General features: G+C 38.8%; 1 long non-coding RNA gene across 1 annotated transcript; it reads right to left on the bottom strand.

Moving 5' to 3' along the window:
* Positions 1-21,315: 21,315 nt before the first annotated feature.
* Positions 21,316-71,848, bottom strand: LOC110342608. Its single transcript, XR_005877232.1, has 6 exons — positions 71,255-71,848; positions 61,054-61,119; positions 45,133-45,180; positions 37,549-37,610; positions 24,615-24,817; positions 21,316-22,584 (listed from the first exon to the last, which is right to left on the bottom strand). It is a non-coding gene; the product is annotated as an uncharacterized LOC110342608 (long non-coding RNA).
* Between the last annotated feature and the right edge of the window lie 241 nt (positions 71,849-72,089).

The following is a 72,089-nucleotide window of genomic DNA, read 5'->3' as shown; positions in this document are numbered from 1 at the left end:
TGGGTTATGTGTGAAGCAGAAAAACATTACCACAGACAGAGGGAGTGACAGTCAGACTCCAAACAGAGTTAAACCAACTGATGACTTGTTTGGCCTGCTGAATGTTTAGTTTTCTAACTGCAAAAACAGTTTTGTTTGAATTAGCAGTCAATATTTAAACATGGGGAAATTGTCCGCACTATTTCTAAAGGATTGGCTTCTCTTGAAGAACCCAAATTTCTGTCGAATGCTGACTCTGAAGTCCCATGTTAGTCATCAGTAGTGATTATTAGAAGCAGCTCTTCTTGTTGCCTCTGCAAACCTCAGTTTCTATTCATCATGGCTACACTGACTACATTATTGCTGTTGTTTTGTAGTACAGAATAATGTTTTCTTTATACCATGCTTCACATACTTCTCAGGGGTCTGGTCTCTATGTATTTGAGGCTTTAATCTCTACCATAAAGACAGATCAGAGGGTATTCATCCTCAGCCAGATGCATTTGTAACCCAGATGGTGGGTGGGCAATCACAAAGCTTGGAAGTAATTAGATGACTTTAGCAGGTAACTAGGGATGTGCTTGTAAAAATTTAGCATAATAAATGGAGATAAAATTAATTAAAGGAGAAGGTAGCGGTAGAAGGCACAACTAGAAATTCCTTCATCATTTAAGTATGAGGTAGAGGGTGGTAGTTAGGATGGCTTAAATAGCAATGGAGATAGAAAGAATCAGACCCACAATGCCAAAAGAATATTAGCACGTGGCTTCTAGAACTGAAATGGGACACAGAAAAAGAGCACCATAGTACATGGTCATTCATTCCATCAGAAGAAGTGAGAGCAATGGAAGTCTAGGAGAGATGTCAGTTTTCTTAAAGAAGATTAGCCATTGCTTTGGGGCATCTTGCTTTGAGATGCCTCCCAAACATGTGGGTGGACAAATTCATCAACAGGGAGACATATTCCTATAGGTCAGTACAGCCTAGGATAAAAGCTAAAAGCTTTGGCTGGGGAGGTCGTCAGAATCCTTGTGTACATAATGTGGGCTTCTACTTCCCTTAAGAAAGCATGGAATGAATGATGTGTGTTTAATAAAAAAAATGGCTCATTAGATATATATGAAAATTCATGGCAACCACATATGTGGAAGAAATAACAACAGAAAGGATTAAAAAAACATGTATCCTGCTTAGAAATAACTAGAAACTCAGTAACAACTAACTTTTTGGTGATTCTAGGTTCAAAACAGTCTAGTGGGAATTGGCTTCAGAATTGAGGACTAACAGGCCCGGCAACACAACACACCAGCTCTAAATTCCCAGTTGGTTTCCCATTGTGGTAGCCTGACTGTTCTATTCTTAATAGCATGTTTACCTTTAGTGACATTAACTGACCCTAAGAAGCATTACTCCAGGTAGGTTAGATTATGAATCAGAGCAGTTTCAGTGTCGTTATGGATGAATTGGTAGATTAATAGAGACAAAGTTACTTGTGCAAACAAAGCCTGTCTGAGAGTCAGAGAATAGAGCATGCCACTGGCTAGTGGGCATGCATGGTATAGACAGACAGGAGGAAGTAAGATAGCTGGGCGGAAACAGGATGGAAGCAGAGAGAAACAGAAACTCCCTCTCTTGTCTGCTGAGACAGTAAGGAGGTAAGGTGTGACTATGGCTTGTTCCTTATTCTTTCTGATCTCTCAGCATTTCTCTCCATATCTGACTCTGTGTTTTCTTTTCTAGACCAATTAAGAACTCCAATTTGCAGACAATATATTGTCTAGTCCTTTCTGAAGTTAAAAGAATGCTGTTTAAAAATCTTGTATCAGTTTAATTTGGAAAACCATCAATGCTTCTGACACTAAAATTTGACATTTGCATTTTCAGTATCTCAAAAAATTCAGTGATACTCAGACAAAAGAGAAAATTGGCTGGTGAGTTATGCCAAGTGTCAAGATTTATATCTAAACATGTCTTTCTTGTATTAAAGACAAACCCATTTCAATCCCTAACCTCCTTCCCCAACATATTAACCTCAGAGCTAGAACTAGAAGTCAAGAAGCTAAAGAGGGCAGCGGCTGCTGGTAAGATTGCAATGTTCCATTCAGGAGTAACTCAGTATCGAGAACAAAAATGAACACTTCCTAGAGGAGGAAGTAAAGGCAGGTGATGAACTACTCTGCCACAGAGAAAATCGCCGCTCACTTAGTAATGCAGAACACGTTGATAAAAGTTGAAAAGATCATTAAAATACAGTGACATGCACAGATACTCTGCTTGGCGATTTAGGAATTCATAAGCTCTCATGTGTCAAGAGTCTGGGTTGTTTACAGGGCTATATTTTTACTCCATTTATTCATTTGTCTATCTACTTATTCATGTTTATATAGGTGTGAAGCTGTGTGTAGCATGTGGACATACTGATGCCAAGGTGTATGCTTAGAGATTAAAGGACAACTTTGCAGGAGTAGGTTCTCTCTGTCCACAATGTGAGTCCCAGGAACCAAACTCAGGCCTGGAAACAGAAGCCATTTATGCACTGATGTATCTCATCAGTCCAGGGCTCCATTTTCAAAGAAACTCTTTAGAAAAAATTACTGATCATTCTACATGATAATTGGGCATTTAAATCTGATTGCTTTCTAGCCTATCACTTCTGTGCTTTGTCATTTAAGCAAGTGCTTATATATTGAGTCACTCAACTTCCCAATTTATTCACATGTAAGAAATCAGGTTACCAAGATGAACTGACTGAAATCTAGGTATTAGGACTTCATCTCTGACCAGGTTCATCTTCTCCATATTTAGACTCCACATTATCTACTGTAATAGTATCCCATCCTTCTTTAACATTCCTGTAAATTGTAGGCTTATGTTTAATAAAAGCAGTCCTGCTGCTTTCTCAGGTAATCTTGACTTTTGGTGATTTTCTCCAGTACTGGGTTTCAGGATGACTGATAAAATGAAGGGAACTATCAACATGAACTGTAGGGAGAGATTCACCTGCAGCTTTAGCAACGCCCCAAATTATACGGAGAGACATACCTGCAGTTTGGGCGTGGCTAAAGCTGCAGGTTCGTCTCTCCCTACAATGAACCCTAACAGTTATTATAATGACTGGCTTGGAAAGATATGCCCATTGGTGCAACAGTGGGCATGCATGGTATAGGAATAGTAAACTACTTAAAAGTCAAATTTAAAGTGCATTCCACAAGATGTGTTCCAAATCTGTTACAATTATCTGGGTGAAATGCTCTAGGTGAGAACCTACCACTATTATTCTGCTAAGTGGATATAGCTTTAAGTAGACTTGTCATAACTTATCACTATACCCATGATTGGTGCAACTCAGCACAACTCAGTAGAGAAGCTTCTTTTTGGAGTAGACGGTAATTAACAACACAGCACACACAACTAGTCAAAATGCAGAGAATTAGAGACAGCAGAGTGCTCAGCCTTAAAAGGCCATCACACTCCTCCTTCTTAGATTCAGGGATCATCATAGAAGGGGAGGAAGAAAGACTGTAAGTGCCAGTTTTGGACACAAAAGGATGGCTGAACATATGAAGCTGTAGCAGTTATGAGGGCATGAACAAGACCTATGTGCTTTCAAGTCAGACAAACTCCTAACAAGGAGCAGGGAGTTGGGCATGAAATCCCACCCCTAGCTGAAGAGTTATTGGTAAATTTTAGCTGCAGGAAGGAGAGTTGGTGTTTTTAAAGAGTGTGGCCCTGAGTGCTAGAGAGATGGCTCAGTGGTTAGGAGCACTTATTATTAGAGAGGACATGGGTTTGATTCCCAGCACCAAATAGTGGTTCACAATTATTTGAAACTCCAGTTTCAGTGGATTTGATGCCCACTTCTGACCTCTAAAGGCACCACGTATGCACACCGTACACACACATACATGCAGGCTAACCACTCAGACATATAAAATAAAATAAATAAACCCCTCCCCTAAAAATAATATTGTCCCTGGTAAGTTAAAAGGTAGTTCCAGAGATTCATCCATGAGTACTTGGGCAGCCCAAGTTGTATTGTATTGTTTTCTTTAAAAAAAAAAGCAGTTCCAATTTTCTAAGGTATCATCTCATTAGCATAAGGTCAGAGATTGCCTCCAAAGAACAGCACATAATTTAAAATTAACTAGCCAGGAAGATCACAGAGGACCCTTTGAGGAGATCTTCACAAGCAGCCTCTTGGGGTCTTGCCTTCTGCCAGTTCCTCAGCAGAACCAGCACCAACCTTGATTCTGATATTGGTCAAAATTCTCTCATTGAGGCAAATCATGGGGCAACTTCTCTCCTAAACACTGCAGCCTCGCAAATAAAAAGGCTTAAGTTTGGTCCCATGGATTGCTGTGATCCTTCACCACTTCCTAGTTTAGGCAGAACGTATCATGTCCACAGTCTCCAAATCCTCACTGAACTAGCACCAGGTTTAACAGATGTTAAAACAATTATAATTCAGATATAGTTTTCTATCCAAAGATACGTCTATTGCTCTTGTTCAAGTAAATTCTGGTTATCTGGAGATCCTAAAAAACAGTCTGTCATAAGGGGGAGAAAGATGCTTTCTCAATAGTACCCGAGTTCATTATCTTAAATGCTCAGGATTTAGAATATATTTTGAAATATTTGGCCTGAATTAGTTAATCTATGACATATATCCATAAGTTTAAGGTCCTCTTTGACCTCCACTCAAAATGTTTACAATTCTCTAAGCTCCAAATTGACATCATTCAATTTTAGACACAGAAGTCTGTTCCACTGGCTAGATATGACTGTGAATAAAAAATATGTTCAAAACACAAACCACTTTATGGTCTTGTGATGGGCAAGGACCCCTTGGAGATAGGATAAGGTGTGCCAAATTGTTTTTAGGTAGTGAGGATCTACCAGTAAGAGGTGTCTTCAGGCTATTGAGACTTCACAGAGACATTTCTGATGAAGCTTTGGCATGTACCTGTCACACATTCCAATATTTCTCTCTTGAATACAGTTTTCACAATAAAATTGGATAATCAGAATTATTCTTAGTGTCTGTGCCTGGGTCCCATGGTACATATCTGAATTTTTGGAGAGGCACTAGAAAATATTAATGTTATTAAATGTTCCCTTTATGATCAGAGCACGTTAAATTTAACATCCTATTCAAACAAAATAATTTGGAAGCCCCTTGTTTTCTCTTGCTTTTGCAGTTTATTCTATTCATCACCTCACTTCAGTAAGGTTCTGGATGACTTGTTTCTATTCTAGGTAGCATTTGTGTAAGAATAGTTTAATCATATTAATGACTGCTGGCTCATCCCTATGGTCGTGTAATTTCCATAAAGTCAAATCCATCTTAAAGTGTGCTAACCTTGGGAAGGCATGTGCTGTCCACGTGGGAATTTCTGACTTGTTAAATATGATTGCTTCTTTGTTGCTGCTATTATCTACTTCTTGAAAGAGAACAGACAGTGCATGCATGCCATCTTTCTAAGAGACAAAATCTCAAGAAAGTACTTAATGACCCAACCGGAAAATCTTCTAACAATGCAGTCTTTCCTGATTTTTCAATTTACTACAGGTGCAAAATCTCTGAAAAACCCAGGACAGTGAACAGATTGAATCACGTCTTAACAATTTGAATCTTGAATGAATTCCAAAGTGCTTAGAGTCAGTCTGGTTTCCCATTTATTTAATATTTCAAGTTAAATCATTTTCTTTGAAAGTTGGCCAGTAGTACTAGTAAATTATGGGATTTGGAAAACCACATTCTTTATCAAATAAGCATTTAGGTGTTGGAATTACAGTGGCAATTTTAATTGATGTTGCCATAAATGTGAGACCATGAACTGTGTTTTCAAATCTTTATTTGTTACATATGCTGGCACTTGCTGAAAGAGACACAGTTCCAAAATTCAAAATTAAAACATGATTGAGATGTTTCTGTCTGTAGATGTTATAATGAGGCAAAAGTAGAAGGCTTTCAGCACTGGGTACACTAAGGGTTTTGGAATAGTCTTCCAATGAGTATGCCATAATTGCACTTCAAACTACATAGTTTGAAGTTAAGATTTCCAGCAGTTAAAACAAGAAGAAACTGTGCATGGGATTTTAAAAGATGTTTGATAATCTATAAAATCAAAGTGCAACCCTGGAATAGTGGATCATGCCCATAACAGTAACAATTAGGAGGTTGATGGAGGCGGATTTTAAGGAGTTCAAGTCCACCCTAGACTTTGTTGGTAAGTTCTTGTCTCCGAAAGCACAAAGAAAATTATAATGCACTTAACAAATAAAATAAAAATGCTTCTCCAGGTAACATGCTAGATTTGGTGAAAATTGATTTTCATATACCTAAAATGATTTCCCTCTCTTCATTAACTTAAATGGGCAATTGTTCAGGAGAGAGCTATATTACTGATCCTGGATGCAGAGGAAGTACGTGGTAGCAAAAATGCTCAGAAGACTTCTCTCTATAAGAAGAGAAGGTGATCTTTATTTCGTCTTGTGACAATGAAGCCCCTTCACTTGAGCCATTTAATCTAACCATATGCACCAAAAACACCATCATAACCACTAAGGTCACTGAATATCATAGAAATGATATTGTGAGGTAAAATGAGCCCAGATTTTGCTCTCACTATAGGAGTGTTAAGTCATAGATAAGTTGACATTCATTCACAATGAATATGAGCTATTTGGGAGAGGAGGACATACATTATAAAATCATTTATCTTAACAGTTGCTTTGGAATTTGAACATTTAAAAATTCAAATTTGGCACCTGTGTTGTACAAAATGCACAGTTACCTAAGGAACCCCCCCATTTTATGGGGAAAAAAACCTTCTGTTTTCCCAGTTTCACTGTTTAAAAAAGAATATGTGTACCAGAAGGTTGTTCAAGATTATGAAATGTAATGCATTTTATCACAAGCAAATATAAACACTTTCGAGGAAGTCCCAAAGCAGGAGACAGGAAGACCATGTGTTTCTAGTGCTCTAGCTGTCACAACAGAGCTAATCTCCAGAAAGGAGATGCTAGTCTTGTGAAATTGTTTCGCCAGCTAGCTTCCAAAAGTTACTTGGAAGAAAGTACAGTGTGCTCCATGTTCCATGGAATGGATAAAAATAGATTTCCCCAGACCAAACATATTACATTCATGAGCTATTTTATAGGCCATAATACTTTATAAGATTTCTGAGTTTTATTGCTCTTGGGTTAGGAGCAAAGGTAAAAATGAGATAAGAGAGAATAAAGGCTTAATTTACTGGAAAATTTTTCTTAACAAGCTGTGGAAACTCCTTTTACTTAAACTGGTGTTTTGACTACATAAACAAAGCAGGGTGTTTTCCCTTCCCAAGGGCTGAGCTTTCTCTCTTCCTTCTTTTGGCTGAGGCTTTCTAACTATTCACAGGTTCTCTCCCTCCATATCTCTCCCTCTCTGCGACACAGAAGAGAGCCAGTGAGGAAGGCTCGGCAGAGCTTAGGGCAATCCTAAGCTTCCTTCTAGCTGTTACAAGTCCCAGGCTTGCCCTTTGCATCTGGGGATACATTGTGTGCAGATGACTACATGCTGCACTACCATTGGTTTGTTCAATGCATTGCCCTTTTAGATGGCCTCCTGTACTGTCAACAAGTGAAGAACAGCAAGATGGAAGAATTCTCCAGTTCCTGGTAGGATTATTTGGCCTTAGCAAAATTTTCTTTCCAACCATTTTCTATTTCTACGACACATAATTTACTTCCCATTCTCTCTGTCTCTCTGTCTCTGTGTGTGTCTCTCTCTCTTTCTCTCTTTCTCTTTCTCTGTCTCTCTGTCTCTGTCTGTCTGTCTGTCTCTGTCTCTCTGTCTCTGTCTCTGTCTCTGTCTCTGTCTCTGTCTCTGTCTCTGTCTCTCTCTCTCTCTCTCTCTGTATCTACCCACTAAAGACCTATCATGTCTTTGATAAGCCCTTAGCTAAATAAATACTTTGGTCTTCTCAGCAACTAAATGGATATCCTAACAAAGAACAGGCTAAATAATTTTCAAATCTCAAAGCAAATAAAGCAAGTAAAAAGTATCACTTCCACTAAAATTGTAACTAGAATATGAAACGTTTCATAGTCTTTCCCTGTTTCTCTCACAGGATGCTCTTTCCAGGGTAGGTATTTAAATTTTTGCTCCCTTAGGCACAGGAAAAGTGTGGCTCCCATGGCCTGGCCTCATTGGATGGTGAGTGAGCTCACTGTATGCTGCAGCTCTTCAGGTGTCCCATCTAATCAATATACCACATTCAGGCTGAGGGCAGCACATTGGAGCAGATTTCTCTTCTAGTGAGGTCAGATCTAACTTAATGAAGACAAAATGCATTATGTGGATCCCTCCCTTCTCTGGTGAGAATAAACAGCTGCTCCAACCTGTGTGATGTATTTGTGTGTGTGTGTGAGAGAGAGGGAGGGTTGTATGTGTATGATGTGTGTTTGTGTGGTGTATGTGTGTGCGTGTGATGTATTTGTGTATGTGTGTGTGATATATGCATGCTTGTGTGATATATTTGTGTATGTAATGTATTTGTGTGTGTGTGATGTGTGTATATGCTTGTGTGGTGTGTGTGAGTGTGTGTGTGTGTGTGTGTGAGTGAGTGTTCAAAGATAGGACAGGATAAGCAAGACCCTCCATTGCGACTAAGCTCTGCCTACCTGCCAAGAGTAGACACAGAACTCTTCAGCCCAAAAGAGGTTGGGTCCTCAGATGGGAGCTGACCATGGAAGGAGAGAAATTGGCAGTCAAGAACCTTCCTAGGGTGACAGAAGCCACTAACTTCTGTTCCATCAGCCTACCTACTTTTCTTACAAATCACAAAATCAAAAGCACAGTTACTTAATGTTTAGAATGGTGTCTCTAGAGCCAGGATCATTATGACCCAACACAAAAGACTAGGTCACTTTCTCTTGAGACCAACCTCACTCACATGAAAAAGGCAGGGACAAGAAAGACAAGTGAATAATGGACATTTGTTAATATACAGGTGACATCTGATGATTTTTGAACTCTCACTTTTACCATTGACTTTTAAGAGAAAATAAACATGTGTTTTAATGTATATTTTTGTTTTGTTTTTGCTTTTTAAATATATTTTATTTTTTATGCATTTTACATACCAACCACAGTTCTCCCTCCCTCCTCTGCTCCTCCTCCCTCCACCTTCCCCTACTCACCACCATCCACCCGTCAGAAAGGGTAAGGCCTCCCATGGGGAGTCATCAAAGCCTGGCACATTCAGCTGAGGTATGACCAAACTTCCCTACCCCCATCAAGGCTGAGAAATGTATCCGACCTAAAGGAAAAGACAAATTTTTTATAATATTCCAATCTTTAATGCAGATCATAGTGTCATGTCCCTACCCAGTGCCACCCAGAGCCAGAGGCACTGCATACTTTTAATCTAAGGTCTAAGGAGGAGCAGGTATGATGTTTTCCTTTCCGGTGCTACCAGAGAAATAGGAGGTAGAGTTAAAAGATGACAATGAAGGAGGGGTCCATCCTCAATGACCTCCAAGACTACAAACCCCCATATGTCTATCTAACACTCACCCTCAAAAGTTGAGAAGCTAAAGTCATTTAGGAGATAGGTTGAAGCTGGATAATAAACAGAACAGATTTCTACCAAGAATATCCAGAAATTCAGTGTCTAGACTGGACTTTTGATCACACCCTCACATGTAGCTTCAAGGCAGGGACGCTCCTTCAGGAGGACTGAGACAACAAGCAACCAGCTCTCCGGCCTGGCATTCCTGCCATCTAACCAGGATAAAAACAGAGGATATTGTTGGCTCTGGTCAAAGACAGGGATGAAACTGCTGCCTATGGAATCCTTGCCTGGTACATTTCTATTTTCTGTTCTCAAAGTGTCAGGTTCACGTCCCAATAATTAGCAATGAGTTTCTAAAAACTTGGTAATTTTCATCTCTAGAAGTAATTATTTAAATCCCCAATATTAAAGTCGTCATTCTGCTAAATTACATACACATGCCTTAATGTCTTCACAAATACTTATGACATATCTTTGTGTCCATGTTAATTTTGTTACGCCTGTTGGAAATTATAAACATTGTTCCTTGTTTTGATTCCTTTAGATTCTGACTATTTAATTTCTCAAATGCTCATAGGAAATGAAAACAGAGTAACACACTCATCCCTGAGCCTTAATGATAAGTTAATAAAGATTTCAATGGCAGTTTATTTACCAGGGACCTCATGTCAAGCTGTCTTACAAAGGCCCTCTGAATAAGTCAACAGCATGAGAACCTCAAAACAAATGATCTTCAGGAAATGAAAACACAAACCACATGTCAGCCCTGAACTATAGCTTTAAAGGCAGGGTGGGTCCTACAGTGAAGCACATTGTTTACAAAATAAAGCAATTCAAAGAATGTTAAAGCAGAAGACTGTGCAAGGGGTGTGCATGTCGAGATGCTTCTATGTTTGCAGTGTTGTGCTGGGTCCTCACAGGGGCCACATGAGAGCACACATACATTTGAGGGGAAATAAAGAGTCACTTAGTTGTGAGGAGAAAAGATCATTTGATAAGCCAGAAAGAAATCATCTCATAGTTATTGAATTATTTGTTTACATCCTACTTTTCCTTTCAGTCCCGTGAGTGGTTTATTTTGCTATTGAATTACTAACAGACATTGAAAATAACAAACATACAGTTTAGTAGGAAATTCCAACTTCTTGGCAATCAATTTCTCAACCAAGACATTTCAGACTGCAAAGGAACCCAAGTAATCCATGTCACTATTGAGCATATTTCCATTGTATGCTGTGGACAGTCTTAAGGTAGTAAGTGAAAGAACGAGGCAGGTCCTGCTTAGTTAACTCATCCACAGCAAGATTTTATAAGAGCTGTCCTTCCCCTTATTCATCCAGTATCACATCCTGCTCTGACTTGCTATTGGCTGTCCAGTTTTCAGAATAACTAAAAGAGGAGGAGGAGGTGAAAAAACCTGAAGTAAAGTCAGGTTACAGCTGTCAGCCAATTCCTCACCCAAGGTCCAGTGATGCCCAAGAACCAGAACCAGAATTGTCCTAAGATCCTGAGCTGAGTTGCTGACTCTGAGAAGCATTGTGCCGACCTTATTTGTGTGTGCAGATCCCAGGACACTCAAGCAAAAGTAACCATTGTATTAGTTTGCCATGTTTCTGACAATTTCATCTCCTTCCCTAGAGACTCTGGTTTCACTCACCTTGTCTGGATCCATGTGTTTAAATAATCTTTTATGTATATGTTTTAGATTTAAAGACTAGTCCTTTTTGTGTCTGTCCTTTAAAATAATACTTAGGGTTAATGAAGATCAAGATTGTTGCTTTCCAGAAATGAAGCAGACATATCAGTGAGAAATAAAAGTCACTTCACATTTCCATTATAATCAACAGTTTGTCTCCATAGGAAGATAAATTATTCAAACTAAGTATTAGATATGATAAACACAAATCTTGCCACTAGCATATTCTAAACCCAGACCAATAGGGAAAGACATACACTTACAATGTCATACTAAAACCCACAATCATTTTCTTTCTTTTTTTTTAAAGAAAGTGTTAATATTTATTCCATTTTTAATTCTAGGCTTCTGAAATAATGAAAAGTAGTAGTTTAATTTCCCACTTCCTGTGTAGTCACACATATATTCGTGCATAGACAAATATATTCTCCATTTATTCACTTCACAAACAACAGCATCGTACCTACACTGTGTGTATAATCTACAGCCTTTAACACTTTGAGTTTTGTTTTCTTCTATTTTGAGAAAAGAAACTTAGAGTGGGGCAGTTGACCACTTCTGCTCTTGTATTACAGTCTCATTTGTTCAGTTTTTCCTTGTTCTTTTTAAGACAGGGTTTTGCTAGGTATCCCAGGCTGACCTTGAGTGAAGGATCCTCCCAGCCCCTCAAACGCTGGGAGGCCAGGTCCACTCCCTCCAGCTATCTCCTTGCCACAATCATTTTCAACAAAGCAATTAAGGAGTTAAAAATCTTTGGCTTTCTAGATACTGCAAAAATATCTTTAACTGGAGAACAATGTGAATTTTGAACTTTAGTTTTCTAGTATACTGTCCCTTTTACATTAAACTGTGACTTTTTAAAAACTGTTTTAACATGTTGTCTATAACAGCATGTTTTAGCCACCTAGCTGTTTCTACATATATTTTCATTTTAGCTATGACAGGTGTAGATAGCCCCTTATATTTGGTGACAATGCATAAGTTACACCTGTGTATGGTCTGCAAAATATTTGGCAAACCTTCCCAGCTTTACCATTCAAAAGTACATCTAATGTCACTAATGGATCCTTAGGACATGGAGTAGAGATAAGAACTTATGGAAGAGAGGAGAATCTGATTTGTTGGGAAGTGCATAGACAGAATCAGTTGAGACCTTCTGTGTGCTCATCAGGAGGTGTGTGTGAAAGAAAATTTGTCCCCCAGCGCCCTTCCTACTAGTTTATCCTCTCTTTTTTTTTTTTTTTTTGGCTTACTTGGGGTTTGTGTGTTTTGTTTGTTGTCAGACAGGATCTCACTATGTAGACCAGGCTACTCTTAAACCCCATAGTGCGATCCAGCATGAGTTTCTGGGCAATGGGATTAGCTTTAATTACTGTCTGTGTGTGCATGTATGTAGTGTATTATATGTGAGTGTGCATTTGTGTATGTGAACATGTGCATGTGGGTGTGCTTGCATGTGTGGGCATATGTGAGGCTGCCAGAGCACTGGGATTCTTGGCACACACAGCCATGCTCTGCAAACATTTTTCTGTTTTTTTTTTTTTGAGTCAGCTCTGACTCTGCAGTCCAGAACATTGAGAAACTGCTCATGTAACAAAGGCCAGCCTCAAGTCTGTGGTGATTCTCCTGCCTCACTTCCCAAGTACTAAGATTACAATGCTGCCTAGAAATTTTACTTATAATTGAAAATAAATATTCTAAACAACAAGTAATTTATAATTAATATTAAATACAAAGTAAAAGTACAGATTCCTGAAATACTTTGGAAACTTTACCTGGTTTCCATAATATTTAAAGGGCATTTTATAAATATAAGACAAAAAAAGAAAAAAAACTATGTCCTTTTTCTCTGTTGTTTACTTATTGAGACAAGGACATCACATTCTTCAGTCCAGACTGGCCTTAAAATTTCAGTAACCCTCCTGACTCAGTTTTCCAAGTGCTGGAAAAACAGGTATGAGCCACTATGCCTGATTTTCAAGATATTTCATAGAGAACAAACTGTCTCGTTATAATTGCAAAAAAGTCATAACAATATATACTAAATAACACTAACATACTATTCACTGTGAATTGTTACTATTTTCAACTTTGAACCAGGACCTATAGGGTCTACTAAATAATAATTAAGTCAGTTGAACTATGCTCAATATTGAATAAATAATCATGGGATGATAATATTTACATTTATGTGACACCCAGTGCTGGGGATGTGTTCTGAGCAGTACCTCCTCAGGTGATTTAGTCATTATAAAGAAATCGTGGAGTGTACTCATACCAAATGGTAGTTAGGATCAATCATTCAATGTGACTTGATGCAATTAAGAGAAATTGTAAACACGAGACACATGTCTGCACTCCAGTATGTATAACGTGTCACACTTCTCTGCAGTACACATGATTCTGTACGTAGAAAAAGCACACCACAAAAATAACAAAAGTAAATAAATTTGTATGCTATTAATAATCATTTATTATCACCCAAATTTTTGTGTTGTACTTTATATAATTTAATATACTAGCCACACTTTTATGACTGATAGCATACTAGTTTTTTTGATAGGAGCATCATCTCAAACATTTTAATAATGCATGCACCACAGTGATACAATGACTGTGATGTCACTGCACAATAGGAATTTCTCAGATTCACTACTTGTAGAACCATTTTATTCAAAGTTATATGTTGGTGAGTCCTGGTAATACTTATGGAGTTTAAAAACACGTGTGATATATGACACTTAAAGACACCCTTCAATTGTAAATTGCATATACTGACATCTTCAAGAGCCACACAATAAACGTATTTTTTAATGTTCCAGGTAGAACACTGGAGCTACCTGTAAAATTGGTTTGTTCTAATCAAGCATAACTCTTGCTGTGGAACATAGCATTGTAGATCAGCACCAAAGAAAACCAGAAAGCATTCTGATGCTAACACACTTCTCCCATCCCATCCTTGTTCATAATGCTTCTTTATCTCTTATTTATTTCCCCACAGTATTAAAGGTAAAATCCAGTATAATTGTGATTCCATATGACAATTCGTCTTAACTGAGATTATCATTCTTCCTTCATCCCTCATTGTACTTCACTTACAATCTAAAACCCATATGCATGCTTACTTACATACTTTTCCACTAATAAAAGTGTAACAGAGATAAAAATTACATTTAATAACTTTTCACTAAGATTGGAAACCATATTTCTCTGACAAAACAGTGAAGCGATGTGACTTAGTTAATATGACAAGCAAGGGTAAGACTACGTGTATATTTGCAATTTGTAACCATTTGATAAGGGAACTTATAAACCTAAAATTTCCTTCTAACCATGCACAGGGCTGCAAACCTTCCAGATACCAACATGACTATACCTGACTCTTTGGTTCATTAATCCAGGAGACAATGAGCCTTGCCATTAGACTGCTGTGACATTTAATCTTATTATCAAACTGACTGGACTGAGAGACATTTGGATTAGTAAACCACACTTCTGAGTATATCTGTGAGGGACTTCCAACAGAAGATCGATGTATGGAACAGCAATTGAGGAAGAAGCACCCACTCTGAATTTCTACAGCACTGCCCATTAGATTGCATAGTATGAATGGAATAAAACTAAAAAGGGAAGTAAGCCAATGAATAAAAACTCTCTTCTTCCTAAGAGAGCATATGTATAGCTGTAGCTATCACCTTTGCCCTTGGTCATCTGTTTCCAGTGTAGAATCATCCAGGGATTTTTCCAGGCTTTCAGCTTCCCACTAGGGCTTTCATGTTGGTCCTCTTTGTTCTGAGATTTCCAGCTTCTGGTACTGAACAGCTGGCAGGTATCTAGGTCTTTAGCATGTAGAGGAGCATACCATCTCCAGTCCACCAGACAATATACTACATAATGAGTTCACATATACAATTATATAAATGCATATGTACACCTCTCTCTCTCTCTCTCTCTCTCTCTGACACACACACACACACACAGAGAGAGAGAGAGAGAGAGAGAGAGAGAGAAAGAGAAACAGAGAGACAAAGAGACAGAGACAGAGATAGTGTGTGTGCATGAATGTGCATGCATTTTCTTGGTTCTATTCCCCTGAAGAACCCTGACACAGCTGTGTTTGTAAATAGAGCTGATAATGTCTCCATCATCAGATGTAGTTACAGTCCCAGGATCCCATTCACTTCATCCCTGTAGACACTCTTAATCTGGTCCAAACAGATGGGCCTTAAGGATAGTCACCAACTGAAGTGGGCAATTTCAGTGCAAGATTTGCTGGGATCATGTTGTTATTAATCTATAAAAATTAATTTCCAGCATTTTTGTTTTTAGTGCCTAATAATGTTAACAACTCCTTTTCTGTACTTTCCCAAATGTATAATCTTTGTGTCATAAAGAAAAGACAACATCTGTGAACATATTTTAACTTTGTCAGTTGCTTCTCACTGTTGGCTGAGTCTTGAACACCCATATCGTCAGGAGACCACAAACTATTCCTTTGGCATATAGTAAATGTGTTTGTCCAAATCACAAAGATTCACATTCCCACAGTTGCCATAGTTTTTCCTAGATTCTAGTCTACTTCAAGGCCAAAAGCAAGATTTGAAGTATCTTTGTTGACCTCTTTCCTCCCATAACAACAAAAGCTAACATGTCATTATTTCCTATAGACATTCTTTAAAAATTACTTGTAGTCTGTAGTTATACTGGAAGAAAACAACCCCAAGGCTTAATTATTTACTGACTGAGCTAAAAAACATAAATTGTGCTAGAAATCTAAGCCTTGGGATTTGGAGCCAGTTACATAGAAAACTGTGGAAGTAACAACTTGGCCAGGCTCATATCCCATTGTGACTTATACACTCAGCTTAAGACCCTGCCTGGTTGACACATGCAAGTGATACCCCCTGATAAGCAGTCTCTCTCCTCTGTAACTGCATTCGTAGGCATACTAGCTTCATAATGATTATTATGTGGGTGGAGCTTTCAACTTCTTGGGACTTCCAAAGTGAAACATAAAGTACCTACAGAGGTTATACTACAGTAGCCATCTGCAACAACATAGCCCGTCTGCTGCAGGACTTAAAAAGTTTCAAATCCTTTATAATTTCATATCCAGCACATAACTTCCACCAAAGAACACTAATAACCTAAGAGCAGCACGAGACTCAGATAGACTTTGAGAAATCACTAGGTTTTTTTTTGCTTTAAAGTCATATTTCATATAACCTATGTCAGAAACTGTCCTATATTCTGTGTCTGTCACAAAAAAATTCTCTAGTCTTCTTGAATATCCTATTACAAGCCTATAATATGATCCTTTTATGCAAAAAGACATCTTTTATTTTCTCTCATATTACCTATTTACTTTGCATCCTAAGCAGATTTTTTTCTATGCTAATTCTTTGTTACTTACATTCTCAATAATACACCTATTTGTAATGACTTGAGTTTCCAACTGATTTTCATGAATATAATTGTAACTGATAGTTACAAGTCAATGTACTGTGATATTCTATATTCAAAACCTCCTTGGCACCAAACTCATAGAGTACTTTCAATAATGAATCTAATGACAACAGCCATTCTCAGGCTTCTCCACAGTCTAATGGTGGTGACCTTGACTGTTATGCTATCTTATAAGAATTGTGACTGTTGGTTTCAGTCAACAGCAGGTGTAAAAATACTTTGTTAAACCAGCTTGTTTTATTTACATAGAATACTCTAAAAGGATATTATTTACAAATTAGTCCTTTGTTGTAAATAATGTAGCAAAATGTTAATAGCACAAAAGCGCAATGCTAAAGCAAATAGATGGCTACTTTTAAATTCTAAGGGAGAGTTACTGGTATACCTCACAGGTTGCTGCCCATGCTACATTAAGCATTAAATAGTTTATACTAACCCAAGTTAGATAATGTATATAGCTTGAATTATCCTGTGATTGTATTGAAGTAGAAACTACAGTCTTTAATAAGTAAACCTCACACTCCTAATTTTATGTATTATAAACATTTTGGCCTATAAATAGAAGCATACAGTTTATTCACAGACCATTTAATTTGGTTTCAAAGAAAATGAGTTTAATTGAATATTTTGCCTGGATATGCATGCTTCTGTAGGATTAAAGTGGATAGTGTTGAGAGTGTAGCTCAGGGCTAGCACACTTATGCACAAGACACTAGGTTTTATCCCTAACTTCACAAAAACATAAAACATATAAAGGTAAAAATACAGAAATAAATCAATGAGCAAAGTCTGGGGGCTGGGGTGATGATTTAGTTCGTGATGGCTTGTTCCATAAGCATGAGGCCCAGAGTTCAGATGCCCAGTTGCACACATTTATAAACACAGAATTGGAGGATGGTGGGAAGCAGGTGGTTTCCTGGAGTAAGCTGTCCAGTCATCTTAGCCAAATAAATGTGTTCCTATAGGATATCCTATGTTAAAAAAAATAAGGTGGATATATGCCCACGGGTGGTATAGCAGAATCTTGAAGTAGATAAGTCCCAACTTTCTGAGGAACTGTCATATTGATTTCTGTAGAGGCTCTATACATTTGCACTCCTATCAGCAATGGAGGAGTGTTGAGAGAATCAATGCAATGTGGAAACAAATGTTTTTATTAACAAGGGAAAGCACTTTCACACAAGCAGGGAAGATCAGAAGCGTGGCAGGCTTCCAAGAGAGAGAGAGAGAACTTTTGCTTTTGCTTTCTTTTTGTCCTCACCTGGGCGTGGACAGTATTGTGTAATCACCTCTACAGAGGAAGATGTCCTTCATCCCACTCTTGGGCATATGCCCAAAAGAACCTACCACAAGGACACTTGCTCAACCATGTTCATTGTTGTCCTATTATAACAGCCAGAAACTGGAAACAACTTAGATGACCCTGAACAGAAAAACGAACTTTTTAAAAGCATAGTACATGTACAGAGTGGAGTGTTACTCAGCTCCTTAAAAAAAGCACATCATGAAATTTTCAGGCAAATAGGTGTAACTAGAAAAAAAATTATCCTGAGTGAGGAATCCCAGTCTCCAAAAGATAAATATAGTATGTATGTTAGTCAATGTTCTATTGCTATGAACTCATAATAAAGGAAAACATTTAATTGGGGCTGGCTTTCAGTTTCAGAGCTTTGGTGAACTATCAGCATGACAGAAGGCATGGCAGCACACTGACAGACATGGTGCTGGAGGATCTGAGATTTCTAAATATGGATCTGAAGGCAGAAGGAGTAAGAGAGAGCCACTGGGCCTGGCTTGGGCTTCTGAAACCCTAAAGCATGTGCCAAATAACACACTTCCTCCATCAAGACCACATTTACTCCAACAAAGCTACCCCTTCTAATCCCTGTCAAGTGGCATGACTTCTTAATGTCCAAGCACTTAAATACATGAGCCTATGGGGGTCAATCCTATTCAAGTCACCAGAGTGAATATTCACCTATGTGTGGATATTAACAGTTAAATAACCAATAGCCAACATATGATCTGCAGACCCAGAGAGGCTAGATATAGCGGAAGGGCTAGGAGTGATACATGGATCTCCCTAGGAAGGAGTAGAAAATAGAATAGGTGTTATGGGTGAACAGGAGTTTGGGAGGGTGGGAAAAGTAGAATCAGGTAGAGAGGGAGAGGAGAAATAGGGTTGAGGATAGGAATTCTGAGAGAGACAACTAGAATTGAGGGGCATTTGAGAGACAGTATGGAAATCTAGTGTAGAGGAAACTTTCTAAAATAATATGAAGGGGATCCTACTGGAAGAGATGAAGCCTCAACTGACCATTTCTTGTTACCAAATGAAGCTTCCAGAACTGGGACTTGGTTGCATTCAATTAGTTATTGGCCAAGTGGGACCCATGGAAATCCCCACACAACTCAGACTGTTGCCAAAGGGATTGGTTGCTCTCAGAACTGGGACTTGGTTGCATTCAATTAGTTATTGGCCAAGGGGGACCCATGGAAATCCCCACACAACTCAGACTGTTGCCAAAAGGATTGGTTGCTCTCTGCAAACTGACAGCAAGGCCCCATTGCTGAGGACAACACCTGAACAACTCATTGAACATGAAAAGTTGAGCTGGTGTGTACATGAAGCCTTCACCTCTATGTGCTAGTGGGGTTTTTTTTTGTTTTTGTTTTTTTGGTGTGGGAAGGAAGATACTCTGTAGGCTACCAAAAGAAACATAAACACCAACCCAATCACAAAACCTTTGACCAACAATCTGTCCTACAAGATATGTTAGGACAGTGGTGGCACAAACCTTGTGGGAATAACCAACCAATGTCTGATTTGACTTAAAGCCCATTCCCCTAGATGGAACACATACCCAACATTGCTAGGGTGACCCAGAACCAGAGACTAGATACCCCAGAGACCAAACGCTACTGCTCTTAAAAAAAGTAGCAATAAAATGACACCTAAAGGTATGATGTATTCATAGATGAGTGTTTTACCCAGTCATCATCAGAGAAGCTTATTCCTGCAGTAGATGGGAAGAGATGCTTAGACCCACAGCCAGACAACACACACACACACACACACACACACACACACACACACACAGAGAGAGAGAGAGAGAGAGAGAGAGAAACAGAGAGAGAGAGAGAGAGAGAGAGTTCTCAGACAGAACACAAAGCTTTAAATGGAAAGTATCTAGCAAATCCCTCCCCTCAGAGGTCAGGGAGCCACACAGAAGAGGAGGTGTAAGAGCCAGAAAGGGTGGAGGACCCTGGGAGAAAAAGTTCCTCTGAATGAATTGAGCAAGGCTCCTATGAACTCAGAGACTGAGGCAACAAGCATAGGGCTGACACGGGTCTACATGGGACTCTCAAGAGTGTAAATGAGTGGGTATCTAGTTCTTGTGCCTGTCATTGGGCCTATTTTCCTTCAGATGGGTTGTTTTGTCTAACCTTGGTGTGATGGATTTTGTTTTGCCCTATTTATTATATTTATGTTGTCATGTTTGATTGTTATCTCTTAGTAGCCTGTTCTTTTCGAATGAGAGAGAGAAAGGGAGTGGATTCAGGGGGGAAAAGGAGGTGGAAAGAAACTGGGAGGAATAGAGGGAGAGGAAACTGTAATTAAGATAAATTTTATGAGAAAAGAATCTATTTTCAATAAAAGGAAAAACAAATAAGGTGGAGACTGATAAGGAAACCACTTAGTGTTGATCTCTCGTCTCATATTCACCCTCATATACACATACACATACCCATGAACACAACACACACACATACACACACACACAATGCATAGTCTAATGAAATGTTAAATTGAAGTAAGAAAGACTGGAAGAACTTCTTTTTAAGAGAAAATTTTGTTGTCAGCTTAAATCTGTAATCCCGTCAAGCAGGGGCTGAGTAAAAGGGTCACCATGAGATTCAGGCTATGCAGCAAGTCTCTTTTATGGAAGGAAGGAAGGATGGAATTTTAAGGATTAAAATATATAATCCCACTGCCAGAGAGTCTGGGAAACCTAATCTCCAACCAATGACTGATGGAAGCAGAGGCAGACATCCACAGCTAAACATTGAGCTGAACTCAAGGAACCCAGAGACAGAGAGGGAGGACTGATGAGCATAGGGGACAAGACTGGGCTTGTTTAACCCCCAGAAACAGCTGACCTGAACAAGGGAGAAGCTCTGGAATCCCAGACTGATGGATGGGAATCCAGCATGGAACTGATCCAGACCCCCTGAATGTGGGTGTCAGTGAGGAGGCCTAGGCAATCTGTGGGGCCTTGGGTAGAAGATCAGTATTTATCCCTGGCATATAAATGGACTTTTGGTGCCCATCCCACAATGAGAGATACACTCTCAGCCTGGACTCTTGGGGGAGGGTCTAGGCCCTGCCCTGGATGAAATGACAAACTATGGATATCCCTATGGAGGGCCTCACCCTCCCTGGGGAAAGGAGTGGGGATTGGGGAAGGGGGAGGGGAGGTGGTAGGACAGCATGGGAGGAGGGGAGGGAAAGGGAGAGGGACCTGGGATTGACATGTGAAGCAACCTTGTTTCTAATTTAAATTTGAAAATAAAATAATAATAAAAAAGTTCTGTCAGTCATGCACCAGCACATTTGTGTTTGACAAATCTGTTTTTATTTCTTACAACAAATGAGAAGGATACAAAATTAACAGCTTGAAATGGCCACCGCACAAGCTGCTGCCTCCTTCAACTAAGAAGATAACTTTCCAGAAACGAACTCTATTTTTCATATCTGTATCATTCCTCTATAGTCTTGTATGTCTAGAAGTGATTTCAAAGAGAAATGTCATTTTTTTTGCATGGCTTTTGGCAGAGCAACAGTTTCCCTAGGCCAACCAACAAGTGATACAGGGCAAAGAGTCCCAGAAAAGAAAACTAAAGAGCTAGGCAGATGCAAAGTCAATTGTGAAACCAAGTTAACAGTGGGTGACAAAAAAATATGCGTATAACACCAGGGTAGGCATGGGAAGATATGCAGTTTGCTAATAGGTGTGGATATAACATAAATGCTCAAAGCAAAGGGTGTAAAGTAAGGTGAGAGATAAATTAGTCATATTGCACAGCTGTGGTTCCTGAAAGGACTTGGTGAGAGCCTCACCAAGAAGACTAAGAACAAAGACAGCACTCCCCAAAAAGGAAGAGTCATCACAACAATTACAAGTAATCAAAGCCCCTATGATGACAAGGCCACATGTGCCTGTTGGGTTATGGCTGAGGACATCTTGGAATTCAAATTAACAGTTTGGATATCTTAGAATTCTGCTGTGTTTGACTTCAAGTTGAAGCAGGAAGAACGACAGTTTGCCTTTCATTCCCAAGAGCTCGACAGGATGCCTAAAAGGGAAGATGGAGCATAATTTGTCATCTGAAAGCAGTGCGGGGTGAATCCTTCAAATGCTTGAGAATTTTGTGTTCCCTAGTTTTAAATTGCCCTGTAATTTTCATTATTAACCAAGTCATTTTACAGTTGCATTTTGCTGTAGCTGAAGAACAATAGCTTGCTATCTTTCATCAGATTCTTCCATCTTTAGTCCACCCAATCTGCATACTTAGTCTCTCTACTTCTTCACTGTAGCCTTTGTAATAATAATAATAAGATCATCATAGATGCCTTCTGATGTAAAGTAAAGTCACCAAATGGATTTAATTAACAATCTGCAAATGAGTTCCTCGAATCAAGAATCAAACATTTGCTTCTTTAGAAGCCCTGGGTGATGACCACATTTCCCGATGGCTGCAAGGGTGGGAGAGCTCTCATTGCTTTTCTTCTCCAGGAATCCATCCATTCTATTTCCCCCATCAGCGTCTCTTTCTGTGGAGATCAGAATTGTTACACCTTCCCTCTGGTTTTCTGAAGACCTGTGAGAAAACTCTAGAATATTATAAAGCATAGCTGGTGTGCTTAAGGTTCCATTTCTTTGCATTTAATGCACCATAAAAATAGGAGGAAGACCTGTGTAAAGTGGAAATTGATTATTTAAAATCCCCATGCAATTTTGTTCATTTCAGAATAAAGTCCAACCCCCCCCCCACTGACATGTGGTCTGACCATTGCCTGTATTGTTCAGGCTTTCCACATCCAAGAGGTGCAGAAAGGGTTCATTGCTCAGACAGTGAAAGCTGATTATCTAATAGACTCCACTGAACCAAACACCTCATAGGCATACAATACAGTGCCTGCTCCCTAGGACCTTTCCTGGTTCTATGTTTTTCTTTCAGTCTGTAGAGTGGGTATGGACAGGAGGTGACAGCTTTGCCTGTCTCCTAGACGTCTGTCACCTGAGCATAACACCACCATTGAGTTTTCATTATTTGCATACATATCATTCTTCATGGCTACATCATGACTAGGCATGCAGGGACTTCCAGGACCTCTTTTTGTTAGATCCAAAGCTTTAGCAACTAGCCTAACATGTGGCATAAAGTGAATATTTCCTCAATGAAAAATTAAGTATATTGCATGTAAGCTCAGATGAAACATTCAGATTTAGGTCCAACTCAGTTATTCTGAGTCTCACAGTTCCTCGTCTGAACTTCTATGACCCTGTTTTATGAGGAGTTGCTCTGTTTTGTTTGTTTTTGTATATTGTCTTGCTTCTGTTTAGGGATTTCTCTTGTTCTTGTCTTTTGAATTTACTCAAACCTTATCTATTTATACTTTTTATACTTTTATTTTGGCCTTTCTAAATCTTATATAGATAGAATATGACTAGTTCATTAAAAAGTAGGTTACTTAGCAATAACCTTGATTTTAGAATATAGTGGTCCATAGAGTTTCAAATTTCTGTACTTTTAAAGCTAAGTGTTAGTCAACTTGTTTCTCACAACCACAAATGTCCCTATCTTTTTTTTCTGAAATTAAGGTACACAGACAAAAAACACACCCAAGAAAAGAACCTTTTGACTGTCTATAAAGTACTTCAGTAAATGTCACTTTCTCTGGTTACAGGATTAATGTAAAAGATGGTTGGGGGTGTCTGTAGGGTATGTTTAAATATCTCTGAGTATGGCCCTTCACTGCTTGAAGGCTCAAGGCAAATATTATGTATAAAGCACACTGTAAGACAAAAACAGCACACCAGTCAAGTGGAAGCAGCTTTGAGACACAAATAATATAATCATGCCACATCTTTGTATTGTGAGTGCATGTGTGTGTGTGTGTGTCTTGTGTTTGTGATATCTTTATCTGTGTGTATGCAGCAACTTTAAGTTGTGTATATGTCACGTCTTTGTGTATGACATCTTCATGTATGTGTAACATCTTTATGGTGCGTGTGTATGAGAGAGAAAGAGAGAGAGAGAGACAGACAGAGAGAGAGAAAGAGAGAGCAAAACTTGTTTATGGTGTGGGTGGGGGTATGGATGGGTGTCAGAAATAACTTGAAAAGCAGTCTTTTTAGTTTGCCAGCAAAGGGAGCAGTCTGCCTTCACCTTTACTAGACTTTGTTGAAAACAGATGTTCATTTGCTCTCTTATGCCATTCATTAGATTCAAAAAAAGGTTTTGTAAATTTTTAATTATGTATGACTGAATTTGAATTTGATTATTTATTCATCCCAGAGTATATTCCCCCATTTTACTGGATGGAAACCAAATGAATATAAATGATTCTTTTATAATTAGTTTTAGGGTGGTGTGTGTGTGTGTGTGTGTGTGTGTGTGTGTGTGTGTGTGTGTGTGTGTGTGTAAAATTTTGCTGTGTATACCAGACTGGGATTGAAGTCACTGTATTGCCCAAACTGACCTTGAATTCCCTGCAGTCTTCCCTCCGACTTTGGCACCCTCAGTGCTGGGATTATAGGTGTATGCCACATGCCCACTGATAAATGATTATTCCAATCACATTTAAACATGGTAAGTGGTAAATAAGTAGTACAAAAACAATGCACCTGGGCTAGATGCAAGCAGGAAGTCTCATGTGCACTGCCTTTCTTCCCCTCTTCCTCACAGCACAGCGACTCTTTTACTCCATGCTAATGTCGTCATTCCTTCACAAGATCACTTGCCAGTCTTTTGGCTCTGGTCACACATCTTCTTTTCTTCTGTCTGTACTGGTTTTACACAAAGATATGGTGTAATCGCCTGGAACATACTTTAAACATTTTATGTTTAGAAATTTTCTGTTTTATTCTTTTTTATTTATTTAAATCTCCTTGCAAATTTAGACACTATAGAAAACTATTATTTGTCTCATAATGGTGTGTTTCACAGTCTTTTGTGGAAAATAATGACATAATGATAGTGCTCTCAGACCTATATTTTCTACTTGATAAACTAGCAATTATATGATTAAAGCATTTTTTAGAAACCCACATTAAGTATATGATACTCTAGAAATCAGTCCATCATGTAATTACACAGTCAGGGAAGAAATAATTTACATGACTAAAAACCATCTGAAACAGTATCTGTGACCAGTCTGTGATTTTGTAAACGCGTAAAGAATAAGAATATCAAATGGTTCAATATATAATGTACTTTTAATGATAGAGCTCTAACTTCTGTGTTTTTAAAATTAGGTTTCAATTTTTATTTTTTGTCATTAGTAACAGGAAGCTATACCAAACTCTGCTGGAAACATGCTGGATACATTAGGAGAAATCACATAATTCTGGCGATTTCTTTCCAAAACACAAGCACTTACAAAGAGCAGAGACAAGTAGATGAGGCCTCGGTGTTTACGTTTCTGTGATACACACCAACTTTGCAGTGATTTTTCCTCAATAGTCTAACCTTCTGGCTTGATGACAAGAGCTTCACAATTTTCTTGAAAGTCAAATCATAAATCAAAGTACCAGTATTGTGGTCAGTTGGGAGAGATATAAAAATGTCCACACACAGCATTTTATTAGAAAACAGAAGGGGCATTAGCAGGATGTACCATGGGTCCTATCAGGAAATAGTCTGAGGCCCCATCTTCAAGACCAAGACAGGTTACTATATACCCTTCGTTGATTTGATCAGCTCTTTAAAACCAATTATCAAGCTTTCTACACTGTTCTCTGAGGAAGATTCTAGAAGCATCCAGAAGTCTTCCTTAGGATTCGCCCTTCATAAGAGTAATCCCACAAAGTTCTATGGACTAGTATTGCCTAAAAAGGAAGTTTAGCTATATTAAGAAGCAATAGTCAGTTATTTTACCATTTCTGGGGTCTTTTGAAGAATAAAACTTGCATATACTCAGACTGAGTTGCAGTTATAAAACATAAATCTCTCTAAGTCGACACAGAAAGGGCTGGAGCGATGCCTCAGTGGAAAAGAAACTTGCTGTTCTTTCACAGGACCCAAGTTTGGTTCCCAGCACACCTGTTGGGTCACTCACACCCACCAGGAACTGAAGTTACAGGAAATCAGATGCCCTTTTCTGGCTTCTGCAGGGCCCACACACATCTGTGCATACATTCACACAGGCATACATACATAAACATGAATAATTTTTTGTTTTAAAGAACACATAGGAAACCTATAAGAAGGTATAAGAAGGATCCCTCTTCAGCCAGGACTTGATAGGACATATGTGAATTAGACATTGGGTCGCAGGAGTAAAGGAGACTTTTATAGATATCTACATGCTTTCTGTGTGGTGTGTGGTGTGTGTGTGTGTGTGTGTGTGTGTGTGTGTGTATGTGTGGTGTGTTCATGGGTGGATGTGGTATGTGTATGTGTGTGGTGTGTATGTGTGTGGGTGTGTGGTGTGTGGAAGTGTGCATGGTGTGTGTATATGTGTGTTTGGTGAGTGTGTCATGTGTAGATATGTGGTATGTGTGTGTAGGTATGTGTGGTGTGTGTGTATTTGTGTGGTGTGTGTGTGATGTATGGGTGTGTATGTGTGTGGTGTATGTGGGTTCTGGTATGTGTATGTGTTTGGTGGCTTGTGTTGTGTGTGTTATGTGGGGGGTGTGATGTGTGTTGATCCATCAATCCTTGAATGAAGAATACATGTGATGGAGATGCCCTGAGACACCTGATAAACTCACACACCATCATAGGACACAGAACAGCAATGAGAGGCAGGTGGGGCAGGGACATTATGTACGTTTTACCAGTTAAGAGTCTTTCACTCTTGAAGGTAAGCAGGAATCCATCCCAGGTCTTGTGGGCTTGTGTCATTTGTTATAAACCAGAGTCTTTGTTTTCATGATCTCTTTTTTATTGTTATTGCATACTTATATGGATATGAATTTACAAATATATCCTTAAATATAACTTGCTCAATCTATGTAATGTTACTTTTATGAATGTTTTCAAGGCTGACAATTAGGCACTGAACAAGCATTTGGTTATGATGGAAAACGAGCCACGCCAAGGATACCGGGAAAGGGGGATAGTACTATATTTTCTTTAAGAGAGAGAAGTCACTTACATGAGAAGCCAAGAACCAAGATCAGCACACTCTGATCTCTGACCATGAGCGTGGCCCCAAGAGATCGTGTGCCTCCTTTTCCCCAGCTCTTATGTCCATACTACTTACCTGTGACCACGCCCAAGCAGGCGTGCTCAGGAGTGCAGTGCCTAAGATCTCTCCCTACAATTTTATGTACTTTTCCTTGGGGAAGACCACTCTTCTGCTTCTGACACACCTCAATTGTCTAGAGTTCTTTGTGTAGAGTTGAGGCCCCATGGGCTATCCCCTATCCACTTAGGCATATCCATTGGTGCCATTGTTTTTCAGCTTGTTTTATGCAGTCATTTTGGTGAGACATTTTTGGTGTAGCTTCTTACCTTACTAGGAGAGAGTCTCCCTGTTCACTGACTTTTTCTAAAATTTCACAGTAAAGTTCACTGAAACAGGGCATATTGCAACAAACCATTTGAGTATATATTGAATGGAGCTTAGACTCTTCTTACAAACGTACATACCAGACCCTTCTTACAGTCTTACACACCACAGTAGACTGTCTCACAGTTATAAATAAATGAGAGGGGCTGTAATGACATTTACAGTATACAGTTAGAGGATCTAGTGTCTGCCCCTGACTTAGTCATCTGCTCTATGATTGAGAGCTCTAGTGCTGTCTTCACACTTTTAGCATGGAAACCATGATTTCTGCCTTACAAGGTACTCAAGAGAATTAAATTGAGCATGTAAGAAAAAGCACCCAAGGATGTATATAAATATAAGGAAGTCATTTTATAATCACTAGTGCTGAAACTATAGTGATAACCAGTGAAGAGCACAGTGCTAAGCTTCTGGTCTACTATGGTGTTGTGTCTGCAATCTCAGAACTTGGGAGACTGAAGCAGGGCAGTCATCAATTCAAGGCCAATCTTGGCTATATAGTAAGACCTTACTTATTTGTAAAGGCCAAATAACCAGAGTCCATACCAGATTCACCTTCATTCATAGGCCTTGATTTTTACTGTCTTCTGAGATGAACCCTGAGTGACCCCTGCATTCAAGTCTACTTTGATCACCAAAACATCTGATTCTACCTAACTGGCCTTATAACAATTAGAGTAATAGTAGTGAGTTCATTCTAAATTCTTGTCATGTGACTTGATTGCTTCATTCGTCTTAAGAAGAAATGGTATTTTAAAATCGCTATCACATACTAAATGTTGCATTACACTCAAGAGTGGAAGGTGTAATCTTTGTCTATCCATGGGAAAGAAAGATAAAGCTTAACCAAAGTTATTACAGAAAAAAAGGCTAAAATACAGCTGTAAGGAGTGATCTCAGTGTGGGGAACATTATCAGATTATAATGCTGAGGGAAAGTTTGAGGGAGGGATAACTTCCCTGAAGGTACCATATTCTAAATTCAAAAAGGGAGGTGGGAGGGAACATGGAGCCTTGATGGGAGTGAAATATTGCAGTTGAGACTGATGCCTGGAGAGGGAACATGGGACAAGTGGCAGGAAAATGGAAGAACAAGCCAAGCTTGCCTCCAGGTGAAAGAGATTCTAACCCTAAGAGCTAAAGCAGTGGAACCATGGCCACTTGGTTAAGTTCTTAGGACAGGAAGGACCATGCAATAAACCGCTTGAGAAAACCGTTTGAAGTGGGGTAAGAGTAGTTGTTGACAAGCTGCTTAGGAGGAAGCCTGGCTTCCTTATGCCTGAGACTAAATCCCTGAGCAGGGCAGCTGAGCCAGAGGTTTTGCAGGTGCTGGAGAAACAGCTTGGGTCTCATAAATTCCACCTCTTTCCCTTTTGTTGCTCAGCTCATCATTCACATAAACGCACTTTCCTTTTGGAATATTCTAGAGAATCCCAGTAAAGGTTAATGGTGGGTAAAATGGTGGATTCCACACACATTTAAATTCATGAGGGAACAGTCAAAATGCCAATTCCTAAAATAATTGGTATTATTTCTCTCTAGGTGAAAGTCCTTGTTTGGTACTGCTATAAAAACAACACTAAAAAAAATCCAGTGAAACACATTTTTACTAGGAAAATGGTACAGATAAACACCATTTATAAGAAATTACATTAAAAAGTGGCAAAACCATAGAACTCAAGCTAAAGAAAAGAAAATACATGCACAAAATTCATAGGATCATAGACAACACATCCAATAATAATTTTAAAGTCACCAAAGGCCTTGCCTTTGGAATCTGCCAGATCAGAGCCACTACACTGGGAACATTGGCTCCTATAATTGGGCCACTAAGCAACTGTGGGTTTTTGCCTGATGGTCAAGGCACTGCCTCATAATTTCACAGCAACTGAGAAAATTCACATACATGTGCACACAGGCACAGATACCAACAGTGCTAAGACAGGCTAAATCCATACAGCTCACAGAAGTAGGCAGAAAAACCAAAGGAATCCCTCTCTGCCACAAACAGGCACACATGACACCCTTTAGAATTTTTCTCTAGGGTAAATTTTTCTCTCCTAAAAGAAAAAAAATTAAATCATTGGCAGCCTGACTCTCCCTGAGTAGAAGTGAGACATTAATTTCAATCACGCACATTGAGAAGTTATTGCACGGCAGGGATTTCCAATTACGTAATGCAGAACCAGAACTCTGCCTTGTCACTTGGCTGCCAGGATCCATGGGTGAGCTGTGTAACACTCTTCTGTCATGTAGCTCATGTGAGAAAAGAATTCTGCTGTTCCAAGAAATGGCACTCATCTTGGAGAACTTCCCAGTTACACAAAAGAGCATAATTTTCACATTATCCCTGGGCATACTGTCTGAGATGGTAAGTATGTGATAGCTTTATGTGTAAATTATAGAGGCAATTCTACTAAGGAAAGGCACACAGACTGACTGCTCTTGGGTGGTATCAGTGCAGAGAAACAAAATAATTTGTTCTTTGATTTTTGTGAAGTGATAGCTAAGCCCTCCTATGATAATCAACAGACACTTGAGGGTTAGATGGTAGATAAGGTAATTGCATGGTGATTATCTATAGAGCAAAACAAGAGCTGGAAAGCTATGTGGAGATGAAACTAACTTGTCACAGACTAGTTCATTATTTGTGTTTTAAGTCCTTCACAGTTTAAACCGAGTGTTTATCTGTTTTTCCTCAAGGACTATATATACTATTTGCAAATGGTATACACACACACACACACACACACACACACAAAAGAGAGAGAGGAAGTAACGGCTGTATCTTCCCTATTTGGTGGCAAAATTCCATATTCAATGTACACTGTGTGCCAGACACAGGGTTAAGCTGCAAGAAAATCTTGTGTGCTTTTCTGAATCAAAACTGTGTCTTTTCCACATTGGCTGTCAGTATCGTTTGGAGGGTTTCTCCGTAGTTGTTGGACCGTGTTATGCAGCCATATACCAACTTTATTTTAACTAAAGAAAATGGGAATTAGAAAACAAAGGTAGGTAGAACAATTTTCATTTCTCAAGTGTTTATCCAGGTATTACTCATATCCAACCCCTATGATAATTTAGTCTCTACATTTCAATCTTCATTGTAAATCAGCTAAACCTGGGGCTCCTGGGACAGATCCTACACATAAAGAAAGAGACTCTTCTTGCCTCTGTTCCTACCTCCAAGTGTATTCAGTGTTCATAAGGCAATGATGGGATAGTTCAGACTGATTCAAAGTACTGTGATGGTAGAGCCCAGACCAGGGAAGGGGCAGGAGTGGGTAGAGAAAATGGTGTTGATTGACAGCCTGGAATATAGTCTAATTCTAAGCAAGATTGCAAGTGTGTTTGAAGCTCTAGCCAGAAGATTTTACCTACTCCAGTCTTCCAGCCCAGAGTCTACAAACAGCTTCTGAGTTATGAATTTTACATTTATAATTGTCTACTTTACAGTGGGGCTGCGATGGTACACATTTAGTAGAAACCCTGCTTCAAATTCTGAAAGTGGATCTCTTCTGGTGGCAGGATACCACCAGAAAGTGAATATATATATATATATATATATATATATATATATATATATATATATATGTGTGTGTGTGTGTATGTATATATATATATATATATATATATAATTACCGCATTGAGCTGCATCTCAGAGCAAAACTTGAGCAGGATAACAATGCTACAGAGTCCTGAGTCACTCAGCCAAGGTGCTCAATCAATTGCATTAGATGTGCATCCAGTTTTACAGTATTTTCAATTTGCAAGTTTTATGGGAACATTGCTCCATCCTAAATTGATAACTGATTGAATTTCTTACACCAAAGTCAAGATGATCCATTAAAATCTGTCAGATAATCACTCTTATGCTCAAAACTTTCTACCACAAACACTCTTACGCTCAAAGCTTTTAAACACACTTGTGTTTACTAGTTGTATGTCAACCTGTCACAAGGTAGAGTCATTTTGGACAAAGGAATATTAGTTGAGAAGATCACACACACTAGATTGGCCCACGAGAAAGTCTGTGGTGCTTTTCTTGATTAATGATGGATGTGGGAGGGCAAAGTTCACTGTGGGCAGTGCCACTCCTGGGCCAGTGGCTGAATAATCCCTGAGGAACCAGGTCAATAAGCAGCACTCCTCCAGGGCCTGTGCATCAGCTCCTGGTTCCAGATTCCTGTTCTGCTTGAGTTCCTTCCATGACTCCCTTCAATGGTGGACCGTGTTATGAAGCCATATACCAAAATAAATCCTCTCCTCCCTGAGCTGAGTTAGTCATGGTGTTTTGTTGCAGCAATGGAAACCCTACCGAGATAACAACTCTATTCAAAGAGTAAAAATCTAGGTATGTACAATACTGTATAAAGCCTGAACAATGACATTAATTGGCGGTTTTGTTTTAACTTCAAAATGTAAATTATGGTAACACATACTTATCATTTTTAGCTTACTGCTATATCCCCATCACAAGGTTAGCACCAGGCATGTGTAGCTGCAGGACACTTCATGAGAAAGCAGTAACCAGAACCTGATGGACAGTGCAGAGAAGGAAAGAGGAAAAGGAAGCCATTTTATATTGTATAGTTGCCTCACCTCTCAATGTCTTAGTAAGGATCATCTTATGGCTGGTTGAAACTGCCATGGAGAAAGTGAATAAGGATTAATCCCTAGTTACCTGGTTATAGATAGGGCAATCTGATCTACTAAAAGAAGAAAGGGGACAAGAACTTAGATCATAAACTTTGACAAACCCAGACATTCAGACACCAAATTTTGACCAGCATTTTTACTTTTAGAAGACTTAATATCTGAATCTATCCCCACAAGACAAGTGACCATGTAGCAGAAAAAAGGAATCAGAATAATGAATTTATCATTAATAATTTATTCATTTATCAGTTATATAAACTTAAATTAATTATTATTAATTTAATAGTTGTAGTTTGATCAGTTCTATATGTTATGTAAGAACTAAATAATATTGGTTACTAAATGTTTAGCAAATTCCAGAGTCTTGACACTTCAATATACAAAGAGAGTATTTTCTCTTTTTAAATATTTATTTGCAAATATTTATAGGATGTAGTATGATAATTCTATACATGTATAATGATCCAGTGTCTTGGGAGCCCATTATCCAACTTCCCAGTATCCCTCCTCCCCTACCCGCCCTTCCCAGCTTGTATTAATGACTACTAAACATTTTGAATGAATTTTTCAGTATCCACATATGAGAAACAATATTTTGTAGTTGTTTCTCTGTGCTTTTGTGTTTCATTTACCATAATGTCTGCTAGTTCTATCCATTTTGCTGTAAACATTTTGCTGATGACATGCTGTTATCCCCCCTCACTTTTCTTTCTCCTCTTTTTTTAAATTTGGGACAAGACTTTACTTGTGCAGTCTACACTGGCCAAAGAATGTCAATCTCCATGCACATGTCCCCCGAGTTATAGGAATACACTACTGAATACTTTTAATGGTCACTTAATATTTCATTGTATTTTTTTCATTCATCTCATTCTATCCTTCCATGTTTAGATTCCATATCTTAAATAATGTCACTAGAACAGAAATAGACATAAGCATGCAGGTACTTCTCTAATGTGTTAATGTCATTTCCTTTGGATATGTAGCCAGAGTAGAGTAGCTGGATTATGTGATAGGCATTAGTGTTCCAAGCATTCTCAAATTGTTCTCCAAGAAGGATGCTCTATCTCGTAAGTACCACTAACAAGTGTATAACAGTTCTCTTTTTTCTAGTGTCACCAATATTTCTTATCTTCTAATCATTTTAATAACAATTCTTTCAGGTACTATCTTGATATGGTATGGGTTTTAATTTCTTCTAAAAATATATATTAATATTCTTTGCACATATTTAATTGGATTATTTTGCGGTTTACCATGGGGTCTGAGCCAAGGGTTAGGGAGCCTGCATAGGACCAACCTAGGCCCTCTGCACGTGTGACAGTTGTGCAGTTTGGCCTGTCTGTGAGGCTCCTAGCTGTGAGATCAGGACCTGTCCTGACTCTTAGCTGGCTTTTGGGAACCTGTTCCCCATACTGGATTACCTCCACCAACCTTGATGCAGGGGGCTGAGCTTGGTCTCACCTTTAACTTGGTGTGCCTTGCTTTGTTCAAGCCCAGCGGAGGCCTGCCCTTTCTGAATAGAGACTGAGGAGAGGTGGATGGGGAGGCAGGTGGATGGGGCCGGGGGTGGGGAGGCAGAAGGACAGGAGGGAAGGGAAACTGGTCACTATGTAAAAATATGAAAAAATGTTACTAAAATTAAATTTATTTTAAAAATTCCTGGATATTTTGGATATTAGTTAGCTGAACAACTTGTGGATTTTTTTTCATTGTGAAAACTGTCTCTCCTTTTTTTTTTTTTTTACTGTTTCTTTCATGGAATAGATGCATCATACTTTGAAACAATTTATTTTGTCTATTTCTACTTTTATTTGCTGTACTTTGGAGGTCTTAGAAAGAAATCTGTTGCCTATAATGATATCTTGAATTATTCTACACTTTTTATCTTACTGGTTTCACAGGTTAAGGTCTTAATTTAGATTTATTTACTTATTTATTTATTTTACGAATGAAATTTGGAAACAAAGTATCAATTATTTGCAGATGTTCATATAAATATCAAGTCCTCCCATCACCATTTATTGAAGAGGCTACACCCTCACACTCTATCTGTCCAGTGTGTTTTTGGAATCTTTGTCAAGAATAAGTCAGCAGTAAATGTACAGGGTTATTTCTGGACACCCTGTCTTTTTTTATTGGTGTGTGTCTATTTTTGTGCCAATACCATTAAGTTTTGATGACTTTTCCCTTGTAGTCTACTTTGAAAGGTTCTCAAAAGTGAAAGTAAAAAAGGCTAAGTTTTCTCCAGGTAATACCTCCTAAAACAAATAGATTACTCTCCAATCATGGAGGTTTGGTATGTATAAGTAAGTAACAGTGAAACTATTGTAGCCCTAGAAAGTCATATCAAATGTGATTTTATTTTAATTTTACTACATTTAAGTGTGTGTGTGTGTGTGTGTGTGTGTGTGTACCACTGTATATATGTAGAAATCAAGGTTTGCTGGGCAGTGGTATCACACCCCTTTAATCCCAGAATTCAGAAGGCACAGTCAGGCGAATCTCTGTGAGTTCTAAGACAGTCTGGCACACACAGTGAGTTCCAGGATAGCCAGAGTGGTTATTCAGAGTAACATTGTCAAAAAAAAAAAAAGCAACCCCTGCCCCCAAAGAAGAAGTCCAGTCGTAGAAGTTGATTCAATGGTTCCCTACTTCCCCCATGTATAATTCTGGTCATGAGGTTTGGTGGCAGACACTCTAGGAGCCATCTCAATGGGCACAAAAGTGATTTTTAAATCAAACATGTCCTTATTTTGTGTGGCATAATACTGGATATCTGTATATAGCAGGCAGCCTCAAATTCTAGGTAAACAGTACTGAGTAAAAAATACAGAGGCCAGCTTACAACATTTTTGAAGAGCTATAAGATTACAAAATAAAGTTGCAAAGTGATCAGTTTCCATGAGCATAGTAAGTAGGCAGTGTGAGAGCAAATAAGATAAAACGCTTAGCAAATAAGAACTGTTCTTGTTATTTAGGCCAAGATTTGAAAGATAAGGGAGGCTGGGCTGTAGCACAAACTCAAGGAAGAACATTTTATATGGTGACAAAATTTTAATGCTGTAAGGAGTTCAGTATTTCCTCCTAGAAAGTATTGATGCCAGGCTAAGAGGATCATAAAAAACAAACAAACAACTAAACTCTCCAAGATATGGATGATCAGATCTTTCATACTTGTAAGACATTGTAAGTAGTTCAGATTTTTATTTTATTTGAAACAGGAAGTGTTTTTAAAGACTTTCAGGAAAGCCTGCTTTGACCTGCTTTCCTCATTTGGGAGCTCACTATAGGTGAGCTGTCTACAGTAGGGTACTTTAAAGAGGGAAATAATTAGGAGAGTTTTGTATTCATGTCACTGAATGAACACTGTTCTCTTGGATGACTAGGATCACAGAAATGAGATGAAGCAGAGGAGATAGATTGAAGATTTAACCTGTTATAAAACCCCAAAAGATGGGCTTTAGGTCATGATGGGGATCAAAATGGACTTCTAGATCTCAAGTTTAAGCAAGTACATGGTTGGTGATGTCATATATGAAGAGGTAGTAGTTCTCAGAGAAGAAATTAGAGTTCTATTCAGAGTCAACTTGGAGGTTGACTGTGAGTCACCAAATAGAGATTTCCTGATACTAAATACAGAAAATTAGTTCACAGCTCCAAAAGACGCTCCACATGGTAGCACAGGGAAAAGGAAGTTTCTAGGTGCTCTGTGTTGAAGAGATAGACGTTACGAGTCTAGGTAGATTAAGAAGCCCATGATGGGCTATAGCTCAGTTGGTTAAGTACTTGCCTAGAATGCACAATGTCTCAGATTACATCCCCAGTACCACATAAAGCAGGCATGGTAGCACACTTGGAAAGTAGCTCATGGCCATCACTGGCTTTATAATGAGTCCAAGGCCAGCTTGAGAGTAATCAGAACATATTTCAAAAAATGTGATGGTGTTGGGGAAGCAAGAACTCTCTCAGCAAGTGTGAGGGTTATTTAAGTGTCAGAATCCATGTAAAATCTGGGCAGATGTGGAAGCTACCTATGACCCCAGCACTCAGGAGGCAGAATCTTCAGGGGATTCATGGAGTAAAAACTGGCTAACCAGACTGACCAATCAGTAAGCCAAGGTTCAGTTAAGAGATTCTGCCTCATTGAGTAAGGTGGAGAACAATTGAGGACAACGCCCAATGTCAACTTCTGGCCTCTACATATGTACTTGTGCTAGTATACACTTGCATATAAACATGCATATACACACAGACATAAACAACAAAGAAACAAGATGGCTGTAATTCACAGGAAAACAAAAGAAAACGAAAGAACTTATGGGAGTCACACTGAGTCAACACAAGTCTGAAGAAACCTCTGCTTTAGTACTAAGTGGTGCTCTGGTCACCACAGGCATCTCAGGAAGAGAGAAACCTAGAAAAAATAGAGAGAATAATTCTTGAAAGCTGTACAGGGTGAAGATTATCCTATTTGCAACAGTTAGACAGCAAAAATTCCATAATCTAGAACTCTGAGCAAGTACTCTCAAGGACCTTACCTTAGTACTGGGAGTTTCCCTTGGCTAACACTACTGTGATGCCACCTGACATTTTGAAAACAGGATCTATATGGATAGCATTGCTTTTCAATAACTATATTCTAGAATGAAGTTCATGAATTATCCATTAGAATAAAAAAATACCCAATAGGAGCTGGGCGGTGGTGGCACACGCCTTTAATCCCAGCACTCGGGAGGCAGAGGCAGGCAGATCTCTGTGAGTTCGAGGCTGGGCTGGACCGATAGCCTCCAAAACAATACAGAGAAACCCTGTCTCGAAAAACCAAAAAAGAAAAAATACCCAATAGGGTAAAATTCACAATGTCTCCCATCTAATAAAAATTATAAGACATATGAAGAAAAAGGAAAATATGACACACTTAAAGAAAAATGATGAAATAAATACACAGAAAGCAATCAAGAGATGATAGTTGGAGTTATCACACAAGGGTAATTCCCATATTCTAAAACACTGAAACAGAGACGTGAAAAATGTAAAACTGACAAAACAAAACTGTCATGTCTGAAATTTTCAAGTACAACAAGTTAGGTGAGTAATGCATTACATATTTTTAAAAATAAGATACAATGGACTAGAAAACACAACAAAAGAACTATCAAAATAAAAACCTGAAGAGAGGACAATTGAAATATAAATAGTTCTTCACCGAGATAATTTAAAACTTGACATGTAAATGCAAAGATTGAAAATAACCTAAGCAGTTTTTAAAAATTGAAGATCAGCACTACCTCATTTCAAAATAAAGATCACCAAGGAGATGGGTTTGGGCATAAAAATAAACAGATCACTAGAACAGGAAACAGGGCATAAACATCCACCTACCCACATATAGACAAATGCTGTTTTCCATCAGTGAGAAGAGTCTGTTCAATTGAAGAAGAACTCTGTCAAAAAATTAATATCACATATTTTCAGATTTTAATGTAAGAGAGAAAATAACCCAACTAAAAATGACAGAATATTTGAACAAATGCTTGTCTAAAAAATGAATACAGATAACATTTATATCATTTATTACTGGAATATTCAAGTCATACCTGTTGAATATAACAATACACAGGTATTTTTATAATTAAAATTAACAGATTGACCAAGCTAAGAATTTGCAGGATGGGGAACAAAGATCTTTCCTATACAGCTGGCAGGAATGAAAAATAATAGTCACACTAGAAAAAATGTTTGGAAAATTTCTAAAAATTAAAACATAAAGAGTTCGGGCTTCTATCTGAGGTATTTGCCTAGGGCAGATCAAAACCCACAGTCACAGAAGAGTTTGTCCACCAGTGACCATAACAGCTGTGTGACTGACAGTCCCAAACTAGAAACAGCACAAATGCCGCCCAGTTGGCAAGTAGATATTTGAGGTGCAATGGGGTCCTACCACTCAGCAATCACTGGGATGAATTATTGAGAAATGCAGCAGCGTAAAGACCCAAAATAATTAGTGTGAGTTAAGAAAAAAAAAAGCCAGGCAAAAAAGTGTTATTTGTGAGGGAGTGGGAAGAACCTGAAAACGACAGAAGGTATGAGAAGACTTTTAGTTTTCATTACAGTCGTTGTTCTGCTTGGGATGATAGTCTCACTCGTGAGAATATGCAGCAAAGCATACCAGAGTGCACACTTTAAATATGCACAGCGCGTTCTATGTCTATTGTTCTTTACTGACTTTGTTAGGAATGAATCCAAGTGGGAAAGCAGAATGAGGAGAATGAAGTAAGCACATTTTGTTTAGTCTTGTTTAACTTTTTATTGACTCGTTGTGGATTTCGCATCATGCATCCCAATCCCACTTACCTCCCTGACCCCTTGCTTCTGCCCTCTGCCCTTTCAACTTCTCACCCAAAACAAAATTTCAAAGTAAAAACAAAAAACAAATTAAAAACTCTCAGCAGTATGGTCCAGTGAGTCACAAAGCACGCTCTTTAGTCCGTACATCTTTACTTGTAAGTGTTCATTGCAATGAGTCATTGGTCTGGTTCCAGGCCTCTGGCTTCAATACGACTACACTATCGATACTAGGCTCTCACTGGGGCTCCTCTTGGATATCCTATTGTTGCCTTGTGTCATGGAGATCCTGTAGCTTTGACTCTGCAGGTTCAGCGCCTTCATATGCTCCAGTAGTTCACAGATGATGTGTGAGGGTTGGAGCGGGCTACCTGGTAGTCCTGGTTCTAGGTCAGGGTGGTACCTGGATTAGTCAGCCTGCCAGCTTTCCCTCATTGTTGCCATTCAGGTGAGATCTCCAACACTGCCTCAACTAGCTCAATGCAGCAGGCAGCAGGGAGCAGGGCCAGCTCTGATCTCACACCCTTGTATCAGGCTCACCCACATTCACACCACCAGGGCCAGCTCTGCTGTTTTCCCAGGCAAGGGCAGGGCTTGATCGCTGGATTGCTGTACTTGGTGAGAAGCAGGAGCAGCTCTATTGTTTCACAGGTGGCAAGGGGTGGAAGGTGGGGGGCATATTTTCCTTACCCTTGCCACCTCATGGCATATGAGGGAGGGGGCAAGGGAAGCTTCCCTGCTCTCATGCCCACAGGCCTGGCTCCCCAGTGTACACCTCCGCACCCTTCCCCATCCCCAACAACAGGGTCATCTCTAGTGGACTGCACAGATGAGGTGCTCTACTGGCTCCCCATATGCTGCAGCCAGTGAGGGGCAGGACCAGCTCTCCCATAGTGAAATTTCAATGCTCCCATTCGTAGGGCCCCAGTGCCCCAGAGCCCAGGGTCACCTCTCTTGCCTGCCATAGGTGGCAAGGGGCAGGAGGGAAGGGCTTTTTGTCCCTCACCCATGCTATCACATTGCAGACTGGGGTGGGGGTGAGGTCAATATTCCAACTCTCAAGGATTCTAATTTTTCCAACAGCCCCTCCCATGTTGCTTTCTTTTCTTTCTTCTTTCTTTTTTTCTTTCTCTCTTTCTTTTGGGTAGTATAGAAATGCTTGATAGGTTACTATCTCCTCCTGTTGGCTGACTATGTGTCTTCCGGTGCAATTGTGAATTTGCATGTTTCTTTTTTCCACTTTCTTCTCTCTCAAATCGCTTCCTATGTGGCCTTATCACCACCCATGTTTTTAGCTCCAGCTTCCTAAACTATTTGTATTTCTATGAAATAAAGAAGCCTCTGGGAGTAAGCCATACTGTCTACCTGACTAGCTCTGTTTATTTGCTAGTTCCTGTTGAACCTGGATAGGTAGGGTCATCTCTGATGCTTAGAAGGCATGTTTGTTCAACAACAAATACACGGACAAGGTATAAACCTTGCAAATAGTCATGCCATGATGATCTGTTCCAGTTTGTAACAATTTATTTGAGGGACACTTTTCATAAAAACATACATCAGCTTGTGGTTGTCAGTCATGAGCAGGTGTGGAAAAGCTGTGGGAAATGACATTTGAGAGTAGACTCTCAAGCAGTGTGAATTCACTTGGTGTGAAGTCGGGACTTCAACATTCATCTCTTATCAACTTCCTGTACAGCTTGAAGTAAACCAAAGTAAATTAAAATGAAACATGTGACCAAAATCAGAGAAGTATGCCTATGATACTTCGCTATTGTGGAGGAAACCAACTTTAATTGGGACCCTTAAGTTATACACTTCCTGGGCAAGATCCAAGCTTTAGGTTCATCTTAGTGTCTGAGCAAACAAGGGGAGTTAGAAATGCTTTGTCCATGTATATGCTGCTTATGGAAGAATATGTTTCCTCTTTTCAGAGCATCAAAATGACTCATCAAGTTCTTCATCTAGGTCACAGTTTATAATTAATAAAAAGTGTCACCTATAATCATGCATTACAAAAGGTTAGCTTTCACAAAGCAGCTGTCTTAAAATTTTTATAGGAATACTTTCTTTGCATATTCTACACAAAATGTTAACAGATACAGATATAGCTGTAATGATCAGAAATTGTGCATAAATCCAACTTTTAAATTTCTATTGAGATAGTGCATACATGCATTTAGTAAAGAAGAGAGTATGTTTGAATATTGATATAGATAGAAAAATGTAAAAGAAACTGGGATTAAGTGATGGTAGAGAAATTAAACATTTTTCAAACTTCTTTATCATGTTAGATAATGAATATGTGGTTTATACAGTAAAACAGCAAAAGGTTTCCTACACATAGTAGGTTTCAAGGCATACATTTTTAAGTGTTTAGTTTTAAAAGATTTCCACACTAAAGTGTAAACACACATGTTTTTCTTAATCTTTGAGTTTGGCGATGTTTTTCATAACTGAAAGCACTTAGTGGCCACTCTCAGTGAAACTGCCCTTATTGCTTTCTTGCTATAATTCTTCTAGCACCTTCTTATACTTATCAAACAGCAGATACTATCAGTGCACATGAACAGTTTACCAAAAAACCCATTCTCTTCAGGATTTGATAAAGCCTACTTGAAAGGAATCCGCATTCATGGAGTTTTATCATGTGAGTAGAATATGATAAATGTCTGGGGAGTAAGATTACAAGTACAAGGTTAGTAAGTCAAGGACATTTATAAAAAGCGTTATCTTAATCAGTTGTCCATCAATGAGCCTCCAAGCACACTGTGTGACAGAATACTTAAACACAGGAGAAGGAAGAATCTTCTACGTACTTCATTTCAATTACTGTAAGATTCTCTAGCTGTGATCTCAGGCTTACATGTTGAAAGTTCTTTGTCATTGCTCAATAGATTTTCCTAACACTAATTTTCTCTATTAACAACATTGAAGTACATGATTTGTGTTTAAAGTTTGAAGATATCGTAAAAGAGTAAGCACATTAGATTTTGCTATTAAGCAAAATACTAGGGTATTTACTAGACTCTACATTTTTTAATTAACTTAAAAAAACATGTCTATCCAAATGTTACAAAGTTGAGATCTAATATCTGCACTAACTTTTTCAAAGCACACTCAAATTACAAAGACAAATTCATAATGAAAGCGAGTTTCACCTCTGGTTAGCAGGCACAAACTTTCCCCTTGAGTCTAAGATTGTAGTTTCTCAGCTTGCTGACATGATTTCAGAAGTCTATGTTTGAAACACAAACATTCTGTAGGGAGAGGACTTAAGGAAAAGCACCAGCCTGTGGAAGGGCCACCATGATCTGATGCTGCCTGACCCTTTCAATCCAAACAAAAACAAATTAAAGGATAATGAAGAAGGGGATTTCTCCATTCACATTTCTTGAGCTACCCCAGCTCACATGATCAAAAGATTTAAAGCCCAGCTTTTATCATGAAAAGAGACAATGACAAACAAATAGGATTTGGTGCTGCTCCACAACTAGCACATATGCAGGTTAGAAATGCAAAATCCTTTTGTTGTTTTAATTTGTAACGCCCACCTCCATTTTTTCTTGTGCATATTATGTATATTTTTTGACAAAATTATAAAATTTGCATTCATATTTATTTTGATGGGAGAAATTATTTTAAAAAAACAGTGCTAAATCTCAGAAAATGAACTCCAAATTTATTTTGTACAGTTTTGTGGCTCAAACAACTCTTTTTCTCTTCTAGAAAAAATAACGATTAAACTAATTTTACTGGATACTGATATGAATGGCTCTGTCTTACTATTCTCTTGCACATTATGCCATTGATATCCATTTTTAAAATAGTAACAAGCTGGAAATCCTATGACATCTGCATTGTAGCAAAACAAGTGCATCTTCTCAAATAAAAATCACTATGAAATGTTTATCACACTTTCAGGATGCTTAAAGGTAGAAGCAGCTTTGCAAATCATTCTGTTTAAAGTACAGATGTCTGTCTAAACATCACCATCCAATGTCAATGAAGAGGAGCTAGTGCAAAATAGAACCAAGACTAAAGAATGTGAAAATTCAAGCCACTGAAAACTGTAATATGGGTTTTCTGCCCATAAATTGTGTTCTTAATTACTCAAATCATTTATTTTACCTTTCTTTTCACATGTTTAAGACCATGCCACTTTACTCTCAGAAGTTTGTGAAACACAGTAGCCCTGACTTAACGTTATCTTCCGCTGGGGCTCTCTTCCCTGGTTCAAGATTCCAATATGTAGAATCACTTTGGTAGTCTCAAATGCCCCCAGAAAGAGCAGGTGATGGCTACAAGAGCATTAAGTACTCATGGCATTACAGTACAAATAAAGAACATCAGTAAACGACAAATGTCTCCCCTGCTGCCCCACCCTCACCCCCCACCCCTGTCCCACCCATGCCCACAGGAATTCACAGAGACTTCAAATGATAAACATTCAAGAACTGACCACACTGTCAACAACCTTAGCTTGACAGAGCATTCACATGGAATTCCAGAGAGAATTAATAATAAACCAAAGCTCAAGAGTTGAATGACAAGTTAAAGTAACAGTGCGGATGGAGAAATGTCAGACTGAAGTTTCTATAAAGTGCATTGGCCACTTCTGCATCCATGCTTCTTGGTTACTAAGTTTGGAGATACTCAAGTAATAGAGGGTCATCGCATCCTCCTCAACTGCATATGCTCATGTCATTGATAGAAAAACTTCACCTAAGTATCTATGTATAGTTAATACTGCTCTCTCTCTCTCTCTCTCTCTCTCTCTGTGTGTGTGTGTGTGTGTGTGTGTGTGTGTGCCCATGTGTCCGTCTTTCTCTCTTTGTTGCTTTCTCTCCTTTATGTTTTTGTTTATTTCTTTTGTTTTGCTTTTTTTTTTTTTTTTTTTTTTTGCTGCTGCTGTTCACTTGCTACTAAAAACTATGAAGCAGGTCCTTGATTAAAGCACTTTTCTTGCATGTTAACTCTAGATCAGCATAAAGGCCCTACACTCTTAGATTCTAGTGGAGGGGACAGGCAACATTTTAATAAACAACAGGATATGATATTTTTATGAAGCTAAATGAGAAGAGGGTAAGTTACAGGAAATTAGTTACTTTAGATGGTGTGATAAGGAAAGTTGTTTGGGAAAATATGTGTTCAGAAACCTGAAAAGAAATTGAGAAGTAAGCCATAAGGATTAGCAATACAGTTGTGAGGAGTAATTAATAGTAAGTGGGGATGCTATTGTAAGTGATGTGCCACGAGACAGAGACTGGAAAGGGTGCCATCAGATGTTGGCCATCAGCCAGGTGACACAGCTTGGTAAGTGCTTTAGGAAATGCTACTGGAACATTCACAGATATTGCTAGGGCAGTCTCTCAAAGGTGATCTCACTTGTCAGCATTCAGTCTATGAAAACCGGCTGACTGTCTATGCTCAGTTGGGCTTGTGCATCTACAAAGCTGCCTGCCAACCATTTAAGTTTGCTTTTGAAAATCTGCCTGTAACTTGAAAAGGTATGAAGAGAATAATGTTATAAATGCTGTATGACTGCTAATATTCCTCCAGAGTCTGCTGTGTTTGTTAAGCCAACACGTCTAGATAGTAGATCCATAGGCAGGAAACAGGAGAGCTTCACAGGCTGAGAAAGTCTAGTATAATCTCACATCCAGTAACTTCTGGAACAATAATTTCCAGGGCTAAAACAGGAACTTCAGATTAGTTTGGTCAACACAAAGCTATTGGAAGTTGCCGAAAGGCCCAACATAATCAACAAGGCGGAGTTTTCTAATGTTATGTTAGATAGAAATGGTCTTGCAAATAGTTACGTTCCTCAGTTTAGAATAGAGTTACTTCCTCATGGGTCATGTTAAAAAAATTGAATATATTTGTGGGGAGGTTTGAAATACTAAAAATACTGAATATATTTGACATAGTTATTTATATACAATGCATACAATATATATTAGAAGCCTCTCAGTTTATTTCATGTATATAGAAATGTATCTAGTGTTCATACCTGCCCCTCCAAGCACTTTAGGTTAACAACATAGTACCCTGCTTACACCAATACATCACTCACTCTCTTCACTAAGGCTAACTATTTACTGTTGCTCCAGCCACCGCCAGCACCTTGAGCAGTTGGCCACAGATTGCTATGCTAAGAAATGCAAAACATCACAATCCTAAGCACACTCCTACTAAATGGACATTGCTTTTGTAAAACTTCCTGCTAAATTGTTGATCTTCAACTATAATTGTTATAAGGCAATTTAAACTAATAAATATGTCCATGGTGAGTAAAAAAAAGGAGTTTGTGTTCATAGTGGCTGTGCAAACTTGCCTCAAAACTTCTGGTTTCTGCATCTTGAGTTACAACCTTCCTTCCAAACCCAGAGCTCTTCCTTCAATCTACACCACAGAACCTGCTTCCATCTCACATGGGACGCTTGGGAACCCAGGATCTGTCTCATGTCCCTCACACCCTATGTAATGCCACATAAGCCAGGCCTGCCTGTCCCTTCCACACCCCACAGAGGGCCCACCTGCAAGGCTCTTCCTATCCGTGGGCCAATGCCTTTACCAGATTCCACTTGAAGATACCTTCCGTCCTGTTTTCTTTTCACTTACCTTGTGCAGTCTCATCCTCGTGACCCTGGTGGTGGCTTTGGGTGTTGGCTGAAGAGAGAGCAACAGCAGTTAGAAGGTGATTTCCTGTAAAGCAGGCAATTAAACCACGCTCGGCTCAGGTCACCTCGTACTCAAACCGAGAAGTCAGCAGCAGGGCACCTGCAATGGAACCTCTGACTGGCTTTCTTCTGAGTCACTTTTCAAAACCTATTTTCCGACTTACAAGTCTTTTCTGAGAGCCTCCTTTCTGTCAGTTATCCAGGAATCGTTAATTGTGCCCCTCACAAAAAAATGGACACTTTAATGAAAGGATGGTTTTAATGATGAAAGATAAATGAATTTTTGTGGCCTGGAGACTTAAAAAAATACCACGGGCTAGGAAAAGATAGGAGGAACATCTTTGGTTCTTACTTGTGCTTGCTAATTAGATGAAGGCGAAGGGATGGGTGTCATTTATCTTATTCAGATGAGAAAAATCTGCTGAGCTTAACAAGTTAGAAAGCTCCATTCAGTTCCAAATTTCTACGTGCCAATCTTGTTGACAGTCAGGATTGAGGACACTTAGTTTAGATTTTCTGTCCTTCTTAAAATCTCTCTGCAAATCTAAATGAATTCTCTTAGGCATCAGCACCCTGCCTAGTGAGCACGGTATTATGGGAAAATATGAATGGATGGAGTCTAATGTGGGTTTGGGTTTGTGTTGGTGAAGACTGGACCTTAAAGCAAGTGTATCGCAGGGAATTAATCTGAAACCCAGAAAAGTGTTTGCCCCGTTCTTTAAAATATTCTATCTAGTCAGACTAGATGAAGACATACCTACTCCCATTTCAGCTTTATTATGAATTTGCATATACAGTTCCAGAACACTGGGTTACAAGCAAGCATTTGAAACAAAACCTGATTCACTAGAGTCTGCTTGCAGCCAGTATATCTAGCAAGATTAACTTGTTTGTACCTGTACATTTTGAATGTATCTATAGTCTTATTTTCATGGGTTCCACAAGAAATAACAGAGTTTGATTAGTATCAGATCAAAACTTCTCTACGAGTTGTCTTTCTTCTCTTAGGAAGCAGGAAATTGAAGTACCTTTAAATCTATCTTTCCACCTGACACAAATCCCATACCTAGGCGTGACATTCTGCTATCTTGGAGCCTTCTTTGTAATGTCAGCTTTAGTTATGTACATTCATTTTTGAATTGAATCAAAAAACTCCCCACTTAGTTCACTGAATCCCCTCATCTGGAAAAAATGCTGCAATTCTTTAAAGGGTTAGTACTTTGTTCTTAGCTGTAATTACATATGTTTTCTGAACTTACCCAGGGAAGATGAAAATAACTCCTCAAAACAGACAAGGGCACCAAGCACAGCCCAAAGCCCAGCTAGGTAAAACAGTGAATTTATCAGACTTGCTTGTAGAAGCATGTCAGTTCCCTTAGAGGAGCATAAGTAACCCCGAAGCTACCCAGCTACTATAAGAACTCCATCTTCTGGCCTAATATATACACATTAATTGCCTTGGTCATGGTGTCTCTTCACAGCAATAGAGCAGTGACTAAGGCTCCAATTCAGTGATTTACCTGACCTTTCTTATTAGTTAGGATAACATAACTTATGTTGAAATAGCAACTTCCAAATCTCTATAGCCTGAAGCAACAAAAGATTAGTATTTTTTTCTTTTCTTTTCTTTTTAATAAAGAAGATTTATTTAGGCTCTTATTTTCAGACCACAGTAACTTGCCCATGTTACTTTGGATCTCTGACAACACAGTCCATCATGTGAGGATCATACATCAGAGAAGTCCTATTCACCACCATGCAGAGGGAAGAAATAAGACAGCAGGGAGCTATTGCTTCCAATACTTCTCCGTGGGACTTGTTCCCAGAAGCCCCACCTATAGAATCATATATTAAACACACAAAAAAAGAGAGAAAAAAGGTTTGTGTTTCAGTTTGTCTATAAAATATTAACCCAAATTATTCTAATTTCTTTTATTCAGGCAAAGAAAGGTTTGCTTCTCAAACAGGAAATAAATTCCATTTCCCCAGGTTGGTGGTTAAAGAAAATGGCTAATTAAAAGGCAAAAATAATAATAATGATGATAATGATATTATAATAATAATAAAAGTGGAACCATATAAACACTGAAATTTGGGGAGAAAAAACAAGTATGGTAACTAATAAATGCCCACACAGTGAGTGGCTTATTTCTACCCAAGATCACAGTTACTCAATTTTAGTGTGGAAAAGTGATGTGAGTGTACATCCCACTGAAATTCTCTTCATCACTGGCCTGGGTGAATGGGAATAGAGGTACTTCAGCCCTCTTGCTTGCTATTCCTGCTGGCCTGATCAGACACAATTAGTGTAGGCTATTAGGTAAGGCAGAGATTGGGTGGCTCGCCAGTCAAATTTACTATGGAAACAGTAGACATTGCCACTTCTGACAGTGCTGTGAGGAATTAAACAGTGGCATTAGCTGGATACACTTAGACTATGGAGACCCAGGTAGTCACCAGTTTAGGTCCCCATCCTCGAAAAAGTGGCAGGTAGAGATGCACTAGCCGACACTAATAGCACGAGTGAGCTGGAGGCTCTGGCCAGTACATAAGCATTTATAGGGCTTTTGTTTTTTTTTAATCCATCAGGCCATATGCTGCCAGGCTTTCATGCAAATAGACAAAATTACAAATAATAAAAAAGAACCAACTGTTTTAGTGGTCAGCTGTTCTCTATCCTCATTGCTATCCATGTGAGAGGCCAGTTAATAAAAGGGGGGTCTTGGACTTCCATTGACACCAACCTAAAGCGATAGCTGCTTCAAGAGCCAAGTCTCATTGGAAGCATGTTAAACCTCTGCCCTGGAGTACAGCCATGCCAAGTGTCTATTTGGCTGGGAAGCAAGGCTCCTGGCCCTCCAGCTGGCCTGGACACTGGGCACAAGGCTTAAGTGCTCCCTGCAGCTGAGGCCCATTGTCCGCTGATGTGAGAAGAGGTAAGAGGTTAAGTTTCATTTAGGCAGGGTTAAGTTGAGGCTCATGGGTTTACCAGAATCGTGTACATCAAATAATCATTTTTAGAAACAGAAAGGATTAGTCAATGCAATTCCCAGTTCTAAAACTGTAAGAAAATTAGCAATTATGGGCTTTTTGGAAATCTCTAACTCTTTAATAGCAAAGGCTGCAAGAAAATCTCTCCAAGCAGACTCTAAACTTTCCTCTGAAATACTTGCATTTAAAACTATAATGTTGTTAAACTTTTGAATAATTTCTGCTATCTCTTTCCTTATTACCAAGTCTCCCAGTCTGTACAAATGGAGAGTTTCACACCCTTGATAGAATTCACACATTTGTTTCCCATTTTAAAGCAGTAAACCTCCAACCAAAAAAAAAAATGAAGCAGACCAACTGAATTCATATCTTTGTGTGTTTATTTAAAATAGAGCTATTCTAGAGACGTTATGCTCGCGCTCGTTTACACCTCTATTGGGACAATAATTTACACCTTTTTAAAGATGATTTAAAACCAGTTGTAGTCAATTAGTGTGCAACATGTTGCAGTTCAAGAATTGTCAAAATAAAGGTATCACAGAAATACATTCAGATGCATGCGGGTCTCCTGTAGCAAAGAGAGGGTGTGCTTAAGAGAGCCCTGGCCCGCAGCAGCCAAAGTAGACAAATGTCTTGCAGGCATGCAGCACCAATGTGCTTTCTATGCTGTCCACTCTACCATGCCACCAAACCTTAGTGTCTTCCTGGGTTTGATTTGCCCTACAGGCTGGTTGTAATCTAAGCAGGAAGGTTACCTGGGCTTTGTGCTATTGTCAAGAATGATTTCTAAATCTACCAGGCACATAGTGTTATAGTGATTAGCACCTTGCCCCCAAATCCTACCTGCCTACCAGATCCTCATTTACACAACCCACCAAAATGATGATTTCAGTGAAGAAAATTTGTTAGTACCTAAAGGAAATGACCATTCCCAAGGAAAACTAATTCACACTATAGATAAAATAGCGACAGACTATATTTCCAGGAAACTGCCTCAGAGACTCCCACAACTGGAAGTAAGGGCTTCCATTGTTACTGACACTCATGATCCAGTTTTCCAAATCAACTGAACATTTCTTCTACTGTGCAAGTGCTTGCTTAGCTGGGAAAGGAGGTTCCTCCATGATGCCTACTACGTATTGATCCAACTTTCGAATTTAAAGCTGAGAAAATAGGACCCAGATTGACTCTAACTTGCATGGAAGTGAAAGCCAGAACTATTATACAAAGTTCACAAGGATAAGACAAAAATTTCAGACATTCTTATGCTATGGGAAACCATGCAAGCAAGACGTGGGAGAACAAACAGGCAGTGATCTCCTGTGGCCTTGTAGCACTTTGCAGTCTAGTACTTTTGACACACAGAACTTAAAATTTACGTTTAAAAGGGTAAAATTCCTTCTGTTATAGGAAAATCCATGCCAGCAGTAGGCAAGCTTATTTATATGGTGTAAACTAGACACTACTGTCTATTCAAGTACAATGTTGACTGTCAAACAGTGCTAGAAAACCAAGCATATAAGCAACATATTATTAAAGCCCTAATCTTCATCAGGGAGAGTACTAAACCCATAGATAAATAAAATGTAGACACTCTGATACATATTAAGCCTATATTTATCATCTTAATCACTTCTTATATTCCTTTTTACCATTAGCAATACTGTGATTTGGATTTGAAATAGGGTTTCATGTATCCCTCTCTATATAGCTAAGGATGACTTTGAACTTTTGATCATGCCTCCACAGTTCCTGAGTGTTGGAATTATAACCCTGTGGCAACACTCCCAGGTAAAGTGGTGCTTGGGATAGAAGCTAACAAATCACCCTACCAACTGTAGTACATCCCCAGCCCTAGAATTATTTTACATTTTAATTTAAATCAATTTCCAACAGTTACACACAAACATTAATATTATATAGAGTAATATATATTCATGTATATATTATACAATGTTTGAATCTGGTTAAATTTCCTTTTCCATTATTTACCATTGCTATACAGTGTTGACTTTCTAAGTATAGAGATCATTTTTAATGTAGAGTAACCTACTTCTCATTTCTACCTAACTGTAATTCAGTACCTGCTGGTCAACCCCCTCATCTCCCTCCACACTGCTCTTTATAGCCTCTGCTAACACCATTCTGTTTCTCAGTTTCTGAGACTGGCTTTAATACATTTGAAATATTGATGAGATCGGGGAACCTGTCTTTCTGCACCTGGCTTACTTAGCATAGTGATCTGTTACCACTTTTGTGGTAACTGATAAAATTTAAACTCTCTTTATTTGACTAGTTGTCCATTTCATATAAGTACTGCATTGTCTCTATCCATTTGTCAGTTGATAGACACTACATTGTTATTGTCTTGGCCAGTATAAGTAGAACTCCAATGGACACTTTGTTACAGCTATGTGTCTGGCATAAAAAATAGGGTGGGGGCTAGTGAAATGACTCAGTAGGTAAAAAGGCCCTTCCTGCCAAAGTTGATATTTAGGTTTACTCCTGAAATCCACAGAGTAGAAGGCGAAAACTCATGTCCCATAATTTTCCTCTGGCTTCTACATATATCCTATGACATAAGCAGGTGGATTAAGTGGCTTATCTGATATACCTCAACTCAACAGACAAGCAGCTTTTGCAACTGAGAAGTAGAAAACATGGTGCATATCAATTTGCTTTATACTCCATGTTAGTGGGACATGCACCTAAATGCCATGAGGAAGTCTTTCAGTCCACTTCAACTGGGAAGACTCTATGTAAATAATGGCCTGTTTAATGAGACAGCTCATAATGCTACATGGTATACTACTGAATACCTGACTTCAAGTTCCCACTCTCAAAATACTCCTCTTCAGATTCACTTAAGAAAATTCTATTGCTGGGGTACTCTGCATATATGCATATATGCATAAAACATTGGTAACAATGCTTTGAACATTATGATATGGATAACCATGATGTTATAAATCTATACAATAAGGCTCTGTATTTAGTTAACCACACTAGAGATAAAACCACATAATACCTATACAGCAGTAGTGACTGTTTCCATAATGCATAACTCATACCAAACAAACTATAATGGTATGAGTAGGAAAGCTATTATAACTCTTTTAGGAATAGAAAATAGGTTTAGAAAGTGTAAGTGACCTTGTCTAAGGTGACAAATATAGCACCCAAGACAACTGAAATCCATGTCTGTGTGTTTTTCAAAGAACATCTAACCCTTCACAAATATGTGACAGAGTCATCAGGTACTTAAGCTACTGATGCCATCGAGAAAGCCATGAAGAAAAAACTCATCCATTGTTCTTTAGAATTCGTCACAGAACTATGACTGTGTTCACATGTACACACACTGAAATGCAGAAGAATGAAAGAAGCATGTCCCTCTGTCCCTCTGCAGCCAGTCTTTCTACACCATGTCTCATTCACACATGGTCTCCCTTTCAAAATGTTACATCAGTATATTCCCAGTCATTTCAGCTTCCAGTGTTGGAACATTGTCTGTCTGGCTTATCTGTTGTAGAATGCTACTTTAACTGGACAAAGATGTGTTACATTTGTTTATGTTGCAGAATTACTTGAACTATGTAAAGGTGTGTTCCATTTGTTTATGCTGCATTTATTTAACTAGGCAAAAATGTGCTGCTGTTTCACTTTGCCTGCCTGAGACAGCTGATTGGTCTAATAAAAAGTTGAATGGCTGGGCAGCAGAGGGGTAGGCAGGGCTGGTGACCAGAGAGAATAGGCAGGGGGAGGAATCTAGGCTCAGGGGAATGAGAGCAGAGGAGAGAATGAGGAAGAAAGAGAAGGGGATGCCTGGGACCAGGCAGGCAGCTGTCAATGAGTCAGACACAGAGTAAAACATACAGAAGGAAAGAAAGGTAAAAAGCCTGAGGCAAAAAATAGATGAAGAGAAACAGGTTAATATGAGGTAAAAGAGCTAGCAAGAAATGAGCCTAAGCAAAGGCCAAGCATTCATAACTGATAATACATCTGTGTAATGAATTTGGTGGCCCCAAAGAAAGCCCATTATTATACTTATCTTATTGCTCCAAAAAATCACATATGAGCAGCTACAACAGAACAATTTGCTTCTAGCATAAACCTAAATGTAATATATTTAAAGTATTACAGACAATCAGAACCAATGGGAGATAGGAAGATGTCCTGTCCATCTAAACTGTTTTATTAACCAGGAAATTTGCACTACTGTGGTAAAGCCATGTTCATGACTTGCAGCTAACATCACTAACAATGTGAGCCCAGCACAGCCAAGCCCTGAATACGAATGACTTTACCTTGGGATTGTCAATGGTTTTCTCACAGACTTGTATGCAAAACTCCACTCTAGTCTGTTAAATCAGATGCTCAGAAGCACTTCATGACCCTGAGTTCTGGAAGATGTGTAGACAAATAATTAGGCAAACAGACCCCATTATTTTCATACTCAACTGTGTCATGCTAAGTTAACAGGCAGTGGCCATGCTTGGTGCCACACTGTCCTCCCTGATAAGCCTTCATGTGACACCACTTCCACTCCCACATTCTTGTATTCCGTGGGCTTGACTCCAATGACCAGTAACTGGCCTGCCATTCCGTCAGTCCTCAGGTTTTTGTTTCTTTTCCCTAACTGGGAAAGCTATTTCTAGTCATTCTCACTGGTGGTGCTCTGATGTGGTGGGAAAAGAAGCTAGAAAGAAAGGAAATATCAGCAGGGAAGAGACAAGATACAGAGCTGACACCCTTCATGCCCAAGGATGTTCATGGTGAGTAGGAGGAAGCATGATGTTGACTAAAGGTAGAATAGCTACCTTTTTCACTCATGTTCTCTGAAGTGCCGTTGGTTGGTTCTAATGAACTGGCTATAAGACAGCTACCCTTTAGGTAAGAAAGAAAAATATTGTTCCTTAATGTCTGCTTTCTAATTAATTGATTTACACATTCTCATTTCAATACATTGAAGGAAAAAAAAGCTTAGAACTTCCGTTGTCAGCAGTGATTAGTAACAGCACACACTGTCAAACTTTCACTACTAAAATAGTGATTGAAGTAGTTGTTTACGTTAAATAACTCGTAAACATAAAGCCTATGGAACAATTTGGGACAAAAACCCTGGAGAGCATGCTTATCAATGTTTGATGCTATCAGAGTTTTCAGGAGATATCATAAAGACAGTGCTGTGACCACGTGCAACTTAAATACAGAATTCCACAGTGTGATTAATATTTGTAATGCAAAAACCCATTCTGCAAAAACTAAAAATAGAAATAAAAGAAGATCTTTTATCTTTAGTTACCTTATATTTACTTATTTCTAGAACACCTAACAACTCATTGTATGAGAGAGAACATTTCTGTAGCTATATAGAAAAAGTTCATCCCAAATTATAATCTGTCTAAATTATACTAAAATAACTCAGTTTTGAAATTTCATTCTAATGATTAGATTACTCACCTTCTAATAGTATGGACTCTACATTCAGATGGCAAATGCCTCTTGCAAATCTCTATATGGTCCCACCTAATTCTCCAGTTTCCTACGAAGCTTATTTACAAATAGATAAATCCTGGGTTTGTCAATAGAATTACCTCAAGATGCTCCACTCACAGAAAAGCACCAGCTTTGTGTTGCTGAGTATGGAATATTACAGCTGAAATTATCTGATGGTTTTCTCTGATCTTTTTAAGGCGACTGCCCAAGATACTGCTCTAGGGTCTGTCTTGCTGATTAACTCTGTAGCTTACTGGAAAGCCACAGGCTGCTTCCGTCAACTCAGGTTTGTCTACAGAGAGCCATGGGTTGAAAGCACACTGAATGCCACCCTAACAGATGTCCAGAAAACCTAAAATATAGAGGTCAGTTTTAAAAAGCATCTCGGGAATGAAATCATTTGCTGAGATAGTCTTAAGGGCCTACTGTGGAATGCAAACTTCCTGTGGTTGTGGAAGAGCTGACTGAGTTTGTTGGAATTGGACTCCCAAATTAGTTCAAATGTATGACTGAAAGAATCTCGATGTGGAGGCCTGACCTCATAAGACTGCAGAAACCACTTGACATAGTGACATAAAAAGATTCATTTGAGACAGTCACCATTTACTCGAAATTGCCTTTATTGTCTTAGAGCCTAATGGTACAATCAGTAAAACTGCATGTAACAGAGGTTACAGAAAAGATTATGAAGCAAGGAAGAGGATCACAGGCTAGCTTCATTTTACAGATTTTATTAGGGCTGGTCCTTGGTTATAAGGAGAAAACGGTGTAGATTAAGATGTAAACGTTTCTCCCCACATTGACATTCAAGAATTTTGAAGCAAGATACTGATCCAGATCAATATCTGAAATGTTCCTTTTCTGCCCTCAGATCTAAGTTCTCATAAATTATACGTGCTTGGGAAAAATCAGTATACCTAAGAGTTTTGTATTTTGATTTCCATCTTCTTAGGGACTTTCATTTATTGTTTTAAATTTAAAAGATAAGCCCTGATTCTTCGTTTAAAGATCACATGGAAATGTTAATGTTGGCCTTCTCATGCCTGAGATAAGAAACTCTAGTCTCCAGCTGCTGTGTCACCACTGCTGCCCGTTGCTGCTGCTTCTAGTCTAGACCCTGCACTGTTTCCTAGCATCCAAGATTTGACTTTCATCCTGTCGATATCCACCAGCTCTCCTTCTGCCGCCACCACATCAGCTCCCTGCATTCTGAATCAGTTTTTAGGTTCCATGCAGCTCTCCTCTTTAACTTGCCTAGGGTTACCTTCTTTCCCACTTTAATACAGTTTGAGTGATTCCCATTTGTTTGTGTTGTCCACCGAGCATTCCAGGTACCTCCAATACTTTTCAAGCTTTACTTTGAGTCACTTGGATACCTTGTTAAATAGAGCTGCTTCTCAGTAAAGCTGGATGGGTCGGAAGCCATACAAACCTATTAAGCCTCTATGAGATGCTCAAGTTCTTCAGATAGGTTCAATATGCCATGGTATCTACTTGCTCTAAATTCAACCAGATCAGGCATCGTGCATGGCTTTCTCGAGTTTATATCTCCAATGAATCTCAGACTGTCGAGCATATCACAACACTAAATAAGTGCTTATCAAGTTATTTACTAGATGAATAAATATGTTATCGATATACCCTGGCATTTAGAAATGCCTACTTTATAGACTATTTTCAGACCGCCACACTCAGTTTTTGTTTTTAACTAAAATTGAGTTGAGGACAGATATCACATTATATTTTATCTCCTCAAAGAATTACATGTGTCCTGTGTCCACAGAAAATAGATAATGAATATAAACAGTAAATAAAAATTAATAAACAAAATAGTTGATTGACTAAGTCATGAGTAAAAGAGGTGTATCAGGTATAACTTGGACATGAGGTATCTAGAAAACAAGCGTTGTTTATCACTCTGGCCACATTTGGAGACATAAAGCCTCAAGTCCAGTGAAGGAAGACAGAGAGGACAGAGATATTCAAATGAGCAACCAGGAGAAACGGCCTTTTGTAGACACAGACACAGTCTAATGAGAAAAGTGCTTCAGTTAGTTGAAATGCCAAGCCAGTGGTTGATATGCTTGGGAATAAAACCAAGCATTATCACAGGGGTAGGCAGATGGCACATTTTCCCTTAATTCAAAGCTTCACTTTGTAAATAACAATGGAAATTGAACAACTGGCACATTTCAAGCTTTGCAGGCTACATTAGGAGTTCTCAGAAAACGAACCTCCTCAGCCGTTTCTGCCTTTGGAACATATAAATATATGCTAGCTTGCAGGGCTATTGAGTCAGTGTTATCACCTATGTGGTGTAGATCTGTTCCAATGCAGGCCATAGCCAGGGGCAGAGACACTATGTATGTGCTACCTGTACAGTGATGCTTGTTATATAAGTAAATAATTCAGCAGATCTTGGGCCACATACATCCCTGACTCCCGGTATGGCTCTGGAGTTTAAGAGAGAAGAGCGGGGATAAGTCAGAAAACAGAAGTCAAAGCATGGCACATGAATGGATTTTTGGACTAGAGCTGGGAAGCCACAGACAACAGCTATGGGTTTCTTTCTTTTTGACATTTTCCTTGCTTTGTTTCATTGTATTTATAGAAGGTAAACTAGCTCTGAGTTCTACCGTCGGCTGGCTCTTTGAAATACCATCATGGAAATGGGTGAAAACTGTGTTGCTCCTGAAACTCATAACCACTTCATGAAGTATTGAGTCTATCACTGGTTTATTTTAAGTAAGCTAGATGCAAATAATTTATCAACAGAGGTGACAAACTTTGGTCTTTTGACTATATTTGGCAGGAAAGTAACAAAGGCATACATAGTCTATTTGCAGAGAACCATACACATATGGATGGTACAGATAACTATACAATTTGAAAAGGACTGTCGGGTGTGATTATACTGGTTTTAATCTATTAATGCCTACATATTATATAATTACTGAAAGAATTATGCTTTGATTTTTTTCCAAGCATGGATTCTTGCAGGAACATAAGCATTTCTTATATAGAGAGTATTTAAGACAGAATGAAATTAACAATCTGTAATTTAAAATTATACATAGCATTTAGCTTCGTTTAAAATTAAAGCAGTAGAAGGAACAGATTTTCATGGCATTTCCATTATGCAGAGAGGTAAACAACAAATAAATATGCCACACATGAATATGAAATTCACAGCACGGTAGTTGCTGTACTCCGTTGGCGTGTGCAATATTAAATCCTCAAATAAACACTTACTTAACCTCATCCTCACACACGCCTGTTGCTTTTATCAGAGGCAGAATCACCTGAAACACTCAAACCAACACAACAAGCCCCATTGAGGAACAAAGTCGACAGGAATCACTGCTGTTCCCCAGAAATTTCAGATGTTATTTCTCCACCAGCTTCAATAGAGCCAGTGTTTCTAACAACCAGGGACAGGAGAAGTGGAGATCAATTTGAAAAATGCAACTCTCCTGTGATTTTTCACCCGCCCGTCATCCTTAACTCCTTTGCTGATGTTCAAAAGCCTTATGCATTTCATCAACCTTACAGCCCTGCCAGGAACCTCTGCCTTCCTGCTGAGACCACACCCCAGCTCTCTCTTTCTCTAGCACACATTTTATAATATTTGTGCTGTTACACTTCATTTTCTGCAGAGAGCAGACACTCCTTTTGTGTGCTCTTAATAATAGCTAACGTCTGTCTTGTGTTCTGGGCCCAAGCTTGCCCGAAATTTAACCCTAAGCAATGGTTCTCTGTTTTACTCACAGCCTCGAACTGACTCATTTATGAAGAGACCTCTGCTAACCCTGGAGTTTTTTAACAGGCAAGGGTTAAAAGGTCAATCACGGTGTCATTTCTGTCTTTATGTGTAGACAACTGGCAGAATTCAATAATGTGGAGGTAACACGCTGAAGATGTCTGATCATTTTCTACAGTGTGACCAACGGTAAGGCACAGAAGATAAACATGATCTGGGTATAAGTGGCACTGTGTCTCTCAGCAGGGGACATCAGCAACTTTTTTAGAAGCTAGGAACCAGAACAAAAGTTGATTAAACTCAATTCAGTAGAAGCCAAAGAAGTATGAAATCCAAAGAAGGGAAAACTGTGTTGCTCCACATACATGCCTTTAGAATTCATCAATCCCCATTGTCCCGGTGATGAAATTAATACATCTTTGTTGATCGAAACTTAAATTTGACTCGATGGGTAAATTCAAGCCTGAGGCTTTTATGCCATTATCAGAGGCTCTGTCAGTGAGTGCTTTAACCTAATTACATTTGATGCAGCAAATCAAGAAAACCACTGCTGGTTATGACCTCTGCCAAGAGCACTCACGAGCTAGACAAATGGAGCTTAAGATGTTATTAGTTGTTCATTGCAGAGTTCCAGATACAGCCCGACAGGAGGCTGCTGCCTGATGTGGGCATGCACCCTCCAGATGGCACACTGCATTGGCTTGTGGCAAGGCTCTCGGGGATGCTGGCACATTTTCTCCATCAAAATGAAAGTTTTCCAATTACAAGGAGATAATGTGAGGAGATGCAAACTTAATCTCTTGAACAAAAGGTTGCAAGCTGTGTAATAGCCATTTCAGGGGAGAGATTTCACTATAGTTCAATTGATTTAAACGTTGCAGATCACAAAATGGGCTATCTTTCCTAATAAGACTAAGGTCCCAGCTGCAATGGATTCTACTTCATGGAGCAGGGTGCCAATAGCCTCATCATCTTATGGACTGTTTCTCTTAACTCAGTGTTCTTCTGTTGAATTCTAGTCAGTGATTATTTTTGTCTTCTCTTATCTGTGAATGAATAACAAGAAGCCATTTCCTTTCAGTTAAACAGCAAATGTCTTAAATGAAGGCTTCCAGGTGTAGCAGCATAACACGGCTAGTAGGTAGCAGATCATAAAGTTTCATCAAGACATATTAAATGGTAAGAAAGCCTCATTATTATCAAAACCCTTCAGACAATTAAAACGTTAGTCTTGCTTTTCTACATCAGGCAACCCTGGTACAAATGGGGTTATTTGCCTCAACACTTGCCTACAAATACTGACATCGAAGCTAGTAAGCCCAAACTTGAAGTCATGCACTTGACAGTTGACAAGAACATGTCATAAAACAAGAAAGCATCATATACCTATCCCTACAAACCAAATAGGGACACTGCCAAACAGGCGAATGAATGTGTGCCACTACACAGTACATTTATTGTGTGTGTGCTGTGTGTGTGTGTTTATGGTGATTGCTGATAGCACAATCCTGTGCCGAGTGCATTCAGCTTATTTTCAAGACTTAAATGCTAAGCTTAGCATGTAGCTCTAATATAAGCAAAACCCTTCAACATCGTTAGATTCCTTTCTTCTGTGATTTAAGAACAATTTACTGATAGTAACTTTTTACAGCACAGATTCCCATACATTCTCTAGAGAAAACATATATCTCAAAAAATTAAGGCAATTTGCATACAAAAATAATTCTATAATAAGTTCCAAGATATTAAAAACTACATGTTAGACACTGGGATGATGGATGAAGCATGTTCATAAAAATCTCTGAACTGCCGCTGATCAGGCAACCATAGTAAGTGGCTGCCTTCTGTCATTTTAGGAAACAGCTATGGAACTGCCATTTCTTCACTGAAATTCAGTCAACTAAATAAAGCAGGATTATAAATTCTAAGCAGTCTCAACTGCAACACTGTAGGACCTGCAAATCAGTCAAGAATATAAGCAAGCCCTTCCAACCCAATCACTCAGGAAACTTAACAGATCCCACTGAAGAGTTAATGTATGTGAGCAATGAGCATTTTTAGAAAGTCCCACCATCACATGAAGTGGTCCACAGCAGCTGCCGTAAAGCTCAACATCAGTGTTATGTTGGCTCAACCACTAAGCAGCGATCATGATGATGTCCCTTAGGAGGCATTTAAGGGCTCAAGTGTATAGAAATTTAAAAACTAAGCAGGAAATCAAAACTATGACCTAGTCTGTTTACAAAATAATTCTCGCTGTGTGCTTGTACCACCATCTAGTGGCTACATAGCTCTCAATCTGTTCATTAATAGGAAAGTGATCTGGAGGAAGAGGAAGGAGGAAGAGAGTAGAATAGGAAAAAAAGCAGGAGAGAAATGAAAAAGAAAACAGGGAGAGAAAAGAAGAAAATATAAAACAAGAAATACAGATGTGTATAATTTCCAGATGTTAAATCTAATTCATAAAACACAGAGCCCTGCCAATTAAAATTAAGACATTATTTAAAGCCATTTGTTCTGTATATTTATCTAGATATGAAAATTCCAAAATTGATATAACAAGTGCCTTATTTTAAAACATACAGCTGAATTTCTAAGGACTTAGCCCACAACATAGAACATACAGGAATGTTAGGAATGTTTGCCTAAGTATCTACTGATATAAATACATGGGCCAGCCTCAGTGTAAGTAAGTAAACTCTTTACATAAAGTATGGTACTTTATATCCTTAAAGTAAAATATAACACCGGGCGGTGGTGGCGCACGCCTTTAATCCCAGCACTCGGGAGGCAAAGGCAGGCGGATCGCTGTGAGTTCAAGGCTGGGCTGGACTGACAGCCTCGAAAACAATACAGAGAAACCCTGTCTCGTTCATACACAGGACAGAACTAAATGAGTTGAAAGCCAAGGATGAACAGATATACTATAGCTTAATGATATGCATTATTATTCAAAACTAAATGAATTTTAAATGTAGAATATTTCACATGAATAAAAGAAACTGCCACCTCTGTGGGTTTTAAATTAATAAAACCCTCCCTGGCAATTTCCCATAGGAAGAACCATAGGAAGCATTTTATATAAGTGTACATTAATTATAAAATGACAGAGACTGAAGCTTAAGTTTTTTCTATATAAAAAGAAATTCAGGGATCTGGGGAGATGGCTGAACAGTTAAGAGCACTTGCTGTTCTTGCAGAGGACCTGGATTCTGTTCCCAACACCTATACAGCAATCAGCTCACAATACTCAGAAACTCCAGGGATCTGATGCATGCCCTCTTCTGGCCTCTGCTTAATTATATGAGCTACTTTTCATTTATGATTTAGGCATTCCTTGTCATCATCATGGAAGCTTTATGACATGAGCATTGTGAAAAGTCCTAGAGGAGACCTTAAGAGCACGGATGGCTGGCAAGTGTGTTTGGAGAGAAGAAAAATAAAAAGTCACCAGTTTTAGTTCATGGGGTTGTGGGACAAGAGAGTTCATGAAAACCCTGAGTATGTACTAACCCGTTCGTAATTATTATGATTTTACCATTTCAAGGGTGTTACATAGACGGGAGTCGTTTAGTGTGTCATAACCTTTGGGCGGTCACTTTTTTCACTCACAGCATAATTCTCTGGAGAGATACTCGGCTCCAATCAGGTGACTGAGAGACACTGCTTCTTCAACTTCTGAAAAAAGGAAAAATGCATGATGTACCTATAATCTGATTAAGGACAATGTTCTATGGCCAATAGACATGTTTCTCCTTTTATTTCTTTTCTTTTTCCTTTTTTTTAATTTAAATTAGAAACAGGCATACTTCAAATGTCAATCCCAGCTTCCCCCCTTCTCCCTCCCAGACCCATCCCTATCCCCCAACCCCAGCTCAATCTCCACATCTTTTCCCTGGGAGGGTGAGGCCCTCCTTGGGGGGGATCTCCAGAGTCTGTTATTTCATCCAGGGCAGGACCTAGTCCCTTCCCCATGTGTCCAGGCTAAGGGAGCATCCCTCCATGTGGAATGGGCTCCTAAAGTCCATTTGTATGTCATGGTGAACACTAATCTACTACCCAAGGCCCCAGAGATTTCTGAGGCCTCCTCACTGACACTACATTCATGGAGTTTGAATCAGTCCCCTGTTGGCCTCTTAGCCATCAGTCTGGGGTTCAAGAGCTCTCCCTATAGTTTGTTATATCATCAAGATCCTTCTACACTATACAACTTTCCAGGGGCTAAGTTCTGTAAAGTATTTCTCAAGTAAACATGTAAAATACTTAATCTCAAAACCAACAAAAAGAGAGTTGTTGGAGACTTGGCATCAAATGTAAAATATCCATAGTTAGTAGGGCTACGAATAATGTTTGGGATATTGAAAACTAAAACCAAATCATCAGAGATTTAGATATATATCTGAGTGAGCAGGTTCTCTTTGGTCAAAGTTGTAAGAAAGAGCACACAGCAGGGGAGCACAGGGAGGTCTTTCCTTGAGAAGACTGGTCCAGCAACATAGTTTCCCACTGCACTGCACTGGTGCTCCCTAGCAGGAGAGCTGATGCGTTTCTGCATCAAATTTTATACTATATTCAGCAGGATATTTTTTCAATCAAACATTTCACTTTCAAAAGTTTATTATACATTTGCATGCATTTGTAAGAAATTAGATTCTATAAATAACACACACACCTTTTTCCAAAAACAGCATCTTACAAAATTATAGTGCAAAATCACCGCTGGGGGATTTGCAGAGGACAAGATACAGATGTTCAGCATCACAACCATCATTCAAGTTGCCCTTCGTAAAGCTTCAGTCAGTTCTCACACAGGCCACCAGCTACGTAGTACTCAATGGCCACTGATGGATTGTTCACCATTGCGATAATTTTAGAACTTCAAGAGCATTATATAGGCAGAGTGATTTACATATAAACCTGGGGTATCATTCACAGTATATTTCCTGGGAGATATATTTGGGTTGTTGCCTATACCCATAGTTTATTCTTTCTCCCTGGGAGGTAGTGATGTCTTTCCATCACATGAACCACATGAATGCACCATAGTCTGCTTAACTGTTTATCCATTGCAGAGCATCTAGGGTTGCTTTCAGTGTGCAGAAGATATGATTAGTTTGAAAAGGTTTTTGAAGGACCATAATTCTTCACTTTTCTAGGTTCCTAGACGTTCCATTGCCATGGATACAGTAATCAAATGGTTTATTTTATTTCTTAGAATATCATGTAGCTGAAATCAGATTGGCCTCTTTCACTTAGCAATAGATGTGCAAGTTCCCTCCATGTCTTCCACAATTACTAGCTCATTTCTTTTTAGGGATGAGTATTTTATTGTGTGCATATACCACAGTTTATTCATCCTTTTTCCTATGGAATGACATCTTGGTTGATTCCAAGATTTGGCAATTATGAATGACGTTTCTATAAATATTCGTGTGCACATTTCTGTGTGGCAGTAAGTTCATCTCCTTTGAGTAAATACCAGGGAAAGCAATCACGAAAACATACGGTAAGTGGAGGTTTCATCTTTGAGTCTGCCAAACTGCTTTCCAGAGTGGAGGAAGCATTTCAAATTACTACCAACACCACTGAATGATTCAGTTTCTCTGAATTCTTGCCATCATTTGGTGGTGTCATTTTTCGTTGTTGTTTTATTTTTTTCTAACAGCTATGTACTAACATTTGGGGGGTCTTAATTTGCATTTTCTAAATGACTCCAGTGCTGAGATGCTCTGTGTCTTCTGTCAATTCTCTTATAGATTTGATTTATAAAGTTTTAATATTTAGCTGTCTTTAGACGTACATCAGTCCTCCTGTATTCGGCATCAGGGGTGCTGGGATAATAGGTATATGTCACATGCCTAGCTATTGAATTTTTCTTTAAAATGTTGAATTTTAAGGTTCTTCATATAAAGAAATACAAAGAACACATAATTATCAGATATGCTTGCCACTACATTCCCCAAGTATATAGATTGTTTACAGCTTGTACTTTTTTATTCTTCAACTTAATATAATAGACAGAATTTTAAATTTTACAGTATCAGAGAAGACTTAATAAATGCTTTTGGTTAGTATTTTGTTACATTTTGAGGCCTATTTTTGTATGGGATATTTGCACATTTTTGTTATGTCGTTGGTTTTGTTATCAAGTTTATATTAACAACAACATAATTTTTCATCTCTTTTCTAAAAGAGATTGGGCAGAATCTATGTTAACTACTCTTCATATTTTAATAAAAAATTTCTTGTGAAAATATCTGGATCTTAAAGGTCATGGGGCTCTTAACATTAGGTGAGTTGTGATAACTTGAATATATTAATTTTTGAGAGTTTCATACATGTATACCTTATATTTTGATAATATTCACTCCTACTCTTCACCTTTGCTGCAATTTAAAAGTAATATGCTAGAGAAAGACCCCATGTGACAGGTTCAGGCAGTGGGTTTTTTTTTTTAATTAGGGAAAGGGGTCATAAAAAGGGGAAAGGGAAGGGGGGAGACCAGTCTCTGGAGACAGGAGCAGCAGGAGAGAGGAAAGAAAGGCAGAGAGAGAGAGAGAGAGAGAGAGAGAGAGAGAGAGAGAGAGAGAGAGAGAGAGAGAGAGAGAGAGAGAGAGAGAGAGAGAAAAGGAAAAGAGAAGGAGAGACAGAGAGAGGGAGAGGAAGAAAGGGAGAAAGAAAGGGCAGGGCCATTTTTAAAGGGAACATAGTGAATTTGGACAGGTGGTGCTCTTAGTGGCTGCAGCTAAGCGCACATCCTGTCAGAACTCCAAGGACAGGCCAGTACACATGCCTGAATACTAACACCCTTAACTCCTCCAAACTATACCCCTAAACACCCACCTCCTCCCAATTACACATCCTCTTTTTTTTCAATAATCCATATAGTCCAATCTGTGTTGCCTATGTAGTCATGTGGGTGGGCATGGCCAATGGACAAGGGGCCACACTCATAAAGAAAACTGACTCTGTTTCTCCCCAGAAGCTGTCAACTGTCAATAGCTCCTCAACTAGGAGTGATGTTTCATGAGCCCTCCTCTGACTGTATGTGGACAGTTGACTGGCTTGATGGTGTGTAGGCAACCACAGCTGCTGTGAGTTCATGAGTGCAGTGGCCCTCTCATGTCCAGAAGATACTGTTTTGGTCTGGAATGGGTCTTACCAGCAAGTTCTGGTGGGGAAATAAAAGCAATGGCAATAGCCTTTTTTGTTTGTTTCTGGGACATGCCAGACTGATAACTTGGGAGATATCTGTACCCAGTGTTGGTAACCTATGCCTTCTGGAAAGAGCATTATTCCACATGCAGGGGAACTGCAGTTGATCTCTTTTATAAAGTTTTGGTAAAATCTTTGCCATCTTTCAAGGCTCTGCTCAGGTGTTTGCTTACTCTACACAGATTTTAATGCCTCTTTTCGGAAGGAATACGTTTACATATGGATTTTTCCAAATGCTGTTAATGTTAGTTATCTTTTTCTCCACTCCCATACACTCCCCACTTAAAGCTTCCCATTACCCCTGCCTTTCTCCTTCATAGCATCTAGGTTCTACCATCCTCCCCTTAAGGTCTTGCTTTCCTTTCTCCCCCAATGGCTTCTTTCTAGTTTGCTGAAATAGAAAAATTAAAATTGTAGGAAGACCAGAAGCAATGTAATAAGACAAGGAGAACATTTTATAGAGAAGATACCGTATTTGTGAGTGCTAGAGATACAAAACTCACTAACATCAGGAGTCACGCTTGTGCAGCAGGCACATTACAGACAGTTATCTGTAACCCAATGCTGGGCTACAGAAAGGTGCTGAGACAGGCTGATCCCTGAATCAATGAGCTCTAGGTTCAGTCAGAGACTGGCACATACATGGATGTGCATACACACCTATGTGCACACATGTGCATCACACATGAACATGCACATTTCACACACACACAATTCTAGCAAGCAGCTTGGAAATGTGTTAACAATAAGAGTGTAGAAAACTAAGGTCAAAATAACATAAGCAAATTTTAGAAAGACAGTTGTAAATGAAAGGAAATTAGTATTCTGTGTTGCTTTGCTTCAGATTTTTTTGTCATCATAGTAATGCAACATTGGATGCGTTTTTTTCACCAAATGTGACATGGATTTGAGAGGAGTGTGATGAAGGAAAATGGGAGAAGGTAGGGTAAGGGGCACTACAAAGATCTAGGCAATGTCTCACAAGCTTGGTAGCCCGTTTTACAGAAACCAAACACTGGTGCTATTTCGTTTAGAAACTAATTTGACAAAACAAGTAATGAGGATTAGAATTCTTTCTGAGGACATTTGACCAACAAAGAGCAATGCTATTCAAATACAAGTGTCTCCTGCTTCCCCATTCTTTCCCTCACAAAGGGAGCAATAGATCTCCAATAAAGAGTCTAATGTGTACACTTGCAGGTGTTTGTCTGGACACACAGATGGATGTCTTAGTAACAGAAGAAGCTCAACAGTAAGTAGCTATGACAGTTAAATAAGTTTAGATTACTTTTTCCAGAAATTCGATCAAATGAAGTTTTAGATGGTCTGCCAAACTAATTTTGTGATGGGATTAACATTTAAAGCAGTAGATTCTGAACTGAGTAAGACATCTGCATCACAAGACAAGCCTCTCTTATCAGTTCAACACATTAAAAAACAGACTAATGTGTCCCCAAGGAAGATGAAATTATGCTTCCAAAGTATCCTCAAACTCAAGCTCAAGCAACATTCTTGGGTACCCAGCCAGCCAGTATGTGCAGTTTGGACTTGCCAGTCCGGTAATCACATAAGGAAATGCCTTAAAATTAAATTATAATACACAAACACATGGGTGTGGAAGGGAGAAGAGGAAAGAGAGAGGCAATGGGGTTCTGTGTGTCTTCCAAGGTATGGAAGGACATACAGAGAATAGTTTGAACTTTAAAATGGATGAATCTGAGTTTGTACTAAGTAAAATAGGGCATGCTGGTAAGAAGGCCTTCGGGTATGGAAAAAATTAGCTGGCATTGTGGCTTCCATGAGTACAAATGTGTAAGTGTTAATTAACAAGGCATGCTTGTTGAAAGATTTAAATTTCAATAGTATTATGAGAGATGCTATATGGGTAAACTTAAAGTAAACAATAATATAGTTGTACATCTTCTTATAGCCAAATAAAAGACAGTGAGAAAAAATCTTGAGAAGCTTAAGTTGTAGAAAATAGGAGGGAATCACACTAACCTACCTTTAAACTATGGAAAGCAGCTTGGAATCACACTGTCTTGAATTCACTGTGTTATCTTGGATACATTATTTCATCCCTCTAATCTTGTGTCCCTACATCTATCACAATGGGGACAATTATACCTCTCATATGGCTATGGGGATAATTAAATGAAAGGATGTATGTGAATATAAAACCCACATTATGCTGGACAAGAAACCATTAAAGAGTAATGAGTATTAGCTGCTTCCAGGGAGCAGTTTAAAGGATACCAGGTTTTAAAGTGACTCTTCCTGACAGAATGAGTTTAATCTCTCTCTCGCTATCTCAGAGGAGGAGAGGGGGAGGAAGGAGGAAGAAAGACAGGATAGTGATCTCCAAGAAATAAAACAACTACCATGAGAGTGTAGCTGCAGGGTTCTCTTTAGTGCAAACTCCATCTACAGGAGCAAGATATGGGGAACTGGAAAAATATTCTGTTCTTCACTGAATGTGTAACGGGGTTAAATGTTTAATATTTTAATAGTTGGCACCAGAATTTCTCTTAGGAAGAGAATTATCTTCATTTAGGAATACATTTTGATCACTTTCCCCATTGTGGTGCTGACAAACACGACCTCAGGACAGAATGCTGCTTTGCACAAGGGAGGGATTTCTTTTTCTTGTCTGTTTATGTTTTGTTTTGTACTTACTGAATAAAAGTGGCAAACATGAGTAAAAATAGAAGAAAAAGAGGAAGGAAGAGAGAGGAAACAAAGCTATCTGGAAAGAGGTCAGATGAAGAACCGGTGAGTCCTCTTGCCTCAAGGTGATGACAAAACATGGTGTTGATGTTCTGAAACCTCATCCTGGCTGACCATGTCTGTGCATGCCCAGAAGCTCTCCTATGTACACAGGACTTTCTTTCTTAAGAACATATCTTTTTAAAGTCCCTAGGACACAGGTGTAATCTACAAGTCCCAAAGAGTCTACAAGTTTTCAATATATGTACTCTCCAATCTTATTTCTTCTCAAACAAGCCCCTCATCACCATCTTAAGCATATCTGATAAACATTCTATCATTACCATCAGAGACACCACCACCATCCCCTCCACCTCCTACTCCTTGGTTAAATCCCATACAAGATTTTGCTTAGGCTCCTTCTTCCAGGAAACCATCTTTGTTTATCCCAGCTCAAAGCTACTCTCCCAAACAACAACTTTTAATGTTTAGGATATGCATATATATCATAAAGTTGGTGACTTTTTTTTTCAATTGAAGCAAGCCTTGTTTTGGAGTGCACCCCAGATAATCCAGTCTGGCTGGATGACTCAAAGTCAGGATTTCAGAAGATAGCTCCTGTCAGCCTCTTGAAATCCTTTTTATAGCAGAGATAAAGTGTTGACAGGGGAGGGAGAGTCAGCTGTTATACATTGTTAGAAAAATACAATGAGCTGGGTGGTGGTGGCATACTCATTTAATCCCAGTACTCAGGAGGCAGAGGCAGGTGGATCTATCTGAGATGGAGGCCAGCCTGGTCTACAGAGGGAGTTCCAGGAGAGACAGGACTATTATACAGAGAAACCTTGTCTCTGAAAACAACAAAACAAAAAACAATGAAGGGGAAGGCACAAGTGTAAGGATATGCATCATGGAAATGGGGTAATAAGTTTAGTGTGGGCTGAAATACATGCTTTGTAGTTTACATCAGGTCTAAAAAACAAGAACTTATTCTTAACTACAAACAGTCTAAGAAACAGGAACTTATTCTTAACTATAAACAGCAGCCTTAACTTGCAAGGACTTGACACAGTAAAAAAAAAAAAAAAGCAATTTACTCTTCAACTACAAACAGAAACCTTAACTTGCATAGGGCAGACAGAATTCTGGGACAGTCAGAAGTATGCAGAGAAATCCTGTATTGAAAAAAAAAGAAACGAAAAGAAGAAGTATGGTGGAGGGCAACTGACAAGGATACCTGGCATCAACTCTGACCTCCACATGCATTCCACGCGCGCGCACACACAAACACACAGGTACAGAGATACATAAAAATAAACATAGTTTTAAAAGACTTTGACAATGAAAAAAATAAAATGATTAGTAGTATAATAAACATTGAAACTAATGAAAAACTCAGAGAGGAATGAAATATTACAAATATTTAATATAAAGCAATACAAATTGTGAGACCAAAATAGCAACCTTGCAGGCTAAAGTTTCTGGTTGCAATAAAGAACTTGATTACATTTTAATCTTTTCATATGAATCTATTTTAATGATTTGTTATGTGACAATTTTACACACATAAGTAATTTGTTCTAATTATTCTCTCCCCAATACCCTCTTGTTCCTGTTCCATTTCTGTCACCCCACACCCACCCTGACACCTACCGATCCCTTTCTGGGATTCATTACTCAAGATTGTGATCCATTTAGTTTAACCAGGGCCATCTGTGTGTCAATTGGTCAAAACTATCTACTAGAGCCCAATGGAATCACACAACTGAGGACAATGACTTCCCCCTCCTCTAAATTACGAGTTGCAAACAGTTCACAGGGAGAAATGGGCCTCTGAGTTCCTATTCCTTGTATGTCTGAATATTCTAGAGCAGACCCAGTGCAGGCATCCATATAAGATGGGGTATGAAATAATATATGTGACTTTTGACCTCTAAAAAAGAATCTAAGCTTCTTGGGGGTAGGAACTAGTTAATTCAATAATTCACTAATTAATGAAAAAGATGAGTCTTGTTGCTTGACATGGTAGAGATAAATAGTAGGAAATGTATCTATGGTTTTCACCTTTCCATGTTTAAATCAGAGGATTTTTTGTTGAAAATCATAAAACATGGTTATTTCTTTGAAATTATATACTAATTTTTAGTGATAGTGAATAGTAAATACTAATTCAATTTCAATATAAACTACAAATGATTTATTATTAAAGGGCTAAGGTAACCTCCACCAGTGAGTAAAACTAGCTATTGTACTTATTGATCAAATACTATGACTAGCTCTTCCTAAAGATTCTCTGTTCAGTTTCTTAGAAACAACATATTTTTGAATGGGTTCTCCAAGCAACAACAGCCCACCCTTTAACTACATGAAATGAATCAATTGTCAAACTGATTTCTACAAATAGTAAGTGCACTGGAACCAATAAACCATTGCTAAAATTAATTTGATCTACTTTGTATTGGTAACTCATTTTCTATTTCCTATGATTCTGATCAAGAAAGCAGAATGTCCAGGGCACATGTGCATTCTACAAGACACTCTTCTGTTTTCGTTGACCAAGTATTGTATTGGGATGATACTACCCAACTTCAGAACAGTATACTGTTTGGTAGAAAAATACTCTCAGCTAACGCAATCAGAAACTACTGCAATTTACCACTACAAAAATTAAAAAGGATAAGCCATGAAAATTTGAACCCTGTGTTTTATGAAAACTCTTACTGACTTCTAACCCCCAGGAGGAATCAGTTTATGAGGTTGTCACTATAGTACTGTGTATTAACTGCAGCTGGATTCTTAGTAAATAAAAATAACAATTTTCTTCTTGTTGTATACTGATCACAAAATACAGAGAATAGAAATAAACTACTGAGGATGGCTCTTGTCTGAAACCCTGGAAGGAAAACCTCTAATGTTGAGTAGCATTGTATTGCAAAAATAATTTTTCTGTAAAGCAATTACTATTGGTGTGTATGGAAATCATATTGGGTGGTTATTAAAAGTAGACTCTTGGGTTAGGAGACAAAGCTCGGGCTTATGAATATTTGCCACACAAGAATAAGGGTCTGAATGTGAATTCTCAGAACTCATATAAAAGTTGGACATACAGTCTGAGCATGTGTAATCTCAGAACTCCTATGGGAGATGGGAGGCAGAGGCAAGAGAATCTCTGAAAACTCATGGGCCAGCTAGTCTGGGGCTTGTATCAGCAAAACAACACAGAGATTGTCTCCAGAAAATAGGAAAATGAGAACACCCAGTGTTATCCTCTGACCGCCACATGCATACCACACATGTGCACACCTCATCCACACAGACAAATGTGTACATACACAAGCACAACCATTCACACAAGGTAGATTCCTGAATCATTTTGTAATGCTGTCACAGTATATTTTTGAGTGGGGGCCCAGATATTTATATACTATCTAGCAACTTCAAATGATGAATTCTTGGATCATGTTTTAAGAAACACAGCTTTGATCGCATATGATGTAGCTTCCACTGTCTCTGAAGTGAGAAGATGCCGATGAGCTTCTCCCATAGGACCAGAGCCAACCTGGGCTCAAAGGCAGGTAATCACATCAGAAACGGCCTAGGCTAAAAGAGATTTAGGATTAAAAAGTTCCAACTAGATAGATTATGCCTGAAATTTACCACTAGGAGGGAAGGTTGGTCTTTGGCTCCTGTGTGATCAAACTTAAAATTTACAAGGCAACAAATCTCTTTAATGCTGTATTTTCAGTATGGAGTGAATGACATGCCTAAGTTCCTTTTTAAATATTCAGAATTTGGTCAAGTATGGCTGGGTCAGCTGCTGTAGACATGTTATCCTTACAGTAATTATTAGGTTTGGGTGCAGTTGCATCTAGCAGATTGTGCATGGTCTTACCTCAGGGACAGCATTGTCAGTGTCCTTCCGTAGAGAGCGTTCATTGTGAGTCTGGTCACTGGAATCCTGTAACAAAAAGCCTTTGCAGTTATGGCTCAGGTTTTAAATTCCAGTTTTGTCATGTTAGTTTTATAACTTACAGTGTGAAAACCTTTTATATTGGGACTTTGGAAGGTAACCACATGTGTAGATGGCCAGACACAGTGGTAGCAAGTTTTCTCTCTGATTCTGATGCTGACTCTTACTTGTGTCCCAGCGATGATTCCTCCAAGGACTCGTTATTCAGAATAACTCTGAGGCTCATCCTCATCTATAAGGGGTTACGATAAGTCTACATACCCTGTTCCTTCAAGCCTCCCTAGGAGCCATCCATACCAGGCCTGTATGCTTTGTGCATCTCTGAACTAAAATGGTCTCTTATATTTCTTCACATCTCTGAGAGGATCTCCTGCCTCAAATGACACAAAGCCTTTGATTATGCAGTGCTGCACAGTTCCCCATGGAAACAAACTAGTCAACAGAGGTATGTGAGAATCCAGGAAATGACTTGTGTTCCTTTATGTCCCTTGTGGTATAGGATGGGAATCAATAACCCTTTGCCCACTAAGACTATATATATATATATATGTATATATATATGTATGTATGTATGTATATACATATATATATATATATTAAAAGAAAAGAAGGAAAAAGCCCATTACTAATTACTCCCAAGAGGTCACAATTATCTCTTTTACAGACGGCATACATCAGATGGAACCTGTTTTCATGTATTTCAGCACATTTAGAATTAAAATCCAGACAGAAAGAGGAACTGTATTAGTTACAAATG

The sequence above is a fragment of the Mesocricetus auratus genome, unplaced genomic scaffold (genome assembly GCF_017639785.1).
Source record: "Mesocricetus auratus isolate SY011 unplaced genomic scaffold, BCM_Maur_2.0 Super-Scaffold_100004, whole genome shotgun sequence".
In the NCBI taxonomy this organism is placed as follows: Eukaryota; Metazoa; Chordata; class Mammalia; order Rodentia; family Cricetidae; genus Mesocricetus; species Mesocricetus auratus.
Note: the sequence above shows the minus strand (reverse complement) of the source record. Positions and strands in the feature narration are given on the sequence as shown.